Source organism: Nannobrachium achirus, assembly GCF_963921795.1.
Source record: "Nannobrachium achirus genome assembly, chromosome: 22".
Classification (NCBI taxonomy): Eukaryota; Metazoa; Chordata; class Actinopteri; order Myctophiformes; family Myctophidae; genus Nannobrachium; species Nannobrachium achirus.
Window position 1 is genome coordinate 28,115,928 of NC_137829.1, and position 68,562 is coordinate 28,184,489.

At 41.1% G+C, this 68,562-nt stretch overlaps 1 protein-coding gene across 1 annotated transcript; it reads right to left on the bottom strand.

The window, feature by feature from the left end:
* Positions 1–49,911: 49,911 nt before the first annotated feature.
* On the bottom strand, positions 49,912–52,515 carry slitrk5b (SLIT and NTRK-like family, member 5b; the record flags this gene model as incomplete). The annotated part of the gene is made up of 1 exon (XM_080753366.1): positions 49,912–52,515. The coding sequence occupies one exon, from the start codon at positions 52,513–52,515 to the stop codon at positions 49,912–49,914; it is 2,604 nt and encodes an 867-aa protein (XP_080609492.1).
* Between the last annotated feature and the right edge of the window lie 16,047 nt (positions 52,516–68,562).

A 68,562-nucleotide genomic window follows, 5' to 3' on the forward strand; every position in this document is an offset into this window, starting at 1 on the left:
CAAAGATTTGAAGTGGCATTTCTTCCTCGACCTAGTGGGAACGTGTGTGCGCGATTTCATGATAATTGCACTTTGCGTTTGGGATTTGAGGCATTTTGTTCAAAACGGCTCAATCCTACAAACTTTGGAAGCCAATCTTAGCCAATCAGGATGGAATATGCAAAATCGGACAGATCCGTGTCGATCACATGACTGTCGAGATACTGCCTACCGATTTGTAGGATTTTTGGACAAAATCTTTAAGAGTACTGCACAGAAATGTGTTTTGCGAACATCGGCCACTAGGTGGCGCTAGAAAAGGCCCATTTGAAAGATTTAGGGCATCCAGGGAATGTGTGTGCTCACACACACACACACACACACACACACACACACACACACACACACACACACACACACACACACACACACACACACACACACACACACACACACACACACACACACACACACACACACACACACACACACACACACACACACACACCTTGTATTCCCAGGTGTGATTTCATTTTTATTGGTTTAGTCCGATCTTTGTCAGGTAAAGATGAATGGTGCTTTGACATGGTAAACTCATTTAATACACATAATTGCAATACATTACGGTATACAAGGAGGAAACAGCAACGACTTGAAGTTCAGCCTGGCCAGTGGTGTAAGGTGACTAAGTACATTTACTCAGGTACTGTACTAATTTTGAGGTATTTGTACTTCACTGGAGTATTTCCAATTTTCAATACTTTTACTTTACTCCACATACATCTCAGAGGCAAATATTGTACTGATCTGCTATTTTCAAAGGATTTTATACATTTCATACATTTGAAAACTTGTGAAATTGGACATTCTGCATAGTACTTTCTACTTTTGGTACTTTAAGTACATTTTTATACCTATACTTTTGTACTTTTACTTCAAGCAAACGTAGAATTCTGGACCTTTTACTTGTAAGGGCATGGTCACACCGAACTTTTATTCAACCTACAGTATGAGGGAGGATTCTGCCAATGCATTTCAAAGGGAATGGAGCGGTTTGCTGCCATTTGTGGCTTTCTGCAAAAAACATTCCCATTGAAATGCATTCACAGAATCCGCCCTCAGAATCCGACCGTGCCCTAACAGAGGGGTTTTCAATGTGGCTGACAGGGCACCCTGGGGTGCCGTGATGCCAGTCCAGGGGTGACGCGAGATAATTTGATATTTGGAATTCATCAATATCACTACATCAATATCACTTCACTATGCTTAGTAAAACAGACCTGTTTTGCACTGTACTTGATGAGTTATTTTTCCATCTACGACAACTCTCTTCACCAAAAATAGCCGATCTACAAGCTCACAACGCGTCACACTCACAACGCGTCGTTGTGAGTTTGTAGATTGTGTATTTTTGGTGAACCTTCCCCCCAGAATAGGCATGCTGTGGTTCAAGTGGTTAAACGTCAAGTATAACGTTATTTTCAGTCAGTTCTGATGGAAACGGATATTTATTTCTCCAATAGGATGGTAAGATTAAAAAAATTAACAGTGTAATTCAGGGGTGCTGTGGATGAAAAAGTTATTTACAGGGGTGCCCTGAGTCAAAAAGGTTTGAAAACCCCTGCCCTAACAGAGTATGTTTATATTGCAGTATTGATACTTTCACTAAAGTAAACATTTGATTATACTTTTTCCACCACTGGTTGCAATATACTGTGGTCTGCTGTACTAGTGGAAGGAAACAGCAATGACGTGAAAGTTCATCCTGGCACACGGTGTCAAAGCATGATAAACTTCACAGCAGCCTTTCTTCTCTTCAGAGTGTCTGGTCCCCAATGCACTGTGATGGCTGTCTCTCTGGTGGACTGTAGTCCCTGAATCCCTCCCGGCATTCCATTTGACAGCATTGCCGAGTTCCTTGTCAAAACTGTCTAAGAACAGTATAGGTCTGGTCTCTCACACCCCTTTGAGCACTGCCTGGCTCACAGCAGGGACGGCATTTTCTCACATTGCTTTACGTCGTTCAGATCGATGACAAGAGCAAGAGCGAAAGTCACACTTGTGCGATGACGGGCAAGTGTCTTTCCTCTCGTGCAAATAACTTGTGCAATACAAAATTTGCCTCTGTAATTATGGAGCATATTGACATGGATAGCTGTGGCTGTGACGAAACATTAGTTTATTTCTGTCAGATGATATATCTGTAACAGTGCTTGATCACGTGTGTCTGGCAGGGTTAGGCCCAGCTGTCTTACTTGACATTGCCTGCAGGAGTACCAGAGTCAATGTGATCTTCAGACAAGTGGGGGTCAAACCTTCAATTCTCCTGACTGGAGATGGTGACAGATAATTGCTGGCAGCTTTATTCTGTAAACTTTCAAGAGAACTGGCCTGAAGTTTGATATGGTAATCCAGGCCAGGCAATTAAGAGACAGGGCTTTTGATTGTGATCTAGCTCGGGGGGAAATATCTGTTGGGAAATGATATGATTAATTTGCTTGAAAGCAACACGACTAATGCATCATTTGATTAAGAGAGAGCATGACACGCATCTTTCCTGTATTCAACATGTTTAGCAATAATACACATTTGCATGAACAAGTAACATTATGAAACACTGTTGATCATGCTTACTTGCATGAAACAAAATGTCTGTTGTCTATTACTTGCTAGGTTGAACTGTCGAACATTTACGGAAGCATAATATGCGTAAGTCACTATACTGTGGACTCAGTATCGTGACTTTCACTGCATTTGAATAAACAAGATCACTGAGATCTATTAAAAAAGCACACTGTCCCAATATCTCATAGTTTCTTCATAATTAGTAGCACTCACTTTAGCCATATGTGATAAGAATGGCCCAGTAGTAGGCTATTATAAAAGCCATTAGTGTGTAATGGCACTATTGATGATAAGCAGTACTAGGACTATAGACACCAGCACTGCTTATCATCAATAGAGCCTGCCACATTATAGTAGACAAGACCTTGTGTTACAATTTATTAATTAGAAAAGAACTAAGAGGCCCACCGTGTATTTCCTTTGCAGGAAATGAACGTGTCATTTTTGGCCGCCAATAAGTCTTTCCCGCCACAAGGTTTTATCTCCCAGAGTCCTTGGCATCAGACTTTTTACACGTCGCACGGAGAGATGGAGCAGATGGAACCGTCGGGAGATTAGACAACGCGGTCTGTCTGTTCATCTACGTACCGTTTACATCCCATGACTCAGAGACGGCGTGTACGTGTCAGTCAACCACTTCCACCCCTGCTTGTGCCTCTTGATGGATCTGCTGTCATCTGTAACACCGTGCCAGAAAGATTATGGTCGACCATTACAGAAATGCAGGATTTAATGGCAAAATGAGCTTTCTCTCGAGAGGGGGATTCTATGTTGGGAGACGCGAGGACTTATGTGGGAAGAGAAATGATTTACATTCGGAACTGGAAGCGTTTGAGTGAACATAACTCCGGTTATGCCAAGCCGATCTTTCAGGTTGCTGTTATGAAACATTATGGGATGAAGTGACAACCTTTTATGTGGTTTCTGGAGTGACACAAACACACTTCTTAATATATTATTCCCATGCCACGTTTTGTTATATGTCAATGTAAATTCAGTTTTAAGCCATCGTTTGAGGTCTGATTATGGCATAGAGATAGGCCTAAAACATCCTCAGTCATTGGCTTTTAAATAATTGAACTTGCGTTGTATTCTTGTAAAAGTGATAATCTATTCACAATCAAACACGTATAAAAATAAGCAGCTATAGCTGTGGTTGGAAGGTGTTAATTGAAATCTTTGCAGTGCATTGACAGCTTTGGCTATAGCAAATGAAGCAATTACTCATAGGATTCTTTAAATACACTATTGGCACTGAAGTAAGCTGTCTGAAGCACGCTCCTCAATAAGCAGGTGGTAAAACTGTCTATTTAAAGATTTATTTTTGTGTCCCTGAGAAAAATATTTCATCTTTTTCAGGCTTGCAAGTGTAGCGGGGGGGCTAGTTTAGGTATGTGGCGAGAGGCTGAGAGGGAGTTAAAACAATGGGGAAAGGTGGTTGGTGAAGGAGAAGCCTGTGAAGCCTCATGTTCGTCCAATTAAGTCATAGCCAGTTCCCTACTAAACGCTCCTTAACTAGCCAACCAGTGGGGTGCCAGCAGCTACAAGTTCAAGGGAAGTGGGAGCTGGGAGTTGGCTGAACAACCAACGGGTTACGGGAGGGAAGGGTACAAAGGGAAAAAGTTCACTTAAATCCCATTGTGTACAATGTTGCCTTTCAGTAGGTAGAGTGGCTGTCTGGGAAGTGGAGGGTGCCAGGATTGGTCCAGGGCTCCAATTGGCTTTGTGGTGAAGTGTCCTTGAGCAAGACACTGAACTCCTAACTAGGTTGAGTGCATTGCATGGTTGCCTCTGCCATTGGTGTGTGAATGTAACACACATTTTAAAGTGCTGTGGTTAAATGCACTATAGAAATGCAGACATTTACTGTACAGCACCATTATAATTTACCTTATGATAAACAAGGGTTGTCGAGCCCTGAGCCCCACCAATATATCGGCTATACATAGGCCTATCACAGATAACGGAATCTGTGTATACTGTATATCATGCCGACATGAAAACATTTGGTAGAAATGAGTTGTTCCATTAGTGTTATTTTGGTGGGGCTCTGAAGGAGCCCCACCAGGTGCAACAAATCTCACTCACGTTTGCTCAAGATCCCTTCAGATTACGGAATGATTCAAACTCCTTTTCATTTTTTATAAAAATAGTTATTGGTCAAACTATTTAAGCTTTAAACATGAGACATAATGGCACCTGCAGTTTCTGAGAATTCAAGTTTTAAATCTAATCTTTACCACACAGGCAGGGAGAAGAAACAAAGACTGTGAAATAGGCACGGCAAGTTTATTTTGTATTGACTAGATGCTGTCTGCCTGTCAGACATTTCTTGTGCATGCCAGTAGGCCAAGGTCATTCCCAGCATGTGTTTCAAATTGGCCTCATGGTGGCGCTATATCAGTCAGTCCACATTAACTATTACTCTTGAACCATAGGTCATAGACTCATATAGGTTTCCCCATGGATAACTCATCATACTGTATATATTGTAGACAACACCTATTTCTGGCTAACTAATTTCCTCAGTTTTGCATTTTCTTAATAGTTTTTGTTATTCCTACAGGGTAAAAGGAAAACTGGGGAACAAGGGCCATTTTACCTTGTCCAAAAGGCACACAAATTGCTACAGATAATCTTAGGACCTTTGATGCAAAATGCCCATGAACGCATTGTCCAATCGATCGGTTACAACAAGCAACACAGGTCTCTGTCCGGAATTGAACCGGGGATGTTGCAATTATGTGGCTGACATCGTATCCGGTCACTACCGGCACACCCCAGCCACAATAGTCTAATGTAGTGTGTATGACCTGGCAAACTGATGCGAGTCAATCAGCTGTCACATGAGTAAGTTGTCTTTGAACAATTTTGTAACTCTAGGCATGCAAGCCATTTATTTAATTATTAGTGGAAAAACATCATCGTTACCATTAAAGTGCCCTTTGGAAATTCGAGCAGCAACTGTCCGACCCCGCATAATATTCCCGTCTGTCCAAAGCATTATTATATCTCAATGAAACACAGCCCATATTATTTTCAGGCCTTGTTGTGACTATCAAAAATGTAGTCGCTTAATGCAGCCTTTATATGCACTTTGATGCAATTAATAGTCTAGACAGAAACGTTAGGGCATTCAGGTGAGAATTACTGTGGCACAAGGGAAAAATGTATGAGGTAAAGGCTATAGCACACAAGACTGGCTCCCCAGTGGTGTAAAGTAACTAAGTACATTTACTCAAGTACTGTAAGTAAGTAGAATTTTGAGGTACTTTTACCTCACTGGAGTATTCCCAATACTTTTACTTATACTCCACTACATCTCGGATCCAAATATTGTACTTTTACTCCACTACCTTTATTTGAAAACTATAGTTAATAATTACTTTGTAGATGCGATGCATTGTGAGCTTGTAATCTGCTATTTTCAAAAGATTTTTTTTATACATTTGAAATTTTCAAATGGGACATTCTGCATGCATCTACATTGCATCTACATTGATACTTTTACTGAAGTAAAACATTTGAGTACTTTTTTTCCACCACTGCGGCCCCCTCATTGTCCCTCTCAAGGGTGTGAGCAGAACCCCAGATGGCACATGTTGGATAGCTTGCACTCTATAACACTGATAGAATGCACACAGATGTTTAACCATCATCTGCCCTATGTGAACTCCACATAACCCGACCCCGGGAGGGAGCAGCCAATCTCATCATCACCGGAGAAACCTCTTAAAAATCCATCAAGGGAAAAATACTTATGTTCCTAGAACACCAACACATGATTCTCAGCCTATTTAAAGTCAAGGACCTCCAGTTACTGTTGGATGTAAACCTTGTATGTCCAAAGCCTGGGAGAACCTCCCATTTTCAACAATGAACTATGTCATTAATATACCTTTGAGTTAATTGTTATGTGGAAAAAAGAAAAAAGCGTTTGCTGCCAAAAGGGAGCCATCGGCAGCTTTTCGGCAAGAGACGCTTGCCGTCGATAAAGCCGCTGGGACCCGTGGATAGAGAACCGGGCTTGTTCAGTCTTGAACCGTCTTTTTCTAGGAGTCGGTAGGATTGAGGTTGCCTGGTTAATAAGGCAAGGATTGAGGGGGTTGTGAGTGGACAGTTTGCTACTGATGCAGAACCACGCAAGCCTAAACAAGCCAGAGACATTTTACCGTGGCACATTTTAACTAAATACCATATTCTCAACTCTCAATTCCTATACCAATCTGATCCAAATCAAAACTAGCAATAGTGCTGCTGCTGCTGCTGCCTGTGTTGTTGTTTTTTTTCCCTCTCTGCACGGAGAGTACAAAGCGCCTCCGGTTGCCAGATTATGTGAGTGAAACAAGCGACCAGGTCTATAAGAAAACAAGCCCAAAAGAAGCGACCACCTCTTCTTGAGCTCTATAATCTATTCTCTAAAATATTTTTGAAAGCAAGGCCAAATAAGCAACTACACACACAAGCAAGATCAAAGTAGCTTATAATGAGCAGCCCTGGCAGCACTGTCAAACCAGCGTCTGCCAGCCATCTAAATGCAATGTTCATTGCCTGACTTTTAAATGACAAAGTTTGCCAACTATTGCCAGCAGACTACAACAGACTGGCAGATTGAAGCCGTTGGAAGTAGGCTGTTTGGTGTGGAGACACCTTTAGCCACCCGTCTGAGAAAACTCACTTCGGCCGGTAGTACCGGCAACCTTATACTTTCGGTCATGACCCACACTTCATGACCATAGGTAGTGTCTGAGGCAAATTTTGGATTTCCTATTTTTACACACCATTATAATGTTTTTATTTTGATCATAATTCAATTACTGAATATCAAGTCTCTAGGTTTTCTTCAGAATATATATATTACTTATTTACTAGTTACTATGACACTATACATAGCCTACACTACATATTAGGAGTCCAACTAAACTAGTAGTTTTTATTTTCAACTCTGAGGGTGTACAAATAGAACCAAATAGACCCATAGGGGTCCGTTTGGTTCTCAGAGTTACAGAGCTGTTATGGTCATTCAGGGCTATACAGTAGGTCTTCATTTAGCGGTTTATGTTTCTAGTAATATTGTCCACTCATTTCGTATGTCTGTGGCAAAAATGCCCCCCACAAGCCAGCATGGCGATGACCCCTGGTGCAGAGAGAACTGTGTGGAGCAGTTGGCATATCAACATCTGTAGAGCTAGAACCGTGTGCCAGTAGAGTCTTACAGGGCTGCCTTGCTGGAAATTAGTCGAACTGATAAAAAGAGGGTTTTCCAGCCAGGGGGAGCTATATTGACTCCCCACAGAAGGGAAATGAGAGACAGGTGATAGAAGGGGTTACCAGGAAAATAGGACACAGGAGTGGTGTGGTTAAAGACAGGCAGTCTATAACCACAGCACAGCTCCATCTCACATGAACACGCAGAGCACATGCTGCCCTTGAACCCCATTTGAGACCATTTCAACTGGCCTACATTGCATTTAACTAGGGCTACAACAATGGTTATATTATCATTATATATATTATAATATATCATGCCTGGGCTGCTGGCGTAGCGGTCCGGGAGCCTAAGCTCGGTGTAGCCTGACAGCGTGTCACGGGTTCGACTCCCGATCCAAACAGCCATTGCTGCGTGTCACTCCCCAACTCTCTCTCTCCCTATAATGACTACGACTGTACTATCAATAAAGCCATAAAAAGCCCAACATATCATTATATATCAATCTGTCATTTATTTTGATTATTTCATCTCATTTAGACCATAACATTGTTAAATAAGGTAGTAAAGATGATGATAATCATGACGAGATGATGGTAAATGCTCATCTGTGTGATGTATGCTCAATTTAACATGTGCAATAATTCATTATCTGTGCATTGTTAAATGATCCGATCTATTTCATATGCCGCATAAGCCAACAGTTTGGTTTTGGTCCAATATGCATATAAATGCAATACAAAGTTGTCATCATTATATGCCCATATAATCGGCAAATAAGGGGCATATTGGTCGGATCTGCAGTTCACATTGGTGGTTCTGGATAACTGCCTATGTGAGCGGCTCGACACCGGGCAACGCACTGCCTCTGATCCTTAGAGTACGAAGGCGATGAGTCGGACAGTTCCCGAGATACCTGAACTACACATGCACACACACTGCAGAGATTTCGCACATTGATAGTAGGATTTAGCTTACAATATCATCAGCTTGTTGTAACGCCACTGAGACAAATCCCTTTTATGAGCCAACATAACTAGCAATACAAATTTTTCTGATTCTGAAGTTATTTGAACCCAAACAGTCAGCTTGAAATTGCTTAATATATGTATTTACCCCAAGGTAAAATACAACCACCCCAATTGTATAAGTTATATTGTACTTACATACTGATTTTACACAATTACTAGGGTGTGTAACGATACATTTTAATAGCGATTCGATACATATCACGATACATGGTTGACGATACGATACATGGACGATATTGGTTCATTCATGGCGATACGATTCGATTCAATGATTTAAAATCGATATAGTAACTATTTAGCAAAGACATTAAATCTGTGTAAAAGGTGTGGCTAGTGCAGGTTTTTAAGGGAAACATGTATTATTATGTATATAAATAAGTAAACACAGTGATTATCTGCCAAATACATGGACATTGTATATTGACAAACCTGCACCTTGACATGAACCCAGAGATTACACACATTTATCGATAGACCAGTGTAGCTATATGGAAAGGAAAAGTAATGAAACCCCTCCTTTTCATTTTTTCTTCTTAAAAATGCTAAATACAATTCACAAGTAGGTAGTATCGATACAATCGATTCTTTGCACTGCCGATTCGATACGATACAAAATAAAACGATACGATTCGATTTTAGCTGTTTTCATTTCGATATACTTCGATTTTTTTTTTAGTTAAAAACAATATTTTGTTACAGTTACTATATCGTTACACCCCTAACAATTACATATTATTAATTTACATATTTTTTTTACATAGTGCCACTTTAACCTGTCGATTATTATGATTAATTTGTTATTAAGTTATTCTGTTAAATAACTGGCAGCACTAAACTAAACACCATGGGGTTACCAAAATCAGTAGGGTTCAGGGCTCTATCTCATTTTAAGCTGGCAAAAACATTACACAGGGCCCAGAATTATGGGGACAATATTTAAAATATTCTGGTATGTGAAACCGAGGGTATATTTCACCTGGAAAAGGCCAGACAAATATAGGGGACTAGTGCATCAGAGTGTATTTACAGCTGAGGTAACAAACAGCAACCAAAGAGAGAGACCACTTTTTCAGATAGCCAAACAAATTGTTTAGCTTATTTAATCTCATTCAAGCTGCTGCAAAATGTTCTGTTCACAAGCTCTCAACAACTACCCTCACCTCACATCAGGACTTAATGGCTGGAAAAATGTCCCTTCCTATCTGTGTGCAGTCTGTGGACACAAGATTCCTCAAAGAAACCCAATTGGCTACACTACAGCATGGAGAGATAAAAACGTTAGAATTGATTGTAGTCTAGTTGACCAAGCAAAATCAGTGCACCATATGCCACTCAGGATCAGCCCCATGGAAAGACTGAGTGCACACTGAGTGGCAAAACATAAAGCAGCATGAAGCATTGGACTCTGGAAGCATTCCTCCTCACTCCAACGGCTCCTCAGTCCTCATGACTCCCACAGATATAAAAAATCACACCCGTGTGAACTGAGCGGTGGTTGTGGGGGGGTGTGTGTGTGTGTGTGTGTGTGTGTGTGTGTGTGTGTGTGTGTGTGTGTGTGTGTGTGTGTGTGTGTGTGTGTATTGCAGTTGATGCTCAGGGCAGGCTAGACTCGACAGCACCTCTCTGGTCACCCAGGGTACTCAGGCTACACCAGAGGCTACATACAGACAGACACACATACACACACGGCCACGCTATGGAGACGGTGTGACCACCGCTCAAAAGCTACATACCTCGTCCACCGCTGCAGTTGATTGGAGCGACCCGTCCTACTTGATAGGCAGAAAAGTGGAAGTGTCGAGGGCAGGCTGCCACTCAAAAAAACTACTGGCCAATCACAACGCGTCTTTTCCGGTACTTATCCAAGGACTACAATTCATTTCAACAGAGCCAGTTCCGATGTTGCGCGACGCAGCTGTTTTTAAGAGCTACGTACGAAAAGACCCGCCCCCACCTGCCTCTGATTTGCCAACCGACCTTCCGTGTCTGTTACGCACACGGAAGAATTCCAAGCCTGTCAATCAAAAATGCCTATCAATGCGAGACGGGTACCAGAGAGCCGGAAGAGGCGTCTACCTTTTTATGTCTGTGATGACTCCTATGCTGACTTTTTGCCACTCAGTAGGCGTTTCCGCATAACTTCCGGGTACGATGATGTCACGCGCATACCCTCTATTCTAGATTTTGATTAATAATATTATTTGCGTAATGTATTTTTTGACAATGTTGGGGGGTCTAGAATGGGGGGGGGGGGGGCATGAATGTCAAGATTCGGCCCTGGCAGTGTGTATGACTACACTCATGTCATCAACATGGATTTGTAACATATAGCGCCACCATCAGGCCGACTTTTTCAAACCAAATTTTTTTTTTGCCCTAAAATCACGCAAAGCTGTACACAGTATGTCTACAGTCATGTCATCAACATGGATCTGTCCCATATAGCGCACGCACGCATGTGAGGAGGTAGGAAGAACACCTTTTCTAGCTAAATTAATCTGTAGCCTGCCCTGCACGCAACGATGGGACAACATGCTTCAACAAACCCCTACGTCCCAACATAATGGCCACCCATTAAAAGTCCATCTGTATGTTATTGTCATTTAATAATAACGCGCTATTCCCCGTCCATTACCTTTGCATTAGGCTATGCATTAAGTGTGCGATTACTGTATGTAGTATAACGAAGACAGATAGAACATCCTCACAAGTCAAGTGCATGGGGATGAGGGTAAATGATAGTCCAAGGTGTTTGGGCTCGTCTGACTGCAAACAGTGATGATTGGCTGCTGGAATGATATGTTAATAAAATTGGGTGCTCTCCTGCATCAGTGTGGTGAGGTTCAGTGTTCCCAGGTCTGCTTATTAGAGTATAAAGGCCCATTCCCAGTTCCCACTGGGCCAGATACAGATAGAAAATGTCTGTCTCCATTGAAGTGGATGAGACTGGACTACCATCCACTTGACTGGACACAGATATTTACTTGTGCCATGTTGCGCCATCTGCGACACACAATATCATATCGTATTTTATATTTTATTTTATTTATACAGTTGAGTGTCAATCGGCAACAGTGATAAGACATAGCACAACATAACACTAACATACCATTAACAAAACTAACACTAACATACAGTACCATTAACAACTACACAACACCAACACAACATAAAAGCACCAACAAAAGATTAACACTACACATCAACACTACTACACTATCAAAACAAGACCTACCAGGCAAACCAATTCACTCAAGAATATATAGTATATCACTAATATGTAGGCTGGTTAGTTGCAGAAACATTTAACTGAAACATAGCAGATGGCCACACTCTAAATAACAAGACTGAATTGAGGAGACGGTAATGTAATTTGCATTGTATTTTTATTTGGCATGTTTCAGCACAAGTCGTTCTCAGGGTTGCTTATAATTCAGATACCTGACATCTGTTGTAATTTAAGTGCATGCCATTGACAAGGCTTGTGCCAAAACATGTACGGCAAATATAAATGTAATGCAAATGACATGATCACATTCCATTCAGTTGGGCCTCTGGCTGAAGTAGCCCTGCTAGCGGTGGGTCAGTAAATTATGGCTTTCGGCCGGTCTGTACACCGCTTTGGTTCCAAACCACATATCTCAAAAAATACTGGATTGCCATAGAAGAATATTGTAGCTGCACCTTCATGAACCCCAGAGTGTTGCCCCTAGTGATACTGGTGACCCAGTGGTCTTTCCTCTAGCGCCAAACTAAGGCCAAAATATAAATTATGCACACAAGATATCTCATGATACAATTCCAGGAGGAACCCTACTGACTCTGACCACCCCATGGTCAGTCAAGGAAATTCCTTTTTGGAAAGCAGAGTAAATAGATCCACAGCACAATGAAATTACTTAATTGTCTCCGCCAGGCCTGTCCGAGACTGTTTTGCACCCTGTCCGTCTGTCTGTCAACAGCGAATCCCAAGCACTGTTGCCACGATTGAAGTGAAATTGTGCACACTCAGAACCTCTTTCGTTCACGGGCTATTATAGCACCACCAGGAGGCCAATTTTTGCAAAGCATTTTTTTTTTTTATTACTCCTACAGATTTTGTCCAAACATCATGCAAATTGGTGCACAGTATGTCAATAGACATGTGATCAAGAATGATCTGTTTTTGTGGAAATAAAAAAAAAATCACACCCGTGTGAAGTGGAGCTGTGTGTGTGTGTGTGTGTGTGTGTGTGTGTGTGTGTGTGTGTGTGTGTGTGTGTGTGTAGATCATGTGTACCGATTTTTGTGACATTTGAAGAAAATATGTAGGAAAAGGAGCAAAAAGTGTGTTTTGGAGAAAATTCAAGATGGCGGAAAATCTATCCTGGCGCCTATATGGGGAGATGCGTCTTGATCCAAGGAATCCAGGGAAAAAAGAATTTTAATTTTCCGATCTACGGTTCAAGAGTTACGGGGCAAAACGTAAAGTGGGCCGTTATAGCGCCACCATGAGGCAGAGTGATGTAATTATTTTTCGATTCATTCTTAAAATCATTATGAATCTCCTCTCCGAGGTTTGAAACTGTAGCTCCTATGGTTTACGAGAGAAAAATACTTGAAAGTGATTTCTTGCATTGTCCCATTATAAGTCAATGGGGACAATTAAGCGTCGTTTTTTGCCGATTACGTCGGCATGGTAAGGCGGATCGGAACGAAAGGTAATAGAACACCATTCCCGGCCGAGCCGCACATTTTGATGTATATATTGCACGAGTGGCGTAAATGGTGCGGCACTAGTTACGCGCCGAAGTCAGGCTATACACACAGACACACAGACAGACACACAGACACACACACAGACCCACACAGCCACGTATAGGGAGCTGCACACAGCTCCAAAAAAATGAACGATTGATGATTGATTGAACTGTGATGTGACAACTTTTTTTTGGAGCTGTGTGAAACACAGGCTCCCTATACGTGGCTGTGTGGGTCTGTCTGTGTGTCTGTATGTAGCCTGAACTTCCTAAACTTCGGCACGCTACTAGTCCCACAGTTTTGCCACCACACACTCGCGCCATATGTCAAATCGACCGGCTTACTCGGGAATCGTAGGCTAGTAACTTGCTAAGAGAAAGGTTCAATAGTTTAATTGATATTAATTTATTAGTGAATTAATTTTCCCCATTGACTTATAATGGGAATCGCAAAAACTCACATTCAATTATTTGTCTCTCGCAAACCATAGGGGCTAGAGTTTCAAGTCTTGGAGAGGAGGTTCATAATGATTTCAAGGATTAAATAAAAAATAATTGTGTCATTTGGCCGCATGGTGGCGCCATAACACCCCACTTTACGTTTTGGCCTGTAACTCTTGAACCGTAGGTCGGAAAATTAAAAATATTTTTTCCCTGGATTCCTTGGGTCATGACGCATCTCCCCATATAGGCCACGCCCATTTGCGCCATGATAGATTTTCCGCCATCTTGAATTTTCTCCAAAACACACTTTTTGCTCCTTTTCCTACATATTTTCTTCAAATGTCACAAAAATCGGTACACATGATCCACACACACACACACACACACACACACACACACACACACACACACACACACACACACACACACACACACACACACACACACACACACACACACACACACACACACACACACACACACACACACACACACACACACACACAGCTCCACTTCACACGGGTGTGATTGTTTTTTTTTACAACAAGGGTTCATATTTTAGATTGCAATTGGAGAAAAGAAAAGATGAGTTAAAATGTATTAATTTACTGCTTTCTATTGCCTTAACGATTTGAATTGCACTTGTATGCTAAAACAATAGAAAGAAAGAAATTAAAACATTTTAACACTCATCTTTCTCTAATTACAATCTAAAGTATGAACCCTTGTTGTAAAAAAGATTTATTGCGACCGTAGGTCGCAGTCAACTATGAAAACCGCCACATCTTGTCCGCGTATCTCTGTAGGTCACACCTTACACTGTGGTTCCCCTGACACATCACTATGACATCACAGGTCTATGGGTTTGCTGTGATGTCAGGGGAACCACTCTTAACAGAATGGGTTTGCCGATCTGACATCACGCTCTGTCTTCACTGTGATGGCACACTAACAGAATATAGATTAAAAAGAATAGAAGTCTGCACACAGCTCAATGCTCCACAGTGTTTATTTAAAAAATAAAGTTAGACGACGTTTCGGCCATCAGCTGGCCTTCATCAGGTGTCCCTACACTAACAGAATCCCCTTTATGCCCGTATTGGTGTTCCCTGTCATCAATATTAAGCCCATATCTAACAGGACTTCATATGGGAATTCCCATATATGGAGGTTGCATCTCGAAGTTGCATGTCGCCCTGAGGCGTCTTACTAGTATTGCATGGCAAACAGGAACAACACTCAGGTCTGAAGCGGACCAGAGGTTCATAGCAAAATGGTTTTCATTCCCGTTTGTAGGAAATAATATTCATAAGTGTCAATCAGCTAAATAATTTGTTTTCGTGGATCTTTTCATGTTTTAAAGTTCTCATATATTGTGGACAATGTCGGCATACAGAATTTGAGAACCAACAGCAGAATTTGAGAGCAGCTGCTTTCGCTTGCAGGTTAATTGGCATTCACTGCTGAACCATGGCTATAGCAAAGATTTACATGTAATGTCATTGTCCCACGGAGCTGTCCCAATATGTACACAGGGACACAATACATTTGCGTTCAGATTTCACACTACACTACACATGTGGACTAAATAATAAATCCCAGACCACCTCTGAATGTGGCCTGCAGTCAGGACATCTTGAGGACAAATTGAGTGCATTTACTCCTATATGTCCACTTCATTTCAGACAGGATACATTTTTACTAAGGAATACTATCATGATTTTCAACATACACACTTTCAACAAACACACTTCCTTCAAAGGTGTTACCAAAGATGAGGGCTCTCTTCCAATTCATGTAGCAGTGTCAGTGGTTCTCAAACCTTTTATTTTAAGGACCCCCAGAACTCTGAGAGTCAGTGTACAATTGGAACCATTTTTACACTCTTGAGAGTTACACACCTTTTAAGGGGTCATTTGGAACCCCCCAAGGAACCATGAGTGTATTAGAGTGTTTCCAGTGAGCCATATGCACAATATCAGCACCCTGACTCTGTTTGACCAGAATGGAACGGAGCCTTCATTAGTATTGTTGATAACACCCAACTTTGAAATTACAGCATTACATTCCACAGCTGCCATCTTTTTCCTGACAAAAAGGTAACATGTATTTTGCTATCTTCTATAACTCTAGTACTGTAATTAGAGTAACAAGGTTGCACTACAATAACAGGGTTGCATGTTCTTCAGTTCACTCAGAAGGGGCAATCTACTGTACGCATTTATTTATTTATTCATTCATTCATTTATATGTGCTACCAGTGCAGTGGCTGGGGAATTGCTTGGCACCCCGCTGTATAACAGATGGGCGAGGACACCACTTTGACATCATGGCTTCCTATATGGAGGGACACCACCATTGTTCTACAAGCTGGGTTATCTCTCTCTCTCTCTTTGTAACGTGCCATTTGCACTGACATTGAGCATGGCCATATTATACTCATATTGGAGCATATCTGTGCACACCCACCGATGGGTAGGCCTACAGTATCTTCAAAACATTATGGGCATGTGACTTGCTGACATCTGGCATGTCTGTACTTGGCCTGATAAAGTGGTGCTCCATGCTGCATGATCAGCCTGCCTGTCTTTTCAAATGACCAGGTAATATATGGGCTTACCTGTGTGCCAGCCACAAGAGACATCGTCCGCCACGTGAATTTATCTACAAAATACATAATTAACCAGTAAGACTCCCTAATCGGGAGATAAGCGACCGTAGGTCTCGCTAGAAGAGGGCCATGTGAGAATTGAGGGGTGGGGTCTCCGCGTTGCCTTGGCGGACGAATAGGTACCGGCCCCGGCTCTCCCGGACGCTCCTAGGCCGAGTTAGGGCATTTTATGTGAGCTGCAGTGGAGGGGGTCCTCCACTGGGGGCGCCACCACTTTTGCATCCGTTCTGGAGTAGCAGGAGTGGGTGGTCCCCGGGAATTCCCCGTGAGCAGCCCCGTGGGGGTGGTCATTTGGTCATTTTTGCACATTTGGTATTTTTTTTTACACCTGGGGGTCCCCCAGGGACCTGGGGGTCCCCCTGGAACTCCGGGGGTCCTTGGAGGTTGTAGTTTGGCAGGTAAGGAGTGTGTGTGCAAAATCTGGCATGGATCGGGGCAACGGTTGCGGAGATATGAGCAGGGCAAAAGTGTGACGTCTGACGTGTGACGGACGGACTGACTGACGCACGGACACCTGGTGGAGCTTTCTGTAGTAAGTGCGACCTACGGTCGCAATCAACAGGATATAACAAACAAACAGTCAGAAATCACTATTCTTGCTAAGTACTGTTCAACCCAATAGAGGCACAGCACAGTCAAAACAAAGATTGTTCACAACAATTAAGCATTATTACAGCATGTCAAACATATTCAGTCAAGGTATATAACAGGATAACACAATGGAAACACTATATTATAATCACTGCATGTTTAACAAACAAAGAATAATGACAGAAACCAGAAACAAACTGAGATTTAAGTATGTTAATTAACCATATCAAAAACACGTACCTTTACATGAACACACACTATTGGGGAAAGGGGAAAAAACACAGCTTTTTGTGTCAAACAGGAGAAAACTGATAGCATGCAAGCTGAATCTATTAGCTAATCAAGGCTGTATTAATCAAGGGGCATCCAATCAGAACTGGTGGGTTAACAAGGACTTTCCTGCACAATATATATCCCACAAAGGGTTTTCTTTTATAAATCTAAAAATGATACTTCTATTAACCTCTGCTGCACTTATTATGCTATTAAAAGTCACCTGTTCAACTCACACCTCATCCACAATGCTAGTTCATAGTAGGATACCATATTAGGCCTATTTGCCAATCAAATATTTTTTTCCCTTCTTCCCATTCTTAACCTTACTCACCTCTCATACTCACCCACTTTTCTTTGAATTTGATAGATGCCTTCCTTCTCCATCCATTCTTGTATCACATTCTGCTATATTATGGCTTTACTTTAGCCTACTTTCTGTTCCATCTATATTGCATTTATCTCACATACTACCACACAACTAGATTATTTAAATCGTTAATTGACTTAAACACTGAAACCCTGTAATTGCTTGAGCGGAGTCCCTCTGGGCTTTGTTAGTGTGTCTTTTCTGTTTTCAATCTACATTAAATACTTTAGCTGAAAATAGCCGTTCGACAAGCTCACAGTGCGTTAGAACGTGACGTGTTTAAAGGACAATTTTGTTTTGTTTTTACAACAAGGGTACATAGTTTACATTGTAATTAGAGAAGATGAGTGTTAAAATGTTTTCATTTTATACTGCTTTCTATTGTTTTAGCGATTTTAGTATTTTGATTTCAGTGGTTGGGGGCATGTGTACAAGTAGCTAAATGTGTATTTTTAAGCCGTCAATTTCTTTGTTACTATTTACACCAGCAAGTCACATCTGCCCATGAAAGATTGCGGTGCATCTTGGGAATGGGCTTATTCTGTCTAAAAAGACATACAGTATATAGCCACTTGCATGCATGCCCCCAGGTTGGGGGCAAATCAAAATCGCTAAAATCACTAAAACGATAGAAAGAAGTAAATGAAAACATTTTAACATTCATCTTTTCTTTTCTCTAATGACTATCTATATTCTAAAATATGAACCCTTGTTGTAAAAAAAAAAAAAAAGTTGTCCTTTAAGGTGCCGCTTACTGTATAATAGCTCTGCAGCACAAATTACACGAAGCTCAGCCAATCAGTGAAGACAGTTTAGTTTGGCCAATCAGTGAGGCCAATGCATACAATCCCCTGAACACACTGAGATGTTGTGTCCTCAGACCTGTGGTCTGACAATTTCAGATATATTTGTGGTTTTGCAATCCTTGGTCCTATGATCGAATTGCCATTCGAGTTACACCATGGGGTAATGAGGTTCAGGTTCAGGTTCAGTTCAGGTTCAGTTTTATTAGTCAAATGCATATCCATACAGGTATAGACATACAATGAAATGCTTGTGCCAAGAGCACTCTCAGCCTTATTACACCCAAAAAAACAAGACAACAACAGGTCACCCAGGACAACCCAAAAACAACAAAACAACCATACAGTGTAACAGTGTACAGTTTAAAAACTGCGTATATTGCACATGACTACCTACGTCTCGCTTCCATCTCTTCGTTAAGCATCCTGATTGCTTGAGCATAGAAACTATTACTGAAGCGGGTGGTGTGAGATTTGATGCTCTGGTAACGTTTTTTGGATGGGAGGAGATAGAACAGGGAATGGGCGGGATGACAGCTGTCCTTTAAGATGTTCTCTGTCTTTTTCTTACAGCGTGTGTTATAGATTGTGTGTAGCTGTGGTAATTCTGTGCCAATGATTTTGGCAGCTCTCTTCACAATTCTCTGTAACTGTGTACTGTCTTGAACAGTCACGTTACCAAACCACACTGTGATGCATCCTGTCAAAACACTTTCTATGGTACAGCGATAGAAATTAACAAGAGCCTTGGTGCTCAGGCCAAATCTCCTGAGGCGCCTCAGAAAGTACAGTCGCTGCTGCGCTTTCATAAGGATACCTTCGCTGTTTTGAGACCATGTGAGTGAGTTTGTTATGTGAACACCCAGGAATTCGAAACTGTCCACTATGTCTACAGGTGAACCATTTATGGTTAAGGGACTGTGATTGACTTTAGACTTCCTAAAGTCAACGATGATCTCTTTTGTTTTACTAACATTTAGAGAGAGATTGTTATTCTGGCACCATAGGGTTAGCTCTTCAATTTCCCTCCTATAGGCCCTCTCATCATCGTTGGATATTAGTCCTATAACCGTGGTGTCATCTGCAAATTTGAGAATAGAATTATTGCCACACCTGGCAACACAATCATAGGTGAACAGACTATACAACAAGGGACTGAGGCAGCAGCCCTGGGGCGCTCCAGTCCTGGTCAATATCTTAGATGAATGCTTGTTCCCTATTCGTACAGATTGTGGCCTGCCTGTCAAAACAGCCAGTTGCAGACACTACTGCCAAGACCAAGACCCCTGAGTTTCAACACAAGCTTAGATGGTACAATCGTGTTAAAGGCAGAGCTATAATCTATGAAGAGTAGTCTGACATAAGAGTTCCTTTTCTCCAGATGTTTCAAGGCAATGTGTAGTGCGAGAGAAATAGCATCATCGACTGATCTATTAGCACAGTATGCATGAGACCCACCTGCCAGGTTTGAGACAGTTTAGTCGGATGCTTTCTGAGACAGACAGATTTTGAGTTATCAGGAGTAATACCAACTCCTCATCACAACCCTAAACTGTTCATTAATCACATTTGTAGGCTTGTATTTTTCTTCAACAAGTTGTTACATTTTAAATTAATTTGATGAAAAGTTGAGGTGAGTGTAGAGCCTGTCTCTCTCACTTATAACACATGAAAGATATTTGAGATTAGCATTTACCATTTGCAAAGAAAATTAAAAGAATATATATATACCGTATACATACAGTTGTAGAAATGTTTGAAAAGCAGTTTGAATGCTTGAGTTTACTGCACAATGGATTGATGTAAATAATACCATAAATGGATCCTTGGCTAATCTTGTTCGGCCGTGTTTCATGACATTGTTTGATCTGGAATAGTTAACTATTAGGTGTTAGCTCATCTTGGATGGAGGTCCTTGTGAATTCAGTTCATGTCTCGCTTCATAAGCCACAGTCAGCAACTGCTCTGGCACAAAGGAATGCGATTAGGCTCCTTGTGAAAACTCCTCATCAACCTGCTCAGAAAATTAATTGTTTTTCATGGCTAATTCAAAAGAGCATTAGCATAAATTGACAGCTGGGGTGTGCCATATGCATACTTAAAATCAGAGTTCATTCGCCGGTCGGGCAGAATCCTGGAGATGGAGCCATAGTTAACTCACAGAGGTCAGCTGAAAGAACAGGCCCCCCATCAGTGAATGCCAACAGTGAAGTGCAGCCTCAGCAGCCTGGCTGACATAGGGCTTTTTGTGTCTGTTAGCAGAATTACACAATCTCCTGAGACACAACATCAACACAGACAAGGTCCCCTCTGAATATTTAATTAGTCCCATGAAAAGTAAGAAGAGTTAACCCACGTCTCCATACAATCAATCATGTTCTGATAACCATCAAAGTAGTTTGCTTATGTAAAGCTCTCTGGGTGTTAAACCTTTCAGAATAGAACGAAAGAAATCAATACCTGCCAAATTGTGACTGCCTCTCTGCAGTCTCAAGAAGGATGTGGTTGGATAATTACTAGTAGAATAGTTTGAGTCAAAGGCTTGCTGTTGATTAAGTGTTTGGCTGTCTGTAAAAGATTGTGGGGATTATTGAATATTGATGAACCATTTCTAGGCCCCAGTGCAGAATAACTCAAAAATCATGGACAATGTCAAAATCATAACTGTACAGAATGCATTTAAAAGTGCCCAAGTAGCTGCCAGTCAATCAAATACTCAAGGAATGAAAGTCTATTGCAACCTTCACGCATTGTGAGCTTGTCGATCATGCTATGCTCAGTGAAGGTATTTAATGTAGAAGTGGTTAATTCAAGTGATGATTGAAATAATCTAGTAGTGTCTCGGATCTGCATTGTCTGTCAAATGGTGACGTATGTAAGAACATGGACACTTGTCTGTTGGTCTGACATCTTCCACATGCCTTCATTAATTGAGAGAAATCCAGAACAAAAAGATGGAAAAATGTTCCTGCTAAAAGCAATCTCACAAAAAATGGGGATACCAGTCGAGTGAATACAGATGAGGGAGGAATAGGTCTGTGGGTTGAAGACAACAATCAGCTGTAGAGCAGAAAGCCCATTGCCTCCACCAGTGAGCAAGCTCTTTTGTGCTAGGAGAATGTTGTCTTAATTAGGCTCTGCCTTTGAATGACTTAAAGAAGGCACGCTCTTGCAGAGACTGACATTCATTTCCCATGGCTACAGCTAATAGTTCACAAGCAGATATTCTTTTATAATCTCCCATGCAAATACAGGATGTAATGTAATTTCCCAAACACATATAGATGAAATGTTTAATCGTCTGAGAAAGAGATGTTTTCATCCAGTGCTAATCCTATTATCCATTGGTGGAATAATCACTGAAGATATTTCTAGTATGACATGAGCAAATCACATTGTCTTTTCCTCATTCACTGATTCACATTGTCTGCATGTGGTTATGATCTGATGTGCTTCTTTTGAGTTCAAGCGGCATAAGATATTCTGAGAGCTAATTTGAGGATCCACTAGGACTAGTATGTACTACTTCCAACATCCAGAATAGTTTAGTTGGTTTATCATGAGCATTCATCAAAGAGCATAAACATATTTTGGTCATATTTGTTGCTGTCTAAGACGCATTTTTGAGAATTCTGTCTATTATACCTATTAGCACTACCTGCTTTGCACCTGACAGCCCATAAACAGTCAGCATTTCTTTCTCACAGAGGCATAAGATTTTCTGGACATCCTAGTAAATAGAGGTTGCGAGAGCAATCGGCACAGTCTGACAGGCAGAAATGCATCTTTGAGTTCATGTCCTTTCTGGATGCTTCCCATTTATCTTGACTGTCAAATAAAGAGGACAGAATAATGAAAGGTGAACACTTCAGTAAATGGCTCTTTCTGCCAACATACCATACAATGCCAAATAATGAAAACTGCATGCAGCAGCTCGGGTGTGTGAGTGGAGACTGGATAGGGGAATCCACCTTGTTAAAGAAACCATTTGTAAACCAGCCACATAGTTGGAAAAGCAAGGGAGAACATCCCTTTCATCCTCCAAGCTAACTTTATAAAAAAGCCCAAACATTAAGCTTTGATTGGCAGCATGAATATGGCAAACGTGAAATATTTGCACGTCTAGATTATCATATTACAGCCTTCTGGACAATAATATTAATATAAGCCGCATACAGACAGAAATGTGTCCTAATTCTGTTAGATAATCTAACATTCTTGTTCATTTAGTTATATGCCACACATGAAACTGAAGGGGATGCATTTTAACTGTGTACTTACCTCCCCCTGCTGGTGAGATGTGTAACTTTCTATAACAGAGTTGGAACTCCTTTGCTCAACATTGTTATAAAAACCAAGGGCTAAATTAACTTAGCATGTGGCAGCTGTGTTGAAATGACACACTCATGATTCAATGAGTTATTCACTTTGCCATTTAAATAATAGCCCAGAGCTCCACTAAACTCAGAGATGACAGATTCATACAAAAACCTAATTTTCACTATAATTAATCTAATGGCTAAGCTTAACCCACCTTTATACAGTAAAACGTAAGGGTTTCATCATTCAGTTTTCAAACACGTGTAATGTTGATTTGACCTCAAGAAAATCAGTACAATATTCTGTTAAAAAAGTACTACTTTTCTCTACCATTGGCCATTACACTACCTGTCCACACGCAACACAAGCCTCCTAAAAAAAAAATTGCATTGACCCCCTAACTAGATAATCAACATTAATCAAAATCACCTCTAATAATAATTAAAGGAGTGTGAAGCGATAGCTTACCACCAGACTGTTGAAAATCACAACCGTTCTATATTTTGTTCAGTTTTAGGCAGTAAAATACCCTGTGTGGACTTGGCATCTGAACTTGCAATTTAAGCATACAACTGGAGGCAAGGAGAAATGTGTCCCACAAGTACTGTATGAGTATGATGTTAAGAACCGTCAGCCAACAGATAATTTGCTTGTTTTAATATAGGCTTTCCTTCTAGGTACAGTCTAGGCACAGGTGAATTAAAAACCATGAAATGTAGGTCGAATAAAACCCAACAAGTGATATTTGCAGGTTTCACATTGCACATTCAAAATCCAACCATGTAAACAATTTGATAAATATAATCACACCCTGAACTTTAAATGAAGCAATCTTAAAAATAAGCATTTAAGTTCTTTGGTTTTCTCCCAGCATACAGTTAAAACCTCACACAAGGAAAAAAACAAGTTTATAGTAATAGTTTTTTTTCATGCCCGACTTCATGAAATTCATGCCAAATAGAAACTAAGTTTTACTTCAATACATTAAACAGGTCTCATCTCAGGCAACACTCACTCAACAAGCAGTTAGAATTATTCATGCAAATGACAAGTGAAAGTAATTTTTGAGTGCCCCTTTATTTTTGCAATATCCTCAAGAGAACTGAATTCATTATGAACAAAGCTGACATTTCATGGCATAACTAAGCTGCTTCACAGACACAATGAAGAATCTTAAGTGCTACTTCATAACTATAAATAAGCACTAAATTGCTCTAAATTAATTTCTGTATTGCAAACGATCCACTTAGGAAAAGTTAGGTAAGCTACCAAGGGTGTCAACTTTTTATAAAAATAAATACATTACTTTTCATAAGACACCAAAATGTCTTGACATTGTTGATGGACAGGGTCTAAAATTCTTTGCTTTAACCACAATCCAAAGATCTGAGATCCAATGTTTTAACCAAATCAGTTATGGTAATATCGGAAACACATTTTCAGGAAGTCTGGTATTTCAAGATATTACAGCAGGTCGATTCCCCAAGTCCTCAACAGGCCGGGACAAGTGCAATACCAATAAAGCATAAAGCATTGCTACCGCTCCCAACCTGCACAGAAAGGGACTGCTTCGATGAGATTCTTATCAGTTCCATGATCAGTTTTGCATGGATTTGCACAGCAGTACAGTGAAAAGCTGAAAGCAAACCAGCAAAACTGACCAGAGACCTTTGTGTATAGATCACCCCTGTTGCTTCTCACGATGGTGCATGCATCTAGAAGTACTTCAAGTGCTCACACTGCAGTAGAAATTTAAACAACTACCTGCACTATAAGCACTTTAATACTGCTGAAACCTGTTTGGATATGCTGAGCTGTGGAGGAAATGTACAGTGCAGTGTGACTACAAGAGCCCGGCCGATGCCTGATTTTTGGGTCCAATGCCGATCCTGGAGAGTACTACCAACTAACATAAGCGACATTGTTAAAAAACAAAAAAGCTAAATATTGAAATGTAACTTATAACCAAAACAAACATATACAAACTGAATTATTTAACCACCAAGTACTACTCAAAAATAGACGATCTAAGAGCTTTTTATTGCCTATAAATACCCAGTACAGGGACAACAGGTTGAAAGTGGTGCATTTAAAAAAAGGCTGGGGGCCCCGATATACTGGCCAGACCAATATTTCAGCCAGGCTCTATAAAAGATGGTTAACAGGTATTCACAAAGACAAGATGGAGAGACAGGCCACCGTCAGTTTTGCATAGATTTGCACAACTTAATTTTTCCCGCAGCGCAACTATGCAAAACTAGCAGAGAACTGCTAGAAAAGTCCAATAATACAACAGAGCAGATGAGAGTTCCAGCCCCTTATGCCAGAAGGAGCACTTAGGGCAGTAGGTGCTAGTCTACTTCACTATCTGCACTAGATGCACCTTAGCATAAGCACTAGCAAGCGCCTGCACAATTACTACACAATGAAGCCGGCGGTTACCAGTGTCTGTATAGTGCTTAAAGTGCCTTCACTGCAGTAGATATTGTAAGACTACCTGCACTGTAAGCACTTTGACACTACAGTGACTTAAACACTCCAGGAGAAGGGTTCATCACCAGAGAAGACATCGGGGTGTCCTTTAATTGATAAGGATTCCACAAGAGTCTGCGAATGAAAAAGATCATACATCAATAGTGTAATATTAAGATATTAATTAAAGAGACATTTATTTTCTACATCAAAGATGTCTTCATATTCGTGTTAAACAATCAAATGTGGTTGTGTTTAGGGCTCAGTTTCCCTGATGTTTCACTTCAGTACGGGTCATTCTGGTTCCCACACTAGGCACAAGTCGCAGTCGCATGGTGGGAGCAACACTTGCGGTCAAGACACAGCTTTAGACCCCTCCCCCCACTCACTAACATGGCGCCCAGAAGCTCGCAAGTCGCAACACTACAAGCATTTAAATGTACAAGTTTCACCTACATACATCCTCCTGTCTGTGCATTAAGCGCAAGTTAGATTACCCCCCGTTTAAAAGACCCATGCGCCGGCTTGTACACTGCGATATAACGTGCATAGTGCATACATGAAATGCAGCCCGGGTGCTCTGAGCGCACAACGCGTGACTAGTGTGCTGCAAAACTTTACTCAGCAATCCATCACACACACAACAAGCAGCATACAAACACTGCGATACAAGCATGTGCTGCTACGGCGTTAGCCCTCACCACCACCGCTGCTACTAATAAGCAGGCTAGGTGAGCGCATTAACGAGGGTATAGCATTCGTAGCATCTAAACTAATGGGGTGACTAAAATAAAGCCATTTAACTCGTTTAAAGTGAATACAACGATTAGCATCTGCACGGTGGCTAGTAGAAAGCACCAGACTCGACCCCAACGGTTAGCCCCCCCTTCGAGTCACATCCACTGCGCTAGCAAGACTGCTAGGCTAACTATTGGAGCAGCTAAATGTTTGTGTGCTTGTAAACAACTGCAGCACGTGCACGTTGTCAGTCAGTGAATTCGCATTTGCAAGCGTTTGTTCAACTGTTGACGGGAACAGTTGTCACAGAAACTCCACTTGAGTTATACTAAACGAACAGCGATAGCTAAAACAAAACGACTCGGGCCAAATGTAGTCTCATTTATACTTATACGCTGCGAGCCCCTACTACTCGCCCGACAAAAATGACGTACCGCGCGTCTACACACGTTTTCGCCAGTTGAATATTAATACGTCATTTTTGTTGAACGAAAAAAAGGGGGCTCGCATGACGTCGTAGTAGTACTACGAACTTAGCCGTTTTAGCCAAACCTAGCTAGCCTAGCACAGTGGTTCTCAAAGTAGATTCCAGTGACTCTGGGTTCCTTTAGGGGGGCCGTGGGGGGTCTAAATGGACCCTTACTGGTCTCCAACTCTGGCAGTGTACAAAATGGAACTATGTGAACGCTGGCGGGTTCATTTGGTTCCATTTGTACTCTGCCATAGTTAGGGGGAAGACCTTGAAAATGTGAAAGTTTGAGAAACGCTGGCCTAGCACAGACACACACACAGGGGGGCTTGGAAGGCGCGCGGCCTTGCTGCAACCCCCATGTCCATGTGCTGCCGCTTTGTTCTGGAGGCACTTTTTAAGCACAGCACGCGCCGCCTCGAGTCGGAACGTGTCGATATAAAAAAGAAAAATCAAAACTTCCCCCGGTGAATTCACTCATCCGCGTGTATATATATTAACGGTGCGCGCGCCTGTGTGTGGCCACCAGGCAGCAACTAAACGCTTCAGTGTGTTGAAATGTAATCATTTTTGGAGGGGAGAGAGAGAGTTGAGTAGAGTACACAACGAGCGGTCCCGTTTCCACCCGAGCTGGAGCTAGCCGATCTACAAGCTCACAAACGCGCCGCGAAGATTGTAGATCTGCCATTTTTTCTTGCTACAGACTTGGAAGTGTAGCGGCACAACAGCAGCACGCGACGCTTTTCAAATCTCCCTCATTCTTCGACAGGACTTTCCCCATTCTTCGCACACAGTACACACTATGGAGGAGATGAGGATAGGGGGGCAACCACCATGCGCTCATGCCTTCCTTCCAACCAAACAACAATGTTTTCAGATATCAAATAAAACCGTACAGGCACACACACTCCCGCAACGATCACTGACAAGACAGCAGGACTAGCAACTACAAGTAAACGCTTTTCACTCTACCCCCAAACGCTTTACTGCTGCATTACCCCAGAAAGGCCACAACAGGTTTCTCTTCTAGTCAACAACATGCGAGTAGTAGTAAAGACACTCGCCTAAAAAAAAATCCACCATCTTCCACTCACTTCTTATACACACTTACCGTTTACTCACACACCGCTGCAAGGAGAAAAAAAAGAAACTACTGAGCTAAAAAGAAAATGTAGTACGGATAGGATGTATGAACGAACCCCCATAAGCATGTGCTGATATTTTGATTTGCTAAGAGTTTGTGAATCGTAGTAAGATTGCGAAAGTGGCGCCAGTCAGCGTGCCGTGGATTTAACCATGTGGTGAATGAAGGGCGGCTCCCGTTGAACAGAGCAAACCCCCAACTCCTTCATTAGCATAAAGAAACTACTTCCGATCTTTAAGCCCCGACTTTATGCTTCGTCGTATGGCTGGAGTCGCGCGCCTAAAAATCGGCAGATCTGCAAGCTCACAATGCGGTCGCGGACGGACGCCTTGTGAGCTTGTAGATCTTGCTTTTTTTCGTTGAGGAATTAAATTACAACTAATGTGCCCGCAAGACAAGTTGCACGACTTGATTTAGGATCTACTGGGCTACTGCTACCACTACCTTGATTCTGTAGGAGTTTCCTTGATTTCAACCACATCTTGTCTTGACTTGAGGACTCCTTGATTGTAATTTCTCCCTGATTTGGTATCATTGATTGATTGATTGAATACTTTATTAGGGCTGCTGCTACTTTGATTCTGTAGGAGTTTCCTTGATTTCAACCACATCTCCTTGTCTTGACTTGAGGACTCCTTGATTGTAATTTCTCCTTGATTTGGTAGACTACCATTGATTGCATGTTTAGGTTTAGAAGCATTTTTAGGTTTTCATAAGTTTTTTACTGATTAGGTGCGTGGTCTACCTATGTTATTTTTTTTAGATTGATATTCCTATGCATTTGTACTATTGTTGTTACTGTCCTGACATATTATCTTGCTTATTATATTGATGTATTTATACCTGCTTATTGTAAGTCGCTTTGGATTAAAAGCGTCTGCTATTAAAATGCCTAAACTGTAAACTGTAACTATTGTAATACAGAATGTGTAACACAAGACACACACACGCACGCACGCACGCACACACACACACACACACACACACACACACACACACACACACACACACACACACACACACAGTTACAGCCCGGTTATGGTAATTCAGGGCTAGTTCTTATTTATGTGTTTCTTGTGATATTATTGTCCACTCATTTTGTATGTCCCTGGCAAAAATTTAATTTTGACAAAAATGTCCACCACAAGCCAGCATGGCGATGACCCCATACAGCCTATGAAATTGATAACAATTATAACACAAATGAACTGTTCTAGATATGAGTTAGGTGAGATAAAATATGAGATGTGAGATCAAATAAAGGATGCTTGTATTAGCATCAGCAACCCTTTTAAGTTTATTAGCATACATATTACATACAACCAGTAAGACTCCCTATTCGGGAGATAAGCAACCGTCACGTCGCATACACAAACTTTAGAATCGAAGGCAATCGTAGCCAATCAGGAGCAGGCATTGACACTAAAGCTTGCCCACCTGCTCCCGGCAGGTAAATAAAACTCTCGGGCAGGTGAAGTTTGCTTTCAGGTTGCCCGACCGGGCAAGTGCTCGTTTTAAAGGGCGCAACAACCGTCTATAAACACAACACGACATATCTGTCTAAACACCTGAACGTGGCCACAGCACCCTGTCGTCTGCTCTGTGGAATGTAAAATAAGAGCACTGTTTACCTATAATGTGCTGTTTTCACTGTTGCTACACTTAAAAATATAAAATAACAAGTGTGAACCCATAGTCATATTCAATCATAGCTATGTAGGTATTCGTATAAAAAAATGAGATTTGAATTATTTTTATCGCACAGTAAAAAGAAAATGTGTTAAATTGAATGGTATTTCACGATTTACTTTTCGGGCAAGTTGTACTTGCCCGACAGGCAAGTGCCAATGAGATCTTATTGTCAACCCCTCCTGGAGGGAATATGGTAAATAGGACAGATCCACATTTAGAGAGCCTTGCGTGATTTTAGGGCAAAATCTGTAGGAGCAGTGTCCAAAAATGTGTTTGAAAAAATCAACCTGATGGTGGCGCTATATGGGACAGATCCATGTTGATGAGTCTAGAGTCTAGACATACCGTGTACCGATTTGCTTGATTTTAGGGAAACATTTGTAGGAGCAGTGTCCAAAAATGTGTTTTGCAAGAATCAGCCTCATGGTGGCGCTAGAAGAAGGGCATGTGAGAAATGAGGGGTGGAGGTTGTGGTTTGGCAGGCAAGGAGTGTGTGTGCAAAGTTTGGCATGGATAGGGGCAACGGTGGCGGAGATATGAGTAGGGCAAAAGTGTGACGTGACGTGACAGACTGACTGACAGCCGGTGGAGGTTTTGATAGTAACTGCGACCTAACGGTCGCAATAAATTGATACCACAAATATTGTATTTCCACACTCTGATTACAGTTCCATCTTATGGTGATAACAAGTTGTTCTGAGCGAAGTTGCAGCCCTGTTTCAACTTTGCCAGCCCATTAAATTATATTTGCCTCACATAATCAAGTCATAATCTGTTTTTCTATGTTGAGGCCCTAAGGCAGCAAAATGACTCCAAACACATCAGCTCATTAACACCATCTTAAAGATGATAATGAATAATTTGTCAGTGTTAATTTGCTCTATACGCAATACGATTAGCAGGAGAATTTCACCACAACATGACACATCAGCTACAGAACTGTAAGACGTAGGATTTTGCCATAGAGTTAAAGGGATAGTTCACCCCAAAAATAACTTTTTTATATATCGATTACTCACCCCTTGGAGACTTGAATTCATGGGTTTTTTTTTCCACCCGCATTCCTAAGCCAATAACTTCATGGCCAGCAGTGGTTCCCTATGAGACACAAAGAGCCTGCTTTGTTCCTTGTGAAGACACAAAGAGTCGAATCAATTTATTGGCCTAGGAATGCGACAAAAACAAAAAGATATGTATGAATTCAACCCCAAAAGTAATTTTGGGGGTGAACTATCCCTTAACATTGGTATTTTGTAGCTGCTTAGTCTGCTAAATCAGTCACAAATTCATACATGTTCAGTGTGATACAAGTCCATCCCTGAACAGAAGCATGCCAAATAAGATTCATCTGATTATGATGTATCAAACCAAAATGATACATATAAGCTGGTGGACAGAAGTGTGGTCATGTTCTTGAAGTGCCTTTGGATAATTAAGTCTACCCATTTATAAAACAAAAATGTCCTGTATTGTATACCCTATCCAGTTGTAATTGATTATTTGCAAGGGAGCTGTGCCATAGCTGAGGTTTGCCAGCAGAGGACACTCTCTACATATGAAATAACACCTCTGGCAACAATAAAACAGGACAAAAGTCACCTTGTTATTCCTAAAAAAATATATATACTTTAATCAAGATAACAGGAATTTGAATAATTCATACAGTTGTGACAGTGTAAAACATCAGAGTGATCAGATAAAGGACACTATTTCAAGAAGCAAGGCTAGAATAAAATGGATGCAAAGGAGAATTTATTGCACATTTTCTGGACACTTACAAACAAATATTAAACACAGAACTGAAGTAAATTAAAAAACAAAAAAGACATACATGTAGGCTACATGTCCAGATTTAGTTACAAGCAAAAAGCAATAACGTATTGCCATTGCATATGAATGAAATTCATAAGAATAACATTTTACCTTTCCTATTTCTTACCACATCTGCAAAGCGATCAAAATACCTTGAATTCACCATTGGACACTTTCAAGTCAGCATCAACCCCTGCAGCTACACATTTCACACTGCTGGAGTGTGCAGGAAATATGCTTTTGAAGTCAAGATGACTGCGATTCTCATTAAACACCATTTTCTTTGGATTCAAATGCTACTCATGGGACAGCCAAACAAATCCCTTAACCATGGATGTAAAACACATCCCCCTGTCATTGATGTTGTGTCAACTCTATTAGCTATTTGAGGTTGAGGCTAATAAGGGCAAACATGGTTAGGGAATAGGGACTGCTTGCCAAAGTGCATCTTGTTTACTAGAGTGTGTAGAGTAATGGGAATGATTACCGGCTTAGATGGGATCATTATGTTGTTGTAATATTGTAGTCTTTGTAATCTCTAGTAGGCAAGGTGTTAGCGCTCTACCATTTGTTTATGTCTCATTGATGACAAGAGATATTTATTAGATATATATATAATAGTTTTTCAATGACCAGTATCAACAGAAGTGAATATAAAACTGCAAATAATCATTAGGCTTAGACAGATAAGAAGTGGTATTTTTAAATCTGGACGGTATTTCACAAGTTAATGGAAGGAGGCTCTGGTAGAGTGAATGCTCTCTCAGTAATCCTCTACTTATTTGCATTTCAATTCCTTTTCTTTTTTTTCAGCCTGGAAGCTAATCCAGTGGCAGTCTGAATGTGGCCTAAGCTTGCATCAACATTTCTTAAATTACCTCAACATAGAAACGCTACTGTCTGTTGAGCACAATTCTACAATTTGGCTTATTGTGTGAAACACAGGGAATGCTTATCTCACATATTTGTGATTTCTACGTCACATTTACTGTTAAACCATCGTCAATTTGCTGCATAATGGATGAAGACAGGGAAAATAGGTATAGGGATTCTCAGGACACATGCATACTGTATGGTTTTGCCTGGAGAATGAGGACAAGTGGTCTTCATCATAACGTTGCCCAGTAATAACATTTTGATACCACTGCCAGTGTACGTCCTGCCTGTTGCTGCCACTCCTTCTGCAAGCCACTTCCTTCCTGACCCCTTTTTAGGTGGCATTCAGTAATTTGTCTGGATCCTTGCCTTAACATTCCAAACACACTCTGCTAAACCAACTGCTCTGGGGACGCTACAATGACAGAGAGTGTTTGCATTCTGCACTTGTCTTACGCTGCCGTTGATGGACCTTTATTAACTTAGCCCACTTCAAGAATTCAATGCTACCCCAGAGGTCTTAAATCTCCTCATCTGAATAGTAATCAACCTTTTTGCCCCACAACACTGAACGATTTGGCATAGGAATTAGATCACCATGCACTGATATCTCTCTAGGTTTTCTCTTTACCATGACAAAAAAGAGTAAGCTATGAGTAATATACTGTATGTCATGTTCCATCACTCAAACTACAGTGAGTGAACCATAGATAGACCAACCAATTTGTGCACTAGTACTCTATTATGTAACATTGGATATTGTGAGGATATTAACGCAGTGGACTGTCCATTGTACACAGGATCTACACAAAACGGGCATATATGGATATGGGAGCATTAAGGGATGCACATAAAAGTCACTGACATATGTTTGAGATGCTATACGACTTATCTGTTTGTTGATTTGTGATATGATCAAGCAGCCATCTACAAATGCAAATGGATGAATGGATGCTGCAGCTTAATCAGTTTATTTTCAAGAGAAATAAGGGATGTGCAGGGGAGTAGTGTGATTGATTGATTGATTGATTGATTGAAGACTTTATTATAAGTTTGCATAGGAAAAGGTACAGTTTCATGACAGTACAGTTCACTGGTACAAGGTCAACTAAAAGGATATGACTATGAAGAAAGCCTATGGCAATTGAGATCCTTACAGTATAACATTGAATGACAGACAGATAGAACACAGTACTATGCAGAAGATGACATCAGAAAAACAGTTGTAAAAAACACAATGCAAAATAAATGGTATGTACAATAGAAAGGTCAGGGGGAGGTAAGGATAGGACGTGTTTTCATTGACCAGTTTCGAGTTGCAGAGTAATTAAAGGACAACTTTCGTTTTTTACAACAAGGGTTCATATTTTAGATTGTAATTACAGAATATAAAAGATGAGTGTTAAAATTATTTAATTTACTTCTTTCTATTGTTTTAGAGATTCTTATTTCAATGGTTGGGGGCATGCGTACAAGTGGCTAAATATGTCATTTTATACATAATAAGCCCATTCCCAAGATACAACGCAACCTTTCATGGTTGGATGTGACTTATGGGGGCTAGTAGTGTTACTGTAAATAGCAATAAAGAAACTGCTGGCTTATTGTGTCTAAAAAGACATATTTAGCCACTTGTACGCATGCCCCCATGCGTACGCATGCCCCACATTTTAGCACGGTAAACACGATAAAACAATAGAACGAAGCAAATGAAAACATTTTAACACTCACCTTTTCTTTTCTCTAATTACAATCTAAAATATGAACCCTTGTTGTAAAAAAACAAAGTTGTCCTTTAAAAAGGCGGTGCCTTTGTTTTTAGAGAATCCAACAACAAATGGCACAACAAAAGCCATTTCAGCCAGTGTTTGGGCCTGTAGATGTAAGTTTTTACTGAAATAGTTCAGTGTTCACAACTTAATTAGCCACATGGATTCCTTGTGAGTTAAGTTCAATATGACACTTGTGCAAAGGGCACAGTGTTGCATAACCACCGCCCCTCTGCACTCACCATTTGGTCACAGTGATCAACGGACATCAACAGGATTGATGTCAGCTCACTGGGCATACAGAACAGTCACTGCTAAAATAAAAGCAGTCCAGCAGCTTCCAAACCCAATGGGCTTCTACAGTAGTCTTGTACCTGCAAATGGTACTTCAATGCCCTCACTTTATTGGAGCTGTGTGCAGCTCCCTATACGTGGCTGTGTGGGTCTGTGTGTGTGTCTGTGTGTGTGTCTGTGTGTGTGTGTGTGTGTGTGTGTGTGTGTGTGTAGCCTGACTTCGGCGCGTAACTAGTGCCGCACCATTTACGCCACTCGCGCAACATCAAAATGTGCGGCTCGGCCGGGAATGGTGTTCTATTACCTTTCGTTCCGATCCGCCTTACCATGCCGACGTAATCGGCAAAAAACAACGCTTAATTGTCCCCATTGACTTATAATGGGACAATGCAAGAAATCACTTTCAAGTATTTTTCTCTCGTAAACCATAGGAGCTACAGTTTCAAACCTCGGAGAGGAGATTCATAATGATTTTAAGAATGAATCGAAAAATAATTACATCACTCGGCCTCATGGTGGCGCTATAACGGCCCACTTTACGTTTTGCCCCGTAACTCTTGAACCGTAGATCGGAAAATTGCGCCAGGATAGATTTTCCGCCATCTTGAATTTTCTCCAAAACACACTTTTTGCTCCTTTTCCTACATATTTTCTTCAAATGTCACAAAAATCGGTACACATGATCTACACACACACACACACACACACACACACACACACACACACACACACACACACACACACACACACACACACACACACACAGCTCCACTTCACACGGGTGTGATTTTGTGAAACTGATTGGCATCTCATATGAGCTTTTAAAGTAATATTTCAGCCTACATGGTACCTTGAAGTATGTATAAAACATAAACAATTAATCAACCAACCTAATATCATCTGACATCATCATCTGACATCTGACATTAATGCATTTTCTATAAACAGTGTATTGGGAGCAGTGCAGTACCTGTACCAGAGCACAGCTTAATTTGATCAAGGTTCCTTGCTCTTGAGTGACAGAGAATTCATACTTCAGTCTCTAATTAAAGGCAGTACACAAAGATAAAGTGATGCGTAATGATTGTTTAATGATTAATTACACAAATGCAAGCACACTGCAATAGTTGGGGAACAGTTATTGAGATGTGCCAAGGGAATACTTAGTCTTATTCACACACATACTGTACGTACATACATACATACATACATGCACGCACCTATGCACGTACGTACGCACACACACACACACACGCACGCACACACACACACGAGCACACACACACACGAGCACACACACACACACACACACACACACACACACACACACACACACACACACAGGTTTGCAATTACTACTTTGTGGGGACATTACATATAGTCTACTATATTTGTGGGGACATTCCATTCATTTTTATGCAAGTCCTGTGGCCTTACCCTAACCTCTATCCCTAAACCTAACCCCTAAACCTAACCCTTAACCTAACCCCTAAACCTAACCCTATACCTTGTGGGACACTAAATTTGTCCCCACAAGGTTTTTCTTCTCCGATTGTACTATCTTTGTGGGGACCTCAAACAAAGTAGTAATTCCCTGTCCCCCCCCCCCCCCCCCCCCCCCCCCCCCACACACACACACACACACACACACACACACACACACAATGAAACCCATAGTACCGGTATGTGCGGTAGATAAATATATTCTGTGGCTCATTATTTAAGTATAGGCCTACCATTATGTAATAATTTTACTTTCATGACAAACAAATTGGGTAATAATATTACAGTTACTATGTCAGGTAGGCTGTTATTTATAAATATTGTAAGCTTCTAATGCTTCATGCACACTAATAACAGTTCAGTTTATTTACCATGATTTTTCTAAACGTATATCCTGCATCGATTTCTTCTCTATTCTATTCAGCCTACCCCCTTCCATTTCATATTATGCCCTTGTGCTTCATTAGAGGGTGCTTTGTGAATGTAACGCATTAATTGGCACAGAAAGTGATAGTGTAAGAAACTTCCCAAACACTGGTCCCCAGTATATTACAACTACAAGAGGGCTGTGTGACGCAGGGGGAAGACAGCTGATGAAAGAGTGGAGCAAAGTTAAAATGGTTCCAATGTTCCAAGTACCTTTCATAAATAATAGATGCAATGAACAGTACATGCACTGAACAGCAATATTATTGCCTTGGCATTAGAAAGCATGAGCATTCCTTCACATTATTGTAGAACATAACATTTCATGACTGTGCACGGTGATGAGAAAAATATCATGTAATGCCAATATTTATTTGGTGAATAGATAGACACACTAGACAGACTAAAAGCCTAATCATTTAGTTATGACCACCAAGGTCAATAAATGACTAATGTAATTGCCACAAGATGAAGCCTCCAAATCTGTTGTGTGGCGCAGAAATGCATTGAAATGTTCTTTATAACAACAAGTCAAAGCTGAAGACAAAAATGTTCAAAGTTCAAATGTATATTTATATTTACTCCTCTACTGCAAGTCTGTGCACACCTCTGCTTCTGTAAGCCATAAACTAATATTCATTGCAACAGCTGGCATATTTAATAGACCAAATCGGTTCTGTGAAAACTCAGAGTGATTGACCTCATTCTTGTGGAGAAATGCATCGAGGGACCTCCTGATCGTTAGCGGTTTTAATAAATCTTGTCGTTGTGGCTTAATGCTTATCAACTCATCCTGCTGTTGATTAAGCCCCATTCCTGCTTTAATCCGGGCTACTTAATTATACAGTAAATCTCATACGGTACGTCCGTGGACGCTCTCTCCATTCCAAATGTGCTGGTGAATATTTGATGCCGTCGTCCTACTGTGTCACCACCGAGGCACAAGCATTAGGTCTCATGGGAGGGACAGCAGGACATACTGTATACTTATGTGCAATAAATGTGATTCAGGCATGCATACAAAATGATGCACTTAAAACATTGGTGGTGCTGAATTGAGCCATCTTTAGAGGTTAATGAAACATATTATTGGCCTCTTGCAGTGTAGAAAATGTCATGGCATAAGTACATTAGCATAGGATGAATGCAAAAGTATTTGCTATTTTACTATGCAAGTAAATAATACACTGTTGTCCATGATACGCCTGGGGATCTTAAAAGTATTAAAATGTACATTAATCAATATAGCTAATACGCACTTTCACGTTCCAATAATAAAAGCATAGCGTGAGACCATACAAGAAGTGGTACAGTATAAGTTGCTATAGCAACCAGTCTTTCCCAACTCAACTGTTTTCCTGAGAGTGGATGTTGCTTTGATCTTGTAGCCAGTGGCTAGGTGAGGAGTTGAACTGTGTTATGACCAGTGGGAGAATTCAGCCCTTTGGGAAAATGAGTGCATCAAGGTTTCCATCATCGAGCTGATAAAAAGGGGATGAAAGTTGTCATAATTTGAAGTTCTGCTTTGTGTAGGCCAGTCATCCTTTAAGCTTCAAGTCCCATCTTCAAAAGGAATACCGTTGTCTCATTTGAGATTCAGTTCACAGCTTATTCACGACACAACTTGAGAACGGGGGTTACAGTTAAATGATCAATTTCTTGAATTAAAAGACGTAGGCTATTCACGAATGCCTTATTGCAGACTCATGTATGTTCGAATATGCAGGATACACATGGTGAAATCTCAAATAGTGTCAGTGAATTTTCTTACGAATCTTCTGTTGTAAAATGGTTTGTAGATTGATTCTGTAACACACATTATATAGGAAGATACAGAATTTCCAACCCCACACTGGATCTATTATCCCTGCATCAGTTTGCTGACACTGTACAGCAGAACCTAAGCATAAATACAGGGGTTGATGCTAAAAACAGCTCAGCAGAGGTACCAATTGCAGCGGGAAATCATTGGTGGCCTTGCCTTGTTGTTATGATATGGATGAACGACTCATACCTTTTATTTAATCACTTTGAATGTAAAAAATGATAGCTGCATTGTGCATAATGAACACAATCCTATAGTCTCTCCACCTAATAGCAATGTACAAACTAAGCTGCAAATAGCCTCACTCTTTTACGAGTAATTTAGGCGCTCAATATTCTTGATACAATGAAAGAAAGTAAAGGAAGTTCTCCTTTGAGCTGATGCACTTGCCATGAGCAATGGTATACAGCACTTCAGCAAATAATGCTACCAAGCATGGTTAATGAGGGAAGATATGAATGGTCAAATGTATTCAATGCTGAGGCATCGGGTTGCCACTCTTTGAAGTACTGCATTTTGAATATTAATCACATCCGTGACCTATTTGCTACTGCACTTTATGGAAATTCTTGATGGCCTTGTTGCCCTGATGTAGTCATTGAGGATCTAATGTTGCCTTTGGAACAACAATATAATTAATACGTGAGTGATTTGCATAAACCTGCTAACAGGAACCAAGGGTTCGGCACGCAGTATCAGTGAACTCACAATTCTCCAGGATGCCCTGGAGCAATGCCATAAATGAATGTCTAAAGACAGGATCTCATTATGTTAAAAACAAATCGAGTGGTGAGAAGAGACGTTTGTCTGACGACTTGTGTATGTCAGCGCTCTCTGGGGTTCAGAGGATGGTTATACCCGACACCCCCACCTTGCCAACTGTCTAAATCCATTGTAGCTCATAGTATCTCCTATGAGGATACCCACACAGAGGAGAGGCAGAAACATGGAAATGTACTTTTCGGAACTGCAGTACACCCTGAGCCTGTCATGAGAACATTGCTATGTCTTGAACCATACACCGTAAAAAAAAGAAGGGAAAAGAAGTGTCTTCAAACCAAAACAAAAGTTTTCTGTTGGGGTTCAGGGAGAATTTGGAGTTCATCTAAACACCTCACTGAGCTGTTTGAGTCACAGGACCACATTAGCATTCCTATTCTGGGGGGAAACATTTGTTGGAAATAGCCGCAAGTTGCGTTGCGATGCGTTGGTTGTGTGCTTGTAGATTGGCTCTTTTCAGCAAAGAGATTTGGTGTAGACTAGAGGGACAAACGAGCAGAAGTACAGTGCCAATTATCGTGTCTCTCTTATGGCACCCGATCGTGAACCTGACAAAAAAAGAGGTAATTACAACGATGTCTGGACTATTAAAGGTGGTGCATCTAATGTTCAATTCTGTGGGTTGTCTGCTTCAAATAACATATTATTGTGGGCTCGCCGAAAGCGAGCACACGTATGTTATCTCCATTATTTATCTATCAGTCAGGTTCTCCTCAAAATGACGTAATCTATCAGTCAAGTTCTCCTCAAAATGACGTAATCTATCAGTCAAGTTCTCCTCAAAATGACGTAAAACACTGCCTTTGTACCGACAGTACAAAGGCAGGGCCCTTGGCCAATGAGGTGCAGCCAAAGGGTAGATGTTTGTGCCCATACATGGTGTTACATGCGAGCCCACACTGTTTCGTAGGAACGGTATTTCTAGTTATGTTATATTATTGGAGATCACCTCCAACCACTGCAGATGTGCTAATTAATTACATACTCTACGATACTGATTGATTAAATAAGCCCTGGATTGTATATCCTTAATTGGATTATAATAATTGTTTAATAATAATTTTGTCCCTTTTAGTTGCTGCTGGGTATTTGTCACAGTACATTTGCGCAGACAAATGGATGGACTCAATTCTATCACTTTTAATGCCAAGAATAGGTTTCTGTGGGGAAAAAAACTCTCGCACCCCCACACACAGTAAAATCCTCTGTGTTAATTTATCCATTTGTAACTCTGAGAGTGTACGAATGTAATCAAATAGACCCATTTATACACTGCAGAGCTAAATTAACAATGAAGATTGTACTGTGCAGATGGGAACCAAGCCAAGTGTGCGTAAACATTAGCCTTGAAGCAAGCCCCTCAGCAAGCTCACAATAGTGTAAAAAATATAATAAATTCACCGTAAAGACAAAAGCTTTCAAATATTAGCAAAGATACAGAAAGGCAACATTTAACCTAATTTACAAGCCAGACTTTATATTCAAAACCTTTCTTCATGATCAAATCATGATCAACTGAGAAATACATTATAAAAAGTCAATTAAGTCAGAGATTTAATTTAACAACAAACTTGGGTTGATTGCCCTTAGTTTGCATCACCCGTAAATCCCCTGCAGTTCACAACTGCTTTTCTTTTCAGGGAAGAAAATCCAGGTATATCTGGCACTTTATCCTTAATTGTTTGGGAACAATAAACTGTCAAGGGCAGAGTGCCATGCACAAAAATACAGTTGTTTTACTTCAAAGAATTGAAAATAATAAATAAAGTCACAGTCGCAATGTAGTGTTTTAACACACAAAGCGTGCTTGAAAGTGCTTGAAAAAGCTATATTAGAACTTTATAAAACCGACGATTATGACCTATAGTCTATGACCTATAGTGCATTCTGTGTACACTATATCTAGAGTTGAACAGTAAGTACAGTAACAGCCAGTGAAGAGGATGCTAATCTGTTCCTAGACATCATGCAGAGTTTAAGACACATGGGAAATACAAAGTACTTAACCTTTGATCTGAGAAAATGAATAAGACAAGGACAGCAACATTATGAGACTTCAAGATGAACGTGTTTACCTCAGCTCTCTTAATCCAGTTCTGAGATGAAACAGTCTTTATCCCTATGGGGCAATATAACTATCTTGAGTAAAGGGCTGGGTTCTCTGACTAGGGAATTGAACTTCTCTCTATCACTGCATGATGTCTAAAGCTGTCTATGCTGGCTGAATACTTGATTTGTCATTAAGATCCAGTTGAAATGGCAACACTAATACCTCTTTGTAAAACCATGTCACTTCACGGAAAACAGTTAAGGTTTAAGAACAATGCCTTAACTGTCAGTTCGCTCCAGTAGCCTACTTCATTAGAAGTCAGACAGTCTCTTTTTTTGATCCTCAGTGATCCTTGAATTCCCTCTAGCTGCATCTATGTTGTTCTGTGTGGCTGTCCCTGTGGTGAGGTAAAAAGACAAATTGTTTTATTTTTCCCTGACATGGTTTTTAAAAGACAACTTTTGTCACAAATAGACTAGAGGGAGATGTCAAAGCCATGTAAGGACAGGCATACAACATAAGTGTGAAGCAATTTTGCAGTGAGTACATACATGGGACATTATGCAAGCTACTGCACTGAAAATCACCCTTTTTTGCACCCTAGACTCATGATTTTGCAGTGTGGGACATAACTGCACAATCATCTACATCCTAGGCATCTATTAGGTCAGTGCAATGGCGATTATGGGCCAAGGTTTCCTGCTGTGCTACATTCGAGAGTACACACTGTTTTGTTCATAAATTAGAACCAGATTTTATAAGTAGGTTATGAGACACAACCTAGCAGCGGATATTTTCCCACAGGTGCACAGTCCCGCCGAAGACGTTGCTGTTAATCTTTCCATAGACACTTCTAGAATGTGATTATGCTTTTTATGGCTGCTACACACAGCCATTATCTATACTATAATTTTGCGAATGTCTGTCTGTCTGTCTGTCTGTCTGTCTGAAACAGCGTTTCTCCTCAGTGGCTGGAGCAATTGATCTGAAATCGCATCACAATTAGCATATGAACACACCTAACATAACTGTGAAGCCCGTTTGTCACTTTCACAAATCGTATGCTGTATATTAGCATTTTTATGGTGTATCTACTATCTATTCTGCATCTAGCTTGAGGCTCATCTATTCTGCATCTAGCATGAGGCAACATGTTTAACCAGCTCTCTCAGTGTGTGTGTGTGTGTGTGTGTGTGTGTGTTTGTGTGCGCGCAGGCAGGCGGGTGTGTGGGTGGGCGGGTGGGCGGGCGGGCTGGGGGGGGGGGGGTAGCCATTAAACGAAACGGGTATTTCTTACATTGATGCTCCTACATATTATCATGCAAGCACCAGTTAAAGTTACTTTCCATCCCTCATATACTGTATGCACAGTGCACATCCCATAACCCACACACTGCACATCATTTTGGAGCTCATATCTTTGAACGGGTAAGGGCTAGTGTTATGAAAAACACAAAATTGTTCATTTCTGACAGTTTTGATTAAAATTCTTCATTCTCATGGGAATCATTTAAAATACATTTGGTATGTGTTCTTTATCACTGACACTGCCATGACTTATTCTCCTTCACTGCAATCAACCAAAATCATGACCTTCTTCCTCTTCCTCTTCCTTCCTTACTCTATGGAAGCAAGCTGATCATGACATAGAGGTTTCATTTCTATACACAGTTTTCACCTCATTCTTTATGAAACTAGCTTTTCAAATCATCTTTTTAAATACAGACTTGAAACAACAGCTGTTACTTCAATACATTTATATTGTAAATCATATCATGCTGTGCAACTAATGAATTCCTTTTGTTCTAGACTATATCTACTTCATTTCGAATGCGAATGCGAATCTGTGCCCTGAAATAGGCAGTAAATGTATATGCGTAAGGTCGCGTACAGTATATACTCTATATGAGCAAATATGGACATGTGCATTAAGTGAATTTGCCATGCTCCACATAGAGAAAGTGGCATAAGATTAACTGCTATTTGGCAGAGAACACATTTCATCCTAACCTTTTCTTTTTCTTTTTTCTTTCTTTTTTTTCTCTCTTTTACAGGATAGAGGGAAGTTGGTCCTCCTCTAGCAATTGGTTTGGCTCTCAGAGAGTGCAGTAAAGATGTGCAGGGGAGAGAGAAGAGATGTGCAACAGCATAGCAGCAGATACATTTAAATTCAGGCTGGCACAGTACATGGACATTTTCCCAGGGAGCTCTGAGACCACTCATGCATCATGGCACATGATTAAACAGTTTCCCAGCCAAAGCACATTTATCTTTGGATGAAGTCATGATACTTAAAGAATACAGCATGATTACATAGATTGTGTTATATACAGTAACACGACAATATATTTTTCTGAAAGACGTACTGTATATTGTATAACATTTCAACTTGTATGTCAATTAATTTGTGTGCATAGTATGTTCTGTATATTGTATACATATTCATATTCAACATATCTATCATCTGTATATTAGTAGTAGTAATACAGTATGTTCTATTGCTGCTGACTGAAATCATGCATGCATCATCTCCGTTGCCTAAAAATGTCCATACCATTGTCAGAACCCAGTGAGAGTTGTCTGGCGTTTTACTGGGAATTGTATTTCGCCCTGCTTTCCGAAAATAGACAACTTTGCTTGACACAAACAGAGCACTTTCAGGTTAGGGAAATGGCTCGGCTAAAGAGAGTAGTGCTGAAGCCCACAAGGCTTAGATTTGATTCCACATTACAACAAATAAAAGGTTTGTAAATGGAATATGAACAAATATGTTTGACGGCACAGCTAATCTTCCAAAGTCTTCTCATCTTTGTGAAACAGTGTAGCATATGGCAAGCGAGCCATTACACATCTTCCAAGTCTTAAAATAGACTGTTTATTCAGTCCCCTGGACAAGATGCAAACGACTGTGTTGTGTAAGTGCCAATCTGCTCAACCTTTGTAATTTTCATTCACTCTCTGAATTATGGACCAACAACTATGCAAGTTAATGATAACAGAGTATAAAACGAAAACAGATGAATGTAAAGAGTGTACAACTTTCTCTGGGCCAAGATGTGGAGAAGGACATGTCCTAAAAGAACCATGGGGCAAGAAGGAGCTGATAAACAGGGGCTGGATGTAGGGCACACCGGCACAGACAGATGCTGATGTGAGCTGAGAATCTCTAGGGCCACACAGGAGCCACACAGTATGCTCATCACCGTAAGAGCAAATGCATCTTCAACAAGAACTGAGAACTGTTTTAACGTAGACGACGTAGAGGAGATGAACTGGTGTTGCGGGACATTTGCAGTTCATCTTGAAACTGGCAGAACTATACCTCAGCAGCGCATGACATCCCGCAGACAACAGGGAGCATCCCAGCCACTCTAATGAATACACAGAGTGCTCTGGAGATACAAAAGCCTCTTATAAACATTAAGTATTCACAGCTTTCCTATTCAGACTTATGCCAAAGCGCCTTTCTTTTATTCTTTAACGTGAAATTTAGGTTGTATGTTAAGTGTGAGCACTATAAATGAGAGAGGATAAGGAGGGATTTTGTCACTTCTCTCACATTGGCAGTCGCAAGCTTGGATGAGCCCCTATACATTATTACCGCATGTCTCACACCCGCCGCTTCCAGCTGTGGTAGATATGCTGGCGAGGTGCATGCTGACTCCTGGAATCCCAATCCACCTCACCAACTTGCAAGTAATTACCGTTCCACACCAGCAGAAAATAATATGCCTGAAAGCCAACTGCATCCAGATGCATTGGTACACCCAGACAAGCATGAACATGTGTGGACAGGACACACCTAGCTTGGGCTACATGCAGACGTGTGCAGTGGACACAGGTATAAATAGTTGTTGTGTGTTCAATCATTATCTCATTAATAATTATTGAAGTACTTTATCACTGAATAATGTAAAGGGGTTTTCAGAGTTATATATTTATTTTGAACACAAAAAAAAGCACTGTTGCCACATTGGCTGAAGTCCTTGAGGCATGCATGAATAGACTGAGTCAATAATTTATGCATTCAGACACACATACACAGAGAGAGACAGACAGAGAGAGAGAGTGAAGGAGAGAAGGGGAGACTTTAGAGCATTTCAGTGCTGCACAGGAAAACAGAATACAGAAAGCGCTTTAGGGATAGGAACATATTCTTGGACACGAGCACCTGCAGCGATACACATGTCACCAGATGTGAGATTCCTGTTCAATTTATTTTCTCAAATCTCCAATATTGAACGCAACACGCATGCTATCACATGAAGCTGGCTTAATGACCAGAATAAGATCCTCAAGTGTTCATTTATCCATTTACAACTCAATTTAACCAAATTTGGACCCATGTGTCCATCTAATTCTCTGAGTTAGATGAACAAAGAGGCATTTACAGGGTATTTCTATTCTGTTTACTTGATCCAAATAAGCAGACATAGAGATTTATCCTCCAGTGAGCACTTGCAGTCATATGCTGTCTTCTCACTGCCTGACAGACCTCCTCAAGCTTACATAATGTAGATCTGCCCTAATTTCTCTCTCACAGCAAAAACTGGGATCTTCCAGCGACAAAGCAACATAACACCAGCAAAGTGCCAAACGGATCGAGTCAAAAGGATTTCAAAGTAGATAATGAGGCTGTGCAAAAAATACATCTGTTCTTGCCCTATACTGTATACATCATCATCATACAATGAAAGCTGAATGATGATGTGAAAGCTCACAACAGCATCACATCTTGATGCGTTGTGACCTAGGCTCAGGTCACCCATTTTCACTATTTTTGGAGAAAACTATGTGATTTAGAATTATGAAAGAAAATCGTATAACATGCAAAGTTTAGAAAATCTCAGAAGAAAAGAAAGATTCCCGCCTATAATGACGTATAGCCAAAATAGTAACACCAGGTTTAAAGTGGTTAATTTGAATCAGTAGTAAATGCAAAGAGAACATTATTCATTAAAGCAATGAATCAATGTCATCTTTGGTATGCAGTGATTAAATTGTGTATTAAAATACAAACGTAGAACAATTCCCATCATCATTTGTCAAAAGACTAATTGCAAATTAGCCCACACAATGCCCCAGTACAGTACCTCTTGTTCTATGACAAGATATGTTTTTCCCAGATAATTGGATGTTACCATGGATACTGTGCGGGAAAGCCGTGGCTGCCAAGAATAGAGAGTTTATTTGCAAGTGTCTGTCGGCATCCACGCACGCAAATCTGGCTGTTGTTCATGTTGTACAGTAACAGTCAGATCAGAACCTATTATGCCAGCTGTATGCACATCACCTCTGAGATACAACGTAAATATTTTGTTCCCTTGAAGAGCCACATATTGAACATATTAAATTCAAAGACCTGAAGATCAAGTTTGGAATGAACCCATTTTGCAATGCATTCCTGATCCTGGGTCAGGTGGAAAACTTTAGACAGTCCCTAATTATCATTTAATCAATTACAATCATTAGGACTCTGTCTATATTATGGACTACATCTCTATTCTAACTTCATCTTAAATTAAATCATGTCCATGACTACTAATTGGAAGTAGTCTCTAATCTTAGCGATGTCTATGGGTCAAATGCCACTGTAGCACTCATCCCTGAGAGCTATGACTTCATTTGACTTCAGTTTTTTTCATTTAAACACTCCATGGTTCGGAGGGTCAAGGCAAGGGAGATAAAGGATTTACTGAATGAATGTACAGCACATTATTTATTCATCATCTAAGAACTGGAGTAACAGCACATTTAGATACACATACCTCCCATATCCTTTGCTGCTCTGTGTATTACTCTGTGAATTTGTTTGCAATAAAAGACCAGGGGTTTGCACGCTGAGCAGCTGCAGGTGTGCATGAAAATGCTGATGAAGCGTTCTATTTACAAAGCTGAGGTTAATGTAGCAAAATCACTGGTTCGTACGAAAGCCAAAGAGCAGACTAGAAAAACAAATCATAGTACAAAATAGAGGAGAACACCGAATGGACATGTTTTTAAAGGAATATTCGCTCATATGCACAGGAAATTCACATTGCATTTCATCATGTTTTTCAACTATCAGTATTCATAAACGTGAATATAGATAAAAGAATGCACAGTTGGTAACTAATAAAAGAGAAACTCAAATAAAGTCAACACATTTCCAGTTTGTGATATATACAGTACAATACAACTTGTGTATCCATAATACAATTGTCTTTACAAGGTAGATGTATAGGCTAGCCTATCAGCTTACAAAACAAACAGTTAATGGAAAGAAATCCAAAACTGTTGAAGAAAACGTGAACAGGATTAAATCCTGTGTAGAAATACACAATTATTATCATCAATGAATTCTCATAAGCACTGGTGGCAAATTGTGATAAGTAGGCTACAAGCCTCAGAATTCCTTCAGTGGCCCAAATGAGTGTTCCTCAGACCAAAGTAGGAGAAGAGCGTCATCACAACTCATTTCACAGTAATATAGTTATGATCAAATCCTACACACAGTATCTTTAATGTACAAACTTGAACAGGTTTATAACCAGCTTCAGTACAGATTTAGATGTTTGTCCTAATGTGTTTCCAATTCTGAGAAACAGAATCAGGAGACAGAGAGGGACACACCAAAAATGACTCTAAAAGCCACTGTATGTTTGAAAACAGCATGAATAATACTATGGTAAGCATATAATAACACATAGACAGAGTCCAGACACCATGTACCTCTTTTGGCAGACATGTCCTCAACAAATTCAGTGCATATTACTACATATGGCATTATTTTACTCCAAGCTAGTTCTTTGCACTTTTGACCCAAGAATGGGTTGTTTACCCTTCATTATTTATGGCTGATTTGCCTTCTTTTGCTACCCTCTAACAATATTATGAAAACTGTAACCAGACAGGCATTTGGAGAAAGACAAAGAGAGAATGAGAGAGAGAGAGAGAGAGAGAGAGAGAGAAATAATTCATTCATGATGTGCTGTATTCTTTTCTCCACATGAGAACATATCTGATTCCAGGTCACACTACCATCAGTACTTCACTACTACTTGTCTACTATAATTGCATCAGCCATATATTGTACATGATCATATAACATGGCTTTATTTTCATATAACATGGCTTCATTTTCAGATTTGGCAGATGTTTAAATTTTTGCCAGTCATTTTCTGTAGTCATTTAAGCATTAACGACCTTACCTGAATTAGGCTGAATAAGTGAGTTAATGTTGGATAAACTTAATTCTACGGTTAATATTGTAAGTCCTCAATGTTAGAATTGTGTTCAAAAAAGAAGAAAAAAAATCACCAAGGATTATTTTCGGCTAAATCGTTCAAATAAATGCATTGACAAATAATATTGTGCGATATTTGGTGTGTTGGATAAGCTATTTAAAGTTTAACGTCTCTCCAAACTTGAAATATGATCAGCAGTACTGTCAAGTGTATGAATGCCATAGTCAATTGGCTAAACATGCCATACTGTTGGTAGGGCCATTCAAAAGCTAAAGCCAACCATATCAATCAATGACATGGAATTTGGATGATAGAACATAAATGGACTGAATGTATCCTACAGAAACCTGAAAGTTAAAATGTCACGATTAAAATAATACCACTCAATATTCCTGTGTCATTTCAGAGTTAGATTTGGGGTTGTGATAACATGAAATGTTTATACTCAGTGGGTCAGGGAGGCGAAGGGTTTGGGAGCAATTGGGTGGAGTGTTAGGCCTATCTACAGATTGTCCACATACTGTATGCTCCTGAACACATATCTGGCTACAACTATGCATAGTGCAATGATTTGTGTGTGGTACTTTCACGTGTACATAATATGGCTCTATGCACATTTTCAACAAACACATTTAAGAAAGTGACATCATATCTTGACCTATTCTGGTCAATAGTGCAGTTTTGTGCAAAATAAGGATTAATTGAGAACAAGAATTCAGAGAGATAAAGATTGCTATCCGTATATCAATCATATAAAAATAAGCAATCATTTAAAATATGTATTACTCACTGTATATCGGCCAGAGGGCCAACAGAGTTTGAATCTATGATTTATAACACCCCCACCCTAACACAAAGAAACAAAAACACTCAAGTCATATCCACAGCTGAATTCCTCATTTCAGACACAAGTGCAACAGAGCGTACATAACCCGCAAGTTGTTAGTTAGGAGAGGAGAAATCTCAAAGGGAAATACCAGTTGATTTTATACAAGTTATCCCAATGCCTTGGGACAGCTCAATGCATTTCAGTAAAAAATGAACTCTTCTCTCTTTACAGCAACAAAACAAAAGGACAGTGTGTTTCCGCCTCTGTAGTCCTTTGAATAAACTCTTTGTGGACTTCAGGTCTGCATTAAGCACTACCATCCCGAATGTGTCTGACCCCATCTTGGCACTTATACGATTAAATGACTTCGCTGCCCACCACCAAGTTCTGGGAACATGTAAATGTAAGTGCTGAATACATTGCAATAGATTCTGATACTGATGTGTGCAGCTCTGCTGAGATTAAGTTGGAAATAATGGAAACAAGGTGACTGTGACTACACCCCGGGGAGTCTTGGAGGACAAGACCATAGGCTATTATCTGGTCGACTGGGTTGGTTCTCTCAAATTCTGGTGAGTTGTAATCTGCTCATTTGAGAGTTAAGGTTTTGTCCCCCATCATTGGTCTAGCATCAGGGAGATTATGTTGATAATAATCTCTCAATAACAGACCCCCCCCCCCCCCCCCTTTGGCCGATAGGTTCCCAGATTATGTTGATAATTATGACTGATAAGTCTTTCTGCGGTTTCTTGCTTTGGAGGAGCATTGTTCATATTTATGAACTGAGATTTAACAGTCAAGAACCGCTTAGATAACACAAGTGGATTCTTAACAAAACAGCACTGAAAAATATTGACATAATCACACTGAGAATGATGGTAAATGGAGACTTTTTTCTGTCCTGCTTTTTATGAACATTTTATGAATCATTTCGGATTTTTATAGAATCATTCAAAACTGTGTAAAAGTTGTACGTTTCTCAAGGACCTCAAGGTAGTCCGGATCAATATGAAGCTTGGCTTTCAATTCCCAGTACTCGCTCCTGTTGGGCTCAACATAAACAGTACTCGGAGCTGTACAATATAGTATTGTCTGTTGTATTCTGTCTGGATGCACATATTGATGTCTCACATCAAAGTCTGAGGTGTACTGAGTAGATGAATGGGCTGCGTGCCTGCACGGTAAAGTACTGCTGTAGGGCGACTGTTTGTCTGGCTCCAACACATCTCTGTAGTAACACTGATCATCCTGCAAAGAGGTGGAAGGCTTGCTGAGCCGCTCTGGAGAAGCGACACTGTATTCAGAGCTTATCGTATTACTGGCTTCCACTTCGTCGGAATCTCCCAGGAATGCTCCATTCAGCTCATCGAAATTTCTATACCCATCCGCTGATTTGCCCTGCATTGGGGCATAGGCGGTGGTTCTACATGTAGGCTCCACAGCAGGCGGAATGTACTCGTACACGTGGCCAGCGGATGTTCTGACCTTGGGAATGGAGCCCTTCTTGTAAAGTCCGTATTCCATGTTCAGCGAGCTGATGCAAGCATTCACAGACATATTCTGCTCATTTTGGGCCTTCTGACGCCTCTTTTTCATAGCCACGATTAATGACGCGGCCACGAACACGGACACAATGAACATTAGGAGCAGGGCGAGAATCATCACGGATAAAGGGACAGTGCCGTATCGCGCGTCTGAGTCCAAGGATGTCTCTATGGTGATGGTGCTTCCAGGGAACGACTCTTCAGAGGGCGGGATCACGGAGGAGAGTATAACCGAGTTATTAGGGCATAAATTAGCCGTCTTAATGTATCTCATGTCCTCTCCGGACAGCCTCTTGGGCGAGCCACAGATGACGTTGTTTACAACCGTCCCCGTGCTGAGCTGCTCCAACCACAGCTTCAGCTCCAGGATGGCACAGGAGCAGTCCCAGGGATTCTCAAACAGATCTACCTGCACTAGTGTTGTCAGCCGATCCAGCACGCCGCTGACAGGGAGATGGCGGAGGTGGTTATTGCGAAGATTTAGTCTGGCCAGTGTTAGGCCATTAAATATTCCTACCGGCAAGATTTTCAGAAGGTTGTTGTTCAGGAAAAGGAGCTGGAGATTGGGCACGTGCTGAAAGGTGTCAGATGTGATTTCTTTAATGACATTGTATTCTAAATACAGAAACTGCAGGCTCTCCAGTCCATAGAATATATCGACTGTGAGGCGGTCGATAAGGTTTCCATTCAGGTATAGCCTTCGTAGATGTGTCAGATCTCCAAAGGCTCTGTCGTGTATGTGAGCTATCCTGTTGTTACCGAGGTGCAGCAAATCTAATCCAGTCGCATCAATAAAATCTGATCTACGCACTACAGGGATATAATTCCCAGTGAGATACATCTTTTTGGGATTGTAAGGTTTGGGACTTAAGTCAGAAATGCGCTCAATCTTTCGCTCCTGGCAATTGACATTGAGGCCGAGGTCTGAAATTTGAAGATTGCAAGTACAGGCAGTGGGGCAATCCAAAGGCACAGGGGATTTGGTCTGATATGAAACAATCTGACCATAATTCTGTGGTTTATTGGATGGGATGCGAGAGGTTGGCTTCGATTTTAATTTGCCCGACTGTCGAGGTCCCTTGGTGGGCCTCGACGAGGAGCGCGCAATTCCAGATGAGGTGAATGGGGCCGTGACAAGAGCTGGTGTGGTCCTATAGTATGCATCGGTGCTCAGATGTGGCTGGGGTGGCATCTCATATTCAGCAATGGCTCTCCTAGGGCACAACTCTTGTTTCGAAACCTCGTCGAGATCTCTCCCATGAAGCCGGAAAGGAAATTCACAAACGACGTCACCGACTAAAGCCGTGTATGATATGCTCTCTAGCCACGTTTTCAGAGCGATCAGCTCACACGAACAGTTCCACGGATTCTCCTCTAATTGTAGCTCTACAACACTGCCCATGTGTTCTAGTAGGCCTGAATAAGGCAATACTTTCAGTTGGTTCCCCCTTAAGTCCAGATGTGTCAGTGGGACGTGCTGGAAAATGTTTGTTGGCAGAGTGGATATCAAGTTGTCATTAAGAATCAGGACTTCCAGATGACGAAGCTTGCTGAAAGCGTTTGGCTCCAAATGAGTGATGTAATTATAATCAAATTGCAGATATTCCAGACTCTCAAAACCAAGGAAGAGCTCTTCCTTCAAGGCATCAATTTTGTTATTGTTGAGATGTAATCGCTTCAATCCCTGAAGTCCATTAAAAGCCCCTGGTTCAATTTCAGATATATCATTGTTGCCCAGATGTAGTATTGTAACTCCATTGTATTCAACAAAATCATTGGCGGACAGCATTTTCAAAAGGTTGCCTGTGAGCAGAAGATGGTACATAGGGAAGTGCACAGGGCTTATGTCAGAGAGACTTACTATTCCCCTGTTCTCGCAGCCCACTGTGAGTACCCCCTCTTTCTCCTCACAAGCACACAGTGTTTGACAGATGTCTCCATAGCTATCGAACATCTCAACAGTACAGAACGCTGTTGCACTTAGCCAAAAGAATGAAATCCAAAAATGCATCTTCTTGTCTTGATGGGCAAGCTCACTGTCCTGACAAGGTATCCAATGTCATCTAGAAACAAAAGACATGCAGGCAATAAGGGAGACAGGAATAAGAACCGTTTTACAGTATAGCCTATATGAATCCTTAAAGCAGGGGTCTTCAACGTTTTCAGGTCGGGGACCCCCAAACTGATGCGGAGATGGAGCAGGGACCCCCTACCACCTCGTAGGGTGGGGGGGTCGGGGCTACGACATATTTTTTATTTTAAACATGTACAAGTTACAGCGAGCAGGGTGGGCCGTACCACTACCATTTCTAAACATACTACTTACTAACTGAGAACCAATGTCAATAATATCAACAATCTGTCAATTGCATAGTAATCATGTATTCAAGCTATTCAAAATGGCTAGAATCATGATTTTTTTTTTACATAAATGTAAAAAAAAAAAAAAAAATGAAATCTTTTTTTTTTTAAGCAATAATTTCGCGGACCCCCTGCAGTACCTCCGCGGACCCCCTAGGGGTCGCGGACCCCCTGTTGAAGACCCCAAGAACCTGCAGCCTGAAACTCAAAGCCTCATGTGCGGTTGCCCAGCAGGAACTTTTGGCTACTATTATAATTACTCAATCAATCGAGATGAAAAGTGGAAAACAATGTCATTAAAGCCATGTAAATAAAAATGAAAATAAAACATATCTATGTGTAAAGTAGCCTACAAGGTCAAATCAATAAATAACATTTATCACAAAACAATTATCAATTAACAGTAAGGCAAGGTATTTATTGTCAAATGTCAAGGCTAATAATTGCGTTCTAGCTGGTTAGACTTTTGAATGAACACACAAAATAATATGTAAGCACTCAGCAAATTCTATGAAAAATGTGCAGCATGTTACATTAGGCTACATGCGTGCCAGACAGAAACAGCTGCATGATTTCTATCTCTTGGGAGAAGTGCATAGCCTACCTCACGCACAGTGATGCTGATGAAGATGCATGGTCGTCAAGTATCTGTATCTCACTGTGTTCATTTCAATCCAAGTCCAAATGTTTGAAATAGGCTATATCGATTTGGTGCTCGCAAGTTTCGCCGTCACTAAATGCACGAATAGGATAAAAAATAAATGCTGATCAACCATATCTGCCAAACGTTTCTCTTTAGCACGCTGTGCCGTGGGAGACACAGCTATGCCTGGTAACAAAGTTGCTTATTCGGTCTCTCTCTCTCTGTGTGTGTCGACTCTCGCTCTCTCGCGCTCTCTCGCTTGCTCTCTCTCTCCCTCTCTCTTTCTCTCCCTCTCTGTCGACTCTCTCTACCTCTCTCTCTCTCTCTCTATCTCTCTCTCTCTCTCTCTCTCTCTCTCTCGCTCTCCCCACCCCCACCCCCACAGGCTCTCTTCTCTCACCCACAGGCTGCACACTCACTTCGGCTCAACACAGTCGCGCGCGAACTTGCTCGCACATGCACAGTTTGCACACACACATACATACATGTGCAATCACACGGGATGGCAATTGATTCCATGCACAAAAAATAATTGCCTTATTCGCCATAGCCTATATCTAAAGATGTTGACCTACCTAAATAAATAGCTGTCCAAAAGATCAATAATTTACTGCACCCTTGTCCTCCAAAGGATTGTTCAACCGTTTATCATCTTCACCTGACAGCACAAGAAACTGCACTTCAGCCTTGCGAACATACCTGTGTGTGTGTGTGTGTGTGTGTGTGTGTGTGTGTGCGTGCGTGCGTGCGTGCGTGCGTGCGTGTGTGTGCGCGTGCGTGTGTGTGCGTGTGTGTGTGTGTGTGTGTGTGTGTATGTACGTGTATAAGCTGTATATAGTCTATATCTATATATATCTATATATCTATCTATCTATATATCTATCTATCTATATATATCTATATATCTATATATATCTATCTATATATATGTATATCTATATATCTATATATCTATATGCTATATATATAGGCCTATTTGTGTGTGTGTGTGTGTGTGTGTGTGTGTGTGTGTGTGTGTGTGTGTGTGTGTTCGTGCGTGCGTGTGTGTGTGTACATTTTAAGCTATGTCAGAATTGCAAATGGTTCAAATGGCAGTGCAATGTATTCACATTCCAGTCGCTAGTTTTGATAGTTGCGACCGTAGGTCGCATTTACTATCAAACCCTGCACAAAGTGTAAGTCCGTCAGTCAGTCAGTCAGTCAGTCTGTCTGTCACACCTCACACGTCACACTCTTGCCCTGCTCATATCTCCGCAACCGTTGCCCCGATCCATGCCAAATTTTGCACACACGTTCCTTACCTGCCAAACTACAACCTCCAAGGACCCCCGGAGCTCCAGGGACCCCCAGGTCCCTGGGGGACCCCCAGATGTAAAAAATGACCAAATGTGCTAAACTGACCAAATGACCACCCCAACGGGGCTGCTCACGGGGAATTCCCGGGGACCACCCACTCCTGGTGCTCCAGAACGGATGCAAAAGTGGTGGCGCCCCCAGTGGAGGACCCCCTACACTGCAGCTCACATAAAATGCCGTAACTCCGGCTAGGAGCGACCGGGACAGCCGGGGCCGGTACCTATTCGTCCGCCTTGCCGGTGCGGAGACCCCACCCCTCATTTCTCACATGGCCCTCTTCTAGCGCCACCATGAGGCAGATTCTTGCAAAACACATTTTTGGACACTGCTCCTACAATTTTTGCCCTAAAATCACGCAAATCGGTACACAGTATGTCTACACTCATCCCATCAACATGAATCTCTCCCATATAGCGCCACCTCCAGGCCGATTTTTAAAAACACATTTTTGGACACTGCTCCTACAGATTTTGCCCTAAAATCACGAAAATCACTACACAGTATGTCTACACTCATGTCATCAACATGGATCAGGAAGATTTTGGCAAAACACATTTTTGCCCTATTTGTGGAGATAAGTGACCTACGGTCGCTTATCTCCCGATTAGGGAGTCTTACTGGTGATAGTGAATGTGTTCATAAGATATACTGTAGCCAGCTACACATTGTGGCCCACATTATGATTACAGACTCTTATGCAGGACTAAAACTAATCTTTGGATGAATCGTATATTTACTTCCATTTTGGTGTGGGTGAAATCAATTGGCCTACTATGCTCTCCGATCAGCCTCGTTAATAATATCATCCTTTGCCACATGAGATGTCATTTGAGCGATGTACAGTTTCCCATGCAAACACATATAAATAGGTCAGGATATCATTGCCAGCCTCTACCTTTGGCTGTTCATCCAGCTGTCACCTCGATTACATGTTCCAAGCCATTAGCCCCATGGCATCGCAGCCGAAAGCTTATAAATACTTTTTAAATGATACACTGTTAAATTGCAAGGGAGAAATATTTGCCTGCTTGGTTTATTCAGATCCATTAAGAGTTTGACAGAATACGACTCATCAGCCCTTTTAATCGTTGCATTTCCACCTGGCCTTAATGAAGACCAAACAGCGGTACACACAGGCACACGCCTAATTAGCGAGCGCCATCGTAAATGCACTCATTTTTATTCATGGTCCTAACATTTGAAGAATGCTGCACATTATATAAGCCACGGTGTGTTGCACCATGTGTCGGTTTAGTGACTCATGAGCAAAAAGGTAAAGAGAGGACCTGCTGCCATCGCCAACCTCCTCAGCCTGATGCAGTGACACTCATGTGGAAACATGTCAAGTATATTTGTGTATCATCCTCGCGTGTCCTCATGGAACTGCCTCCATCATCATACACTCGGCACGGTCGTGCTGCTCACATAAGGGAAAAGAACAGACACAGCAGGGACACAGCCCGTGGCACATATTAAAAGAGCATAAAGTCTAGTATTCGGCTCGTATGCATATCATTTTTCTGTTCCTGTTTCTCTCAAGCTCCGGAGATAACACACAGCATATGGGGCGAGGCCCTCAGCATCAGCGGAACCAACTATGTGCGCATAAACTAGTACTTCTGTTGTTTTATGATGAGCAAACCACGCCGCATATTGGTGTATTAACAGCTGTCACCATAATGCACCATATAACATGAATATTCCAAATATTTGGTAATGTTGTTAGAGTTGTGCACTTGTATGAGCATATTGTAGCCTACAGTATATGTGTACATAACTGCCTGTGCGCTTCTATGCATATTATCACTACTGGCCTATATTTCATTCAAATGAAGTCCAATTCTGATACATGATTCATGTGCATCCATAGGCAGAAAAATCACACCCTGTGTGAAAATGCTGTTCCTGAAGAAACGTGTGGGTTCAAGTAGCACGTTAAGTACAGTATGATGATGATGTATGATGATATAGACCACCCACATGATGTCGCATATTGTCCAATCAGAAAACGGAGATACGGATGGGGGACGTACCGTGTATCAAAAACATATTAGTGTGGTTGCTACAGGCAACACACTATTGATTTGGTCTGAGAAGTTTTTGCCAGCAAATTCAACCTGTGTTTTGTAAAAAAAAAAAAAAAAAGAAATTGCCCACGATTTTGTAACCCATTTTCACCCAGTGCCAATTGCCTAAGTTGTAATACTGGGTGCTGCTCTCCCTCTGCCACCTTTGGGAGAGCCCCAAACTGAGCTCTTGCTTCTTTTCGCCTGACAGGGGGGAGATTCCCCGGGTGGACGTAGCGCGTGGAAGGAACACGTTATTCCAACCAGTTCCTTTCCCCTCCATCAGGTGCCCCGGCTGGCCAGGGGGAGGCATTACAGAGACCAGGATTACTGCATGTTTTTGTGAGGGTACCTACCTACCCTATAGGGGACACAGGGAGCACATACAAACTCCACACAGAAAGGCACTTTCGCCAACCCCACCTATAGGGTGTGGGCGGTGATGACGTGGAGGAGAGAACACGCCCCCAGTGCCCACAGCGTCCCCTGGCAGGAATCGAACCCAGGACCTTCTAGCTGTGAGGCAACAGCGCTATACCGACTGCGCCACCGTGCCCTGTTTTGTAAACATTTTGACTGATGTTATACGGGTTGTAAGGCACGCTACATACAGTTGCGACAGCTATCGTGTCCGTGTAGTCTGAGAATGAGTGGGGGTGGGGCGGAATCCAATGCATTGTCAACGAAGGTCACGTGGTTTTTTGTCGTTGCCGTGTCTCTTGGCCAAAAGACAGCCTTCGGTTGAGCAAGAGACACGGCAACGACATGAAACCAAACAACCTTCCATTGACAAATGACAATGCATTGGACTTTCTATTATGGATGGATTACAAGTGTGCAAATTGACAGTATGATGTGCTTGGACCTGAAGTCTGGTGGCCGTAGAACACCAATGCACTGGTGGTTGTTGAACCTCCTCTTATAGCGTAGTACCGTGGTTCTCAACCTTTTCAGGCCGCAACCCCCAAAATAATCATATTTGAACTGGGGACACCCCTCACCCTGACGAGCACTAAGTGTTGAGCCATTACATTTTGTATAACACGGTTCTATTGTGAAAATAGCAGATCTACATGCTCACAACAACGCGAGGCATTGCGAGCATGTAGATTGGCTATTTTCCCAATTTTCTGCTTCTAATATTCGAGAATTTGGCAAATGTTTAATTTTGCCATTTTAGAGGTATTAAAAACTCCTTAAATTGTCACTTTAGAAATGTGCAGATACCCTCTATATACTTAAACTTTATGTTGGTTTGTTTACTGTTGAGAGAGAAAGCAATGTCTCACATTAAGTTAATCATCTGGGGACCCCCCCAAATTCTTTGGGGACTCCCCCTGGTGGTCCCGACCCACAGGTTGAGAACCACTGGCGTAGTAGATTAATTCCCTCTGTCTTGTTTGGCTTTGTTCCCAGTGGATTCCTCATGACTGGCGTCAGTGCAACCACACTTGCAATTTCAGAGAATTTGCACCTTTCTTGTTACTTACCTTTCTTGTTACTTATTACACACAATGTCACATATTGGATTGGCTTGCACCACTCAAAAAGCAACATGAGATGATTCGAACCTTATTTAGTATCTTATCACGTCTTCCCACGACACTAAACATAATCTTCACTCAATCACTCAAATAAGCACGCACACACACACACACGCGCGCGCGCGCACACACACACACACACACACACACACGTGCGCACGCACGCACGCACGCACGCACGCACGCACGCACGCACGCACGCACACACACAGTCACACAGTCACACACACACAATCAGCTCAGCATAACATATTAAAGAATAGGATGATGAGTCACAATTATATGGGCTGCAAGGTCACAGAGATGCACAAATGGAGCCGGAGCCTTGCCACAGTAGATGATGGTTAGAGCTGTTGATGTATGTAACCTACAGATGGCACACACACAGTAAAACCCCCAGTGTTCATTCAGCCGTTTGTAACTCTGTCTGTGTGTACAAATGTAACCAAATGGACCAGTGGTTACATTGTGTACACTTTCAGAGTTGAATTCACTCAAGATTTTACAGTGAAGTATACTCTGTCATCTGGACCCATCTGGAGCATACAGGAACACTATGCAGCCAGTCGAGCTGTTTGCCATCATCATCTGGACAAGATTCTTTGTAAGATTGTTGCCATGGAAAATACAGTATATGACATGCTAGGATATTTGTTTCAAACAGGTGCAGTGGTGGGTTACGAATATGATCACAAAGTAATGCCTGATTCAAATGGAAAATCCAGGATCGACATAGGATGTCGACCACATTCACATCATGGGCATCCCCATATATGGGCATAGGCCTATACTGATGACATCAGGGATCTCCATATATGGGCCTAAAAGGACAAGGACTGACAGAAACACAGATCTCATTCTCCATACATGGTACCTCTAGCTCTAGTAAATAAAATAATACGTCTAAAATAGCCTTAAATATATTCCCATAGTAATCATTGCTGTGTAGTGTTTATTCAGTAACAGGGGTCTCCCTGTCTCTCCAGCTTTTTAGTAGGCCTAAACAGAAAATGCTTTTTCAGGTCGGGGTACCAATTTAAATCAAATGTATTTAGAATGCATTAACACACCAAGTTGTCTCAGCAGACTTTCCAATTTAAATTACATTCAACGTTAATATGATGTAGGCCTACTAAAATCTGATAAAACAAAGTCAGAGTAAAAAAACTAACTGTATATACCTTGCAAATCAACATGTTTGAAACTGTTGATCCTCTGTTGTTTGCCTTTGTAATAAATGCTGTTTACACCAACGTGTGCCCCCAATCCTAACCATTGAGGTTTCTTGATGATAATACTAAAAATGAATGTATACAATAACAACCAGTAAGACTCCCTAAGACACTTGGGAGATAAGCAACCGTCAGGTCGCATACACAAACATTCGAAGGCAATGGTAGCCAATCAGGAGGGAATATGGGACAGATCCATGTTGATGACATGACTGGAGATACTGTGTACCACTTTGCGTGATTTTAGGCCAAAATCTGTAGGAGCAGTGTCCAATTTTTTTTTTGCAAAAATCGGCCTGACCGATGCATATTGATGACATGACTGTAGAGATACTGTGTATTGATTTGTGTGATTTTAGGGCAAAATCTGTAGGAGCAGTGTTCAAAAATGTGTTTTGCAAGAATTGGCCTCATGGTGGCACTTGGCCTCATGGTGGCACTAGTAGAGGGGCATGTGAGACATGAGGGGTGGAGGTTGTGGTTTGGCAGGCAAGGAGTGTGTGTGCAAAGTTTTGCGGAGATATGAGTTGGGGAAAAGTGTGACGCGACGTGACATGATGTGACGTGACTGACATACAGCCGGTGGAGGTTTTGATAGTAACTGCGACCTGACGGTCGCAACAATAACAAGTTCAGTTTATTTATTTTTTACTGTTTTATCGATAAATGCTAAAATGTTTAAAGCAAATGTGACTCAGCTTATACTGTTGTGTTTCGATGAGTGGCTCAGCATAAATTGGGGAAAACTGATCAAAACAGACTCTACAGCGCAGTGTTCCTCCTCCAAAGGCAATACTGTTATCTTTCACAGCAACCATGATGACATACTTGAATCCTTCAGATAACAAGAAGCTCAAGGCATGGCTTCCTAGCCTTCTTTGATTCAGGAATCAGGAGTAGTAGTAGCTTTCTGTCCACCTTAGCACCATCTGCTGGCAGTTGTGTAAAGTAACTACGGTAAGTACATTTACTCAAGGACTGTACTTAAGCATGATTTTGAGGTATCTTTTTTTGGAGCTGTGTGAAGCACAGGCTCCCTATACGTGGCTGTGTGGGTCTGTCTGTCTGTCTGTCTGTCTGTGTGTATGTAGCCTGAACTTCCTAAACTTCGGCACGCTACTAGTCCCACAGTTTTGCCACCACACACTCGCGCCATATGTCAAATCGACAGGCTTACTCGGGAATCGTGGGCTAGTAACTTGCTAAGAGAAAGGTTCAATAGTTTAATTGATATTAATTTATTAGTGAAATAATTTTCCCCATTGACTTATAATGGGAATCGCAAAAACTCACATTCAATTATTTGTCTCTCGCAAACCATAGGGGCTAGAGTTTCAAGACTTGGAGAGGAGGTTCATAATGATTTCAAGGATTAAATAAAAAATAATTGTGTAATTTGGCCGCATGGTGGCGCCATAACACCCCACTTTACGTTTTGGCCTGTAACTCTTGAACCGTAGGTCGGAAAATTAAAAATATTTTTTCCCTGGATTCCTTGGGTCATGACGCATCTCCCCATATAGGCCACGCCCATTTGCGCCATGATAGATTTTCCGCCATCTTGAATTTTCTCCAAAACACACTTTTTGCTCCTTTTCCTACATATTTTCTTCAAATGTCACAAAAATCGGTACACATGATCCACACACACACACACACACACACACACACACACACACACACACACACACACACACACACACACACACACACACACACACACACACACACACACACACACACACACACAGCTCCACTTTTTTTTTTTTACTTCAATTGAGGATTTTCAATTTTCTGTACTTCTACTTCTACTCCATTACATCTCAAAGGCAAATGATGCACCTTTACTCCACTATAATAATTTGAAAACTTGCAGTTACTTTTTAGATTTTTATTATTATTACAAAACATGCATTAACCACTTCAGCCCTATATAGGCCTATACTGTATATTTCGGCCATTTGAAAACAGCCAATCTACAAGCTCACAATTCATCGTGCTGCAATGTATTGTGAACTTGTAGGTGTGCTATTTTCAAAAGATTTTAATACATTTTATACATTTGAAAACTTGTGATATGGGACATTCTGCATAATGAGTAGACCTACTTTGTACTTTTGGTACTTTAAATCACATTTTATTCCAATACTTTTATACTTTTACTAAAGTAAATTTTGAATTCTTAGTTGTAACAGTATTGATACTTAAGTTAAAAAAACAGTTGTACTATTTCCACCACTAGCTGTCTGCCAGCCTGGGGTCATCAATGTCCGTATACGGACACATTTGTCCGTGGCAAATTCTAGATTGTCTTTGTTACACACCAAGATAATGTTCTTATTTTGATCAGACCCAATTACTGAACGTCAAGTCTCCAGGTTTCCTTCAGAATATGTATGACACTGATTTACAGCACTATGGCACATTCGGAGTCCAAATAGTACTAGTTGTTCTCAAACGTTTCCAAAGGTCCATTTGGTTCCATTTGAACATTCTCAGAGTTACAGCCCAGCAAACATTTTTAGGTATATTAGACGTCTAATATACGTCTAAACTTATACTAGACGTCTAAGTTTATACGTATAAAAAATGGTCTACCAGAGGTATAGATATGCAAGTTTTTTAGACGTCTAAACTTAGACTAGACGTCTAATATACGTCTAATAGACGTCTAAGTTTATACCTGGGTCTAAATTTAGTGAAAAAATGCAGAGCATCAGAACAGAACTCAAACACCAGAGGCAGTGAGACAATCAGTTTTTCACTACTTTTGACGGCCGTTAAGGCCAGTTTTTCACTACTTTTGCCGGCCGTTAAGGTCCAAATATAGACGTCTATTAGACATCTAAATTTAGACCCAGGTATAAACTTAGACGTCTATTAGACGTATATTAGACGTCTAGTCTAAGTTTAGACGTCTAAAAAACTTGCATATCTATACCTCTGGTAGACCATTTTTTATACGTATAAACTTAGACGTCTAGTATAAATTGTTTAGTGGGAGACCTGTTATGGTAATTCAGGTGTTGTGTTTCTGGTAATATTATTGTCCACCCATTTTGTATGTCTGTGGCAAAAATCTAATTTTGACAAAAATGTCCCCTGCTGTCAGCTGGTAGTGTTTCATACAACACATTCTCACTCACAACTCGTCCAGGGATGCACACACTGCACACTGAGAATCAACCAATATACTTTTTGTACATTGTAGATCGATCCCACGGACTGGGAGCCAAACCCCTTGCAGTCAAGGGCCCCATGGCCCATAATACGTCCATGCAGTAAGCTGCAGTATCATATGTTGGTACTGTGAAGTATAGCCTAGGTGTCAGACATTATGTAACTTGATGCAGAGAGTTATGTTACATAGCCTAAGCCTAATTGAGTAACGATCGCAAAAAGCTCAATGTTTTCATGTCTCGGGGATATTCATATATATCTGTTGAACTAGTGGAAATCAATGGTGAAATAACTAGTTTTATACTTGTTGTGAGGCAGTGCATATTCATAATAAATCCTAAGGCATGTGTAAGACATCTCAAACAAAATGCAAGGCTTCCTTCCTATCAAGTGGAGTGGATGTAGCTCAGGGATATCGTCGTTGTCGGGTGGAAATCTTGTATGTCCACAGTGAGCTTGTAGATCGGCTGTTTTCACAAGTTTAGTGCGACAGTCTTGTATGATGAAGCAGCTGCTTTGCTTTACCAAAAGACATACACAATTGAAACTTGGAGATACAAGGTTTCTGCCCGACAGTGACGATATGTTGGTCTGAACAGTGAAAATCTCATGCAAATTACCATGTGAAGGCACATTTTAACAAATGTGAACAAATACATTATTCATTTATGTTTTGTAACTGTAAACTACACAAATAGAATAATAATACAAAATATGTTCTTTGTTGTCTTTGGAAACAACCCATGTGAACTTAACAGCAGGAAAAACAGATCAATCTGTTACACACAAGTTCTAAGAAAATCAGTTTGTACACTGTGAGAATAACAAATAAGAATAGAGCCAGAACAGAAACAGCATCAGCTTTGGGGACAGAACATCTGTTGGGTAAAATTGACTTAGTGCTGTGACATGGGTCTTAGCCAGTTTGAAAATGCTTGGATTCTCATTGAGGTTATTTTACTTGTAATAGTATAATTTTAAATGCAGCCTATTTCGGCTTCTGACCAATCCAGCATGAAAATACTATACTAATATATATAACACAGATTCCTTTGATAATCATCTGAGAAAAACCTTCACTAATGCAGGCAAGAAAATAAATGAAAGAAAAGTGTGATTACATCTCATACCTCAAGGTGTCACTGCTGGCTTAGAAACAAATCTTGAGCGTGTAACACCAGCAATGCATTAATGATTCTGTGTCACTGCTGCACATCTCAGCTGTGCTGACACAATGTAATTGCTATGGAAATTCTCTCCTAATTGTAACACTTGATTGCACTTTATTCCTATGGTGCCACACCTTATTTTCAGTTAAAACAAAACAAAACAAAACAAAACATAATGACATGGTAATTTGGCTACATGGCAATGCCAAAAAACTATATGTATTAGTGCATTAGTGACAATTCCTTTGATGGCCATTATTACGTCTAGCTTTGTGAGGGCAAACTGTCCCATCTGGCAAAGGCCTATGCATTTTTGAGCTGTGCTAACCGCTCCTATGTCTGGCTTTGTGTGTATGTATAAGTGTCCGTATGAGTCTCCGTATGAGCATGGAACTCCATGTATGGAGATAACTGACGTCACAAGTGTCCGTATGAGTGTCCATATGGGCACGACTCTGCACGAGACTTCCGTATGAGTTCTGTACGAGACTAACGTTACACAAGACTAACGTCATTGAAAGTACGCAGGAGACCGACCAGATCACCACAGCTGATCTCAAGGACAGAACGGCCCATACAAGGAGATATGCACGTGTATCATGTTTGTTACCATGCGCAGAGGTGCGACTTTTATGTTTAACTCACATAAAATAAAGCACCATTTACAAATGCTTTAAAGACCTAGTGAAATGGCCTTTTGGGGCATTTTATTTTGAAGTTTCAGTCTGAAACGCAAGCCTGTCTGTTTCTGAACCAATCAGAAGGGACCAGCCCTTCAGGCGATGGGACGGCTCACGTGTGCCCAATGTTTGTGTTTGTAGCTTCCATTAGCCTGCAAACGGCAGGCAGAGGGAAACCGGCCAGTGGGACAGTTGTACAGTATGTCTGTTACCAAGTTGCTTATTATTCCAACCTATAATGTTTACAGATACATATTTTATTGTGCTAATTAAGTTTAGAATGAGTAATACATAGTTTGGACGTCATCTTGAATGAGATTCAAAACGGAGTAGCTCTGTAATTAAAATCATCTGTGTTTGGAGGAATGTGCAGCAATGGGAATCAAACAGGTGAATGTAATCAAGGTTCATTTATATTCAAGAAGACCTGTCTATGAAGCCTGTTAATGCAAACATCTTTTCATGGAAACACTTCAAAATTCTGATAAACTTTCATTATCCGCAAAAACTTTTATCCGCTTGGAGGAGGTGGATTTTGAGGCTTTATCGAATAAACTAAATGTGCATTAGTGAATGGAAACGGGTCAGCCAATAAATGCGAATAAATTATGACGTTCTGGTCCATTGTATTAGCATTAGCCCACAAAACATACCGTCTGAACTCTGTAAATTCCTGCCGTTTACACAACGTGCAAGCTCAGCTGTTACACAACGTGCAAGCTCAGCTGTAGCTCTTTACAGACTGTTGTGCAAAGACAACCTCCGACAGAACTTAAAACGAAGATTTGTTCAAGCTAAACTTATAACAAACTGTCTCAGTATTACGTTCAGTCTCTGTTTATGTGTTGTTTGTTTGTGTCGCTCTTCTGCGACCTGGTGTTTCCCAAGGACCCTAAGCACAACGGTGGGGGCAAGGAGGTAGGGAGCGCTACACTAATTTGAATGACACCCGCAAATGGAAACAGGCTAAATTCGCTTTGTCTTAATGCACATTTCTGATAATTCACTTCCTATATTCGAATACGTTTATGGAAACATGACTTATCTCATCACACAGCAGTTTCTGTTCACAGGAAATAAAAGAATGGGCTATTTAGGGACTTTTTATATAAAAATACACAAAAATTGTTTATTTTCTATTTTTTTGGCATCTAGTGCTAGGAATGCCCATATGATTACCAGGGATAAGCTCTAAAAGTGTGAAAAACATATTTTTCATTTCACTAGGTCTTTAATGTCTGAGGACAGAGTCAAGCTCATTGTGACGACTTCTGTTTGGTTTCTTCACAAGTCTCGCACATTATTGATGGGAGCGAGATAAAGTCATGGCATGTTCACTGGAGTCAATTGCTGCGCAGTGCCTGTATGTGTCCAGATAGCAGGAGGGCTTGCAACACTCTTAATTAAATACTACATTCACCTTATCTCCGGTTCTCACGCTGACATGGCCCTCCTCCGCACTGCACAATGAAATCCACAGTGGTAATTTAACCCTGAGAGTGTAAACTTAGACGCGTAAGGGTCAAGTAATATACGCACAGAAGAGTTAAATTAGCATTCAGGATGTTGCAACCTGTTCATATATTCCATATAGTTTCACTGTTTGACAGCACAATCATCAGTGTATGTTTGATTCATGTCAATTTGTGTTTTCAGATATTTAACCACTTGAACCATCAATACTTAGTAAACTTGACCTTTCACTCTGTACTTAGTCTGCTCTTTTTCCCCTATACACAAAAGCTCTTTGCCAAAAATAGCCGATCTACAAGCTCACAATGCCTCGCAACGTGAGGCGTTGTGAGCTTGTAGATCTGCTATTTTTGGCTAAAGTTCTCTGAATATGGACACTAGGTTTCAATATAAAAAAGGATTGGAGGACCCCCTGTAGTAACTCTGAGGACCCCCTAGGGGTCCCGGACCCCCTGTTGAAGACCCCTGGTGTAAAGTAACAAAGTACATGTACTCAAGTACTGTTCTTAAGTACAATCTTGAGGTACTTTTACTTAACTGGAGTTTTTCCAATTTTCAATACTTTTACTCGACAACAATTAAAAAAAGAAAACACCACCACAGTTCTGCATGCTCTGTGCTACAGTATGGGAATTCACTCTCAGTTTAATCTGATGTGGGATGATCTTTCCAGTCGTTATCTTTAACTGAAGATGACTCAGGAGCCATGGTAATTACCTTGGTCAGAGAGGCCATTGTGGAGCATAATGGGAAAGTAGCAGTGTGGGGACTTGGACTTAGTTAGACTTAACCAAGCATGAGGAAAGACACTAAATGGAATTTCAAGGGAATGGGGGTTTATGTCTGCTTAGTGAGCTTGCTAAATCAGTCAACGCAAGACGGCACACAGATGCAGCAGAATTGGGTTGTGGGCATTACAGTGATGTGCACTGCATGCCAATGACCAAAACGTTTGACTTGTTTTGTCTTTCAAACACCTTCGACCTGGCATCCCTATTTTTATCATGTCATATGAGGCAAAACAATCTGAAAAAGCTCCAAGCTCACAACGCATCACAAATTGTGACACAATGTGATGTGCTCTGACCTTGTAGATCGGCTATTTTGGCCACGCCGGCACCATCGTACGACAAAGTACAAAATAGGACTTAAGTGGTTGAGATGATGTCATGCCTTTGTAACCGCCAGGATTCAACCTGGTTTTCCTGTATGGGAAATCAAAGCATCCACCCATCACTCAAAGTGGAGTCACCTCTGGCCAAGTGAGATTTTAGGCTTCTGGGCTTTAGGCAGAGCTACCGCGCTGCACTTTGAAATTCACTTCCAGCCATAATGCACGGGCGTGCTTTAAAAGTCAAGTGTTAATGCTGTACTTTACTTACTTCACCAGGTTGTTATAAGAATTCCCCATGGAGAACAGACAAATGGTGGGCTTCAAAAGTGTGGCAGTGGGGTACTACTCTCAGGGCTTTATTTAGCCATGTGTCTTTAATTCCTTGGAGGCCTGGGAGCGTCACAGACTGACTGCACACAACAACAGGTCCCTGATTACAGCAGCCGCATTAAACAATTAAACAAGCACTTCTGTGTGATGTTGCCACGGTAACACACACATCTGGCCCTCATTTATCAACGTGGTGCAGATCAAAATTTGGGTGTACACCGAAATTTAGGGAAGTCTCGACATTTATCATTTCAACTTGACTTTGACGTTGGCGTAGGGTAGGATCAAATCTCACGTCAAGTCCTGAGGTGGTGTAGGATTCATCCTACACCACTTTGTTCCATTGTAGACGTGCGGAGCAGCATTGTGTAACTATTTGACAGTCAATGGACACATGTATCCACTCGAAAATGTATATCCAACACAATAATAAATAATCCTGTGAAAATATAACATTTTATAAAAGTATATTATAGCCAGCTACATCATGGACATGCACGCCGATTGTATTTCCAAGTTACAATGACAAGCAATCAAAATCTAGCAACATGGAAGCAATCTACTGTTAAGTGCTTTAACAGTCTATATTTTAAGATTGCAGACCTGGCTCAGAACAAGCACATTATAGCCTACAAACGCATGCGAGAGCATTTTCGGGACCAGCGCGGCGCCGCTGTGATCTACCGTGAGGCGTGAGCCTCCAATTTATACAGTGACGCGAGTCCTTTTAAATATGGATAAAACCCGAAGCTCCAAACCTGGCTGTGCCCAGCCCCGCGCACGCACGCTGCGGATGATTTATTTGGGGGTCCACGGCCCACTTGGGAGAAGACCAGCCCGCGCAGGAACGGTACATGATCGCTAGTTCAAGCACTCAAAAGTGCATTGCGCTCGTCACCGAAATTGGGTT